At 45.7% G+C, this 51,989-nt stretch overlaps 1 long non-coding RNA gene across 1 annotated transcript; it reads right to left on the bottom strand.

Annotated features, from left to right (window-relative positions):
- Positions 1-8,422: 8,422 nt before the first annotated feature.
- Positions 8,423-29,986, bottom strand: LOC133236698 (uncharacterized). Its single transcript, XR_009732986.1, has 4 exons — positions 29,678-29,986; positions 27,726-29,044; positions 9,518-9,674; positions 8,423-8,580 (listed from the first exon to the last, which is right to left on the bottom strand). It is a non-coding gene; the product is annotated as an uncharacterized LOC133236698 (long non-coding RNA).
- Between the last annotated feature and the right edge of the window lie 22,003 nt (positions 29,987-51,989).

Here is a 51,989-nt window from a genome sequence, read left to right as displayed (position 1 = left end):
GGATTTCATTTTCTTGGGCTTCAAAATCAATATGAACGGTGACTGCAGCCATGAAAGTAAAAGACACTTGCTCCTTGGAAGACTAGCTATGACCAACCTAGATAGCGAATTAAAAAGCAGAGACATCACTTTGCCATCAAAGATCCATCTAGTCAAAGCTACAGTTTTTCCAGTAGTCATGTATGGATGTGAAAGCTGGACCAAAAAGAAGGCTGAGAGCCGAAGAATTGACGCTTTCGAACTGTGTTGCTGGAGAAGACTCTTGAGAGTCCCTTGGACAGCAAAGAGATCAAACCAGTCCATCCTAAAGAAAATCAACCCTGAATAGTCAATGGAAGGACTGTTGCTGAAGCTGAAGCTCCAATACCTTGGTTACCTGCTGCAAAGAGTTGACTCATTAGAAAAGACCCTGATGCTGGGAAAAATTGAGGGCAAGAGGAGAAGGGGAAGATAGAGAATGAGATGGTTGGATGGCATCATTGACTCAATGGACATGAGTTTGAGCAAACTCAGGGAGATAGTGAAGGCCAGAGAAGCCTGGCATGCTGCAGTCCATGGGGTCACAAAGAGTCAGACATGACTTAGTGACTGAACAACTGCAATAAAATAATATTCAGGATATTATTTTATAATTATATACATCTACGTATGTGTACATATGTAATCAAGTGTACGTTATAATTTAATTGAAAATATATATATCAGAGGAGTTTTGGAACTGAACTGAAGTCAGGTGGATATACAGGAAGTTTCTAGTTCCCCAAATAGTCTTTTGGTTTCCTCAGGAAAAACTTTCTAAACTGACCCATTTACATCTTGTGGTGACATGAACCACAGAAGCATGTCCCTGCCTTTGCTCCCCATACTGCTGATGAGGCTTAAAGAGGCTTCGGGCCGGCTCGTGGGAGCAGAGTGGTTCTGAGCTCCGGCGCTGGCGTGGGGAGCGAGACCCACACGCTCCGAGAAGACGGGCAGCACTGGCGAGCTCGGCCACCGCCCTGCCTGTTTCTCTCCCCGAAGCCCAAGGCAGGACCCCAGTTGCTGGTCTATCTGAAAGCACTCGGTGCACAAATAAGCAAATAGAGGAAAAGGAATGTGCAGCCATTGTTTGAGGATTTTCTGGAATTCGGAGCATTGTGATTTTCGCTGTTTAGAAAAGACTTTGGTTGGCTGTTTATCCTGCAGTGCAGGCTCATGAATAACTTCCTGGGGGACTGGCCCACATTCTTGGTCCCCTCGGCGTCTCTTGCCCAGCAAGGCTCACTCAGGACGTCTTCCCTACATCCTGTCTGAGAGTGACCTTCTTTTCTCCGTTGACGAAGCTCCGAGTCCTCATTGAAATGACCTCCTGCACAGGAAGGCCCGGCGGTGGCGCCTGGCAAGAGAAAACAGTCCTGGTTTCTAGGAAGTTAGATACTCACACACTCCCTGCAAGTCCCGTTCAGAAAAGGCGAAATGTTTATGTTCTTCCACGGGCCTGAGACGGAAAAACCAGCAGACGTGCCAGGAACGTGCAGAGCAGCGGCGAGGGCAGGCCCAGGGAACACAGCTGGAAGCCCGCGAATGCAACAGGGGTGCAGCGGCCTCAGTGACCACACCGTGCGGACGTGGGCGCTGAGACGCAGCCAGAAGGCGTGTGCGTCTGCATCTGCACGTGTGCCGTGTGCTAAGTCACTTCAGTTGTGTCCGACTGTGCAATCCTATGGACCGTGGCCCTCCAGGCTCCTCTGTCCATGGGATTTCCCAGCAAGAATACTGGAGTGGGTTGCCATTTCCTCCTCCAGGGGAACTTTCCCACCCAGGGATTCAACTTGAGTTTCTTATGTCTCCTGCTTTGGCAGCCCCCTGGGAAAGCCCCATTCGTATCTGCCCTCAGGCTTCAGACTCAGTCTATAGAAAGCCTACGAAACCTTCAGCATTTAAGAGAAAAATAAGCATGGAATTTATCTTAATGTCTAGAAGGAATTTTGTTCTTGCCAAATATTTTCTAAAGCTGTGGGGCTTTTTTCACTTTTTAAGTGGCACCAGTCAGAGCAGGGGAACCCCAAAGAAAGGGGGATGTCCTTTAAATTCTTTCTAGGCCTTCAGTGAGACCTGCTTGCACTTGATAAAGAAATTTAAGGAGCTTCCTCAGTCTGGTATGATGATACCATTTCAGAAATAAGACCCTCGTAAGGTCCCAGGTGGTGTTCTTAGTAAAGAGCTTGACTGTCAAGGCAGGAGACCTCAAGAGTCTTGGGTTCAATCCCTAGGTTAGGAAGATCCCCTGGAGGAGGCCATGGCAACCCACTCCATATTCTTGCCTGGAGAATCCTATGGACAGAGGAGTTTGGTGGGCTATAGTCTGTAAGGTCACAGAGTCAGACACAATTGAAGCCTTAGCATGCACACACACTCACACAATGGGCTTCCCTGGTGACTCAGCACTAGAGAATCCACCTGCAGTACAGGAGACACAGACTCAATCCCTGGGTCGGGAAAATCCCCTGGAGAAGGGAATGGCAACCCCCGGCAGTATTCTTGCCTGGAGAATCCTGTGGACAGAGGAGCCTAGTGGGCTACAGTCCATGGGGTTGCAGAAGAGTTGGGCAGGACTTAGCAACTAAACAACTAAGACAACAACGACGCAGGCAACGCCAGGAGTCATGTCCTCACTAAAGTCCTGGTTATAGGAAGAAGCCCACTGGGGGCTTGAAGGAATCCAATTTGCACTCCAAGGACTTGCAGGTAGAAGGCCTTCAGGAGCTCCTCAGCCGCAGAACGGAGAGTCCTAGAACAAAGCCCGTTCTGGTCTTTTGTTTGGTTAGCGGGTGTACCCTATCTCCTGCGTACACTACGATGCCTGTATTGTTTCGGTGCCAGCAATAAGGAGGAAAACGCCACCGAGCGTTCTGGCCGGCTTTGGCATGTGCAGGTCAGGGTGGGAAATTCCCTCCGATTCTGGCTGGCCACCTAGTATTTACTTTTTTTCATAAGTGTGTCAATTTCAAAATACCAGAGGCTCTCCTTAAAGAATCATCACAAAGAACTGGACATTCTGGTGTTTGGAACAAACATTCCAGCTTACTGGCATCACTGGCCTTACTGTAATATCAGCGATAACAGCAGTGACCACACTGCAGTGTAAGATCCCTGGGGACTTCCCAGGGAAAGCCTTTCCATTTATGGTAAAAGCCAGTAAAGAAATGGGGGGCTGATGTTTAAACCTAGTTCTACTGGTGTTAGCACTTCCTAGGTGTTCCAGCGATGGGATCAGTGGGCATCAATCAACTGCCTCCAGCCTCAGAGGCCCTGGGCCCTTGACCACTCCTGATTGATCCTGTTCTGGAATCCACTCTTGGCCCAAGGATCTTGGGCGTTCCTTGGTCCTAACTTTGGGAAGCTTCTGACTTGCTAGTTTGCTCTGTGGTCTCATCCCTAAATCAGATCGCCTGGCTTGCTACCTTGTCTGGCAGCGGTCTGGGCCCTGGCTACCCACAGCTGGTCCATGGACCAGCAAGCAGCAGCAGCATCCTTTGGGGGCTGGTTTGAAACGCTGAATCTCAACCCCACCCTGGAATGACCGAATGAGAGCTGCCCTTTAATAAGTCCCCGGGGTGATTCATTAGCACATTCCAGGTTGAGAAGCTCTGTGCTAGAATTCCTGAAATAGAGCCACCCTGTCCTGTCGTCCAGGAGATAGACCTGCCGTTCACTGCAGGAGTCCAGGAGAGTTCTGTTCTAAGAAGAGTGGATCCAATTCAGGAAACTCAGGGAGCACTATCAGAACTTGACCCATTTTCTGCTCTGTGATGCTACCACCTTTTCAATCAAAAGGGAAATGTTATTTTCTGTTGAAAGAAATGTATTTGGGGGAAAAAGCCCAAATGAAACAAAAAAAAAGGGAACGCACCTTTCACATCACCCCACTTACCACGAACAAATAATTGGGAGTTTCCCTACGGCTTTTCTAATCCCACCCATGAAAGTACACACTGGTAACCAATTCTACTTATATCCTACCCAAGATATTCCTGTGCGTCTATGTTTGCGGTTTGCCCCGTCAGCTCAGCAAGGAGGGAAACCCCCATGATGGGCAAGTGCCTTTCTTTGGCTGGAATTGTGGAGACAGCACCCCACTCCAGTCCTCTTGCCTGGAAAATCCCCTGGGTGGAGGAGCCTGGTAGGCTGCAGTCCACGGGGTCATTGAGTCGGACACGACTGAGCGACTTCACTTTCACTTTTCACTTTCATGCATTGGAGAAGGCAATGGCAACCCACTCCAGTGTTCTTACCTGGAGAATCCCAGGGATGGGGGAGCCTGGTGGGCTGCCATCTTTGGGGTCGCACAGAGTCGGACACGACTGAATCGACTTAGCAGCAGCAGCAGCTGTGGAGACTCAATGGGCTTCCCTGGTGGGAAGAATCCGCTTGCAATGCAGAAGATGCGCAGAGGGTGGGAATTCGATCCCTGGGTCAAATATGCTTGTAAAGAAATAAAATGAATAGCATTTGATCCTTGTGCATATAGGTTTGAAAAAAAAAGTGAAAGTGAAATTGCTCAGTCGTGTCCGGCTCTTTGTGACCCCATAGACTGTACCTCCCAGGCTCCTCCATCCATGGGATTTTCCAGGTAAGATTACTGGAGTGGGTTGCCATTTCCTTCTCCAGGGGATCTTCCCCACCCAGGGATCGAACCCCGGTCTCCTGCACTGCAGGCAGACTCTTTACCGTCTGAGCCCCAAGGGGGCGTATAGGTTTACATAGATATCAAATGAAAATCATTGTTAATGATTACTTTTCCATATGCTTTCTGAGTTAGCACAATGAAAACATGTTAGAGGGAGCCCACGGAAAGGCCTTCCATTTAAAGTAGCAGCTCTGTGTGAAAAGCATGTGGCTCAAAGAGAAGACAGCAGGGGGCCTTCCGCGAAATAGGACAACCCAAACCAAATGGGAGTCCAGGGTGTCGGCCACACTCTGATTTCCTTTCGGATTTCTTCAGGTCTCCCTGCCAACCCCATAGAATACGTAAGACACTCTCCAATGACCTGTGTTCTTCTGGAGTTTACAAATGTGGCTCGCAGTCCATGGGCGGGGCCAGGAGACCCAGGGAACACTCCCCATGAGGTCGTGAAAGAGCTCCAGGACTCCTTCGAGAAGGGGATTGTTTCCTAACAAATAGTTTCCAACTGCTTTACAACATCCGTAACGTGTTCTAAGCTGGAGCTTTCATTCTTTCTTGGAGGACTAGGCTAAAATCCAGTTGAGGTCATCAATTTCCAATTCTTCTCTAACATTTGTTTGGAAAATCCTTCACTTAGCTTCCTTGATCCACTTAAAATGCCATTGCCCTGAACCTTTCTAAAATTAAAAGAAGTACATATATGCATACACCACCTGAGTTGAACAATCCTGATGGTTTATAGCATTTTTACACACTGACCCTCCACCTGCTTGCCTTCATCCCTTTATATTCCCTGATTTAAGTTTTATTTGTGTTCTTGAAAGGTTCAGGGCCCATTGGTGACCAGAGCTTTCCTGCACAGGGCTTTTCTTGTGGCTCAGAGAGTGAAGAATCTGCCTGCAATTCAGGAGACCGGGTTTGATCCCTGGGTCAGGAAGATCCCTTGCAGAAGGCAATAATTACCCACTCCAGTATTCTTGCCCAGAACATCCCATGGACAGAGGAGCCTGGCGTGGCAGGCTTACAGTTCATGGGATCGCAGAGAGTCAGACACAGCTGAGTGACTAACACTTGCACTTTCACTTCCTGCTCTGAAGAAATTTCATCTGAGGAAGGGACACAGTCATATGCCAAGGAGACTGCATCTTTTCTTCTTATGTGTGGAGGTTAGGAGAGAAAGGGTTGCTCCCCTCCTAGGACTCATGATCCGTGTCTCTTTGTGTATATTGGTTTCTTGTTGCCTGTATTACAAATTAACAGAAATGTAGTGATGTAGAGCAGCAGTTTGTCATCTAATGGTTCTGGAGATCAGAAGTCCAAACCCGTCTCATTTAGACTGAAGCCCAAGTGTTAGCAGGGCCGGTTCCTCCTGGACATCCCGGGGAGGGTCCTTCCCTTGCCCCTTTCAGCTTCTCGAAGTTGCCAGCACTCTGTGGCTCACAGCTGAATCTCTCTGACCTTCGCTTCCATCATCACATCTCCTCTAATTCTGACCCTCCTGTCTCTCCCTCGTAAGAGCCCTGGTGATTACAGCCTTAACTTAATCACATCTGCAGAACCCCGTTGCCTTGGGTAAGGTCGCACATAGCTCTGGGGATTAAGACGTGGACATCTTTAGGGGACTTTATTCTGTCTGCCACAGCCTGAAAGACACAACTACTGAGATCGTGACCTTTCAGTGTGCTCGACCAGCCGAGGTGGGATTTTACGTATTGCCTATGGTTTGAGCTGCTTGGAATCAACTCCCTTAACAATTCCTCCAGGTGTCTCAGAGATGGAGAGGCAGAACCACACTTCTGACAGACCTTTGTTGTGGTTGTTCAGGCGCTAAGTCATGTCCAACTCTTTGCGACCCCATGAGGGACTGTAGCCCACCAGACTCCTCTGTCCATGGACTTCTCCAGGCAAGAATACTAGAGTGGGTTGCCATTTCCTCCTCCAGGGGATCACCCCGGGATTGAACCCGCGTCTCCTGCCTTGCAGGGGCTTTCTTTATCACTGAGCCTCCAGGGAAGCTTAACTGTACAAGTGTTATGGTCTATTAGCACAGCTTCCATTTTATGTTGGAGTTCAGGAACCTCTACTTCTTAGTAGAGATGCTGTTCCCGCAAGTGGTTTTTAATAACTAGAGTTACATTCCCTGAAGAAAGTATATTTATAGATTTCCCAGAAACTCTCTGCTGTTGGTAAACTTGGTCTAACCTAGAGCTTCAACACATCAGCAGCATGAATCCAGGCACCATTAGGGAGGTCAGTGTTCGTCTTGCTTTCTGGTATATCTCTGATTACTTCCATCCCCCACTTAATTGGCCAACAGCCTGTTGTGTCTGCTTAACTTTGTTCAAAACAGAAACTATTTGAGTGTTCTGATGGCTGTAATTCAAGACCTTGTTATATAGAATACGTTCATATTTGGCTTACTTTTATTGAATGTCTGTCGTGGGCCGTGAGTTGAGCTGAGTTCCTGGCACAAAGCTCAGTAAGAATTTGATGGAAATGGAGCTGCCGCCAGCATGTTCTACTCCAGTAGGTAAGAGATTAAGTGGCTTGAAGTGATGAGGAGGATGCCATGGTCTCACTACTTCCATTACTCTCTGACCCGCTGGGCAACAGCCAGGTGCCTGGACCCCAACCTGGCTTCAGTATTTTCACCCCTTATTCTCCACTCTCATGGAAGCTCTGTTTCAAAATATGTGTCTGCCTATTGTCTGTCTAATAGCAACTGCCACGAGTTTTTATGTATCCTAAGGGGAAAAAATGGGCTTCCCTGGTGGCTCAGACGGTAAATAATCCACCTGTAATGCGGGAGATCTGGGTTCGATTCCTGGGTTGGGAAGATCCCCTGGAGGAGGGCATGGCAACCCACTCCAGTATTCTTGCCTGGAGAATCCCCATGGACAGAGGATCCTGCTGGTCTACAGTCCATGGGGTCGCAAAGAGTTGGACATGACTAAGTGCAAAAAAAAAGGAGAAGAATGGAAAACAAAGCCATAATAGAGGAATTTAAACTGGTTTAAGCCAATCTTGGTGTTTCTTAGGTTACACTACAGGTGTGTGCTGGGGCTGGCCTGAGCCTGTGTCTTCCCCAGTCCATGGCTTGGTTGTTCAGTAATGTTAGGCATGCAGCTTGAAACTGCCTATGGCAGAGCTATTTATACCATGAAAATCTCCAAAAACTACAAATCAGAGCTCTCTCTTTTTTTTTTTCCCCTGAAGACTTAGTTTGCCAGCATACCAGTGTCACCAGCACATGCATTTTATGTATTTACCAGAGTCAATTAAAACAGGTAATCAGTCAATTAATTATATGAAGGCATGTTAATACGTGTTAGCAGTAGTAGTTGAACAATGTTTAAAAGAGCAATATTTTAAAATCATAGATCTATGTGCAGAAAGACGTTCTCTGTCAGTCCGAATATTTTTCCATTTGCCAGGGGAGGAGGCAGATTTGACTCAGTAAGAAGAGTTCTGATCCTTCTTTCTGGATGATGTAAGCCAGATGCACTTGGAAATGCCTTTCTGTGTGTTTCCCCAAAGTTTCAGCTATTAGGATTCTTAGGTTACGGGTGTCCACAGGGACATGTTAGTCAAAGCTTTGCTAGGGTGGGGGAGAGGCAGAGAGAGGGAATAAACTCAGGATTCAGAGATCTGAGTGGACCTGTCAGGGATGGTTTGCCGCTGCCTAAACTTGCAACAATTAACAAGATAAACAATTCCTGTTTTTCTCAAGTCCTTTATTAATTCCAACCCCCTACTACATGTCCAGCCTGGAGATCCTAGGGCCTGATCCGGGGTCAGCCACAGGCTGTTACAGGACTCTCAGTTGCAGAAACTTCCATGACACAGGCAGATACATGGGCTCAGGGAGAATTCAGGCCAGGTGTCTTTCCTGTGTCAATGTTCAGGAAGTCGTCCTTCCAAAGTTAACCAAACCAAACAGATTGATTTGTTATAAAAAAATTTCCATAAGGAGAAAGTTTACCATGAAACAGCCCGTAGGAACATAGGCTTTCTGTAATTAGCATCCGGAGAAGAACATACGGATGTTTCTTCTGTCAACATTCCCTGCTCTGCACTCCCTGTTCTGTTGGCTGGACTCAGCCCCACATCGCGCCCGTTGGAGCATGAAACTGGGGAGGTCAAGCATCTCACATGGACTCAATCACAGATGTCACCCTCCTGCTTCCAGCCCACAAGCCACTGAACCATGTAGGGCGAAGGTTAGCACTGTAGTTCTTGGCGCTTGCTCTGGGTTCCTGGGAGCCGTCTTCTCTCCCCATGATCCTCTGGCCTCCACATGTCGCCTCCCACCCACTAACCCCACCTCATCATATAACCATCCTTGTAAAACTAAACGAACAGGAAAGATCGTATAATTAGCAGTTTACATACGAGCTCTGCTGTGTTGTAAAAGCTGAGTTCTTGTATTCCAGCACCTAAGATGAACCCGGTCATGTGTATTTTATATAGTGCTATTGTTTAGTTGCTAAGTCGTGTCCAACTCTCTTGCGACCCGGTGGACTGTAGCCCGCCAGGCTCCTCTGTCCATGGGATTTCCCAGGCAATAATCCTGGATCGAGTTGCCATTCCCTTCTCCAGCTAATCTTCCTGACCTAGGGATCAAAGCTGGGTCTCCTGCACTGGCAGGCAGATCCTTTACCCCTGAGTCACCGAGGAAGCCTGTTTTGTATAGTAGCATCTGGAAATGGAGTTTATGATTCCAGAAGACCCCACAGCAATGACTATAGGTTAACACAGCAGCTCTTTCCAGAAATTCTACTAGCCTAGAATGCCTCTGCTCTTGCAAACTTCTTAGTTATTGCAACCAGGCATAAAATAACTAGGACTAACCTTCTTAACTGCCTAGCCAGGGCTCCTTGAAAGAGTTTCTGAGGCTTGACACAGGTGTCATATGATGTCATACGATGGCATGGAGAAGTTAGAGGCTGGTGGCTCAGTGAGGATTCCTCTGCCACGAGGTGTGGGCTGGGTTATGATGGTGCTGAGCCTGGAGAGGGAGAGATAGGAGATGCAGGGAAGGGTCAGATGGAAAAGATTTTGTTCCTGATGGGATTTAGGGATTCCAGGATTAGGAAGAATCATCTCTAACTCCAAGGGCTTGAGTCTGAGCTTTGGGAGAAGGCGGAGACCATTGACAGACATGGGGAAGAATGAAATGGAATCAGTCCTGGAGCGGTGAATACCTAAGGGAAAAAGCCTTGGACTGCATTGGTGTTATTACTAAACATGGATTCTGTGGCTCATAGGATAATACTATCAAAAGAGATATTAACACTAATTAAGCACTTACTGGCCTAAGGCAGCTGCGCTGAGGGTAGAAGAGAGCAAACTGAGACGGGTCAGCCCTCTTCTCTCCCCAGAGGGCTGTTCCCCTGGACGGATTACTCCTGCCGCTATGCATTTATAGCCTCTGGAGACAGAGCAAGATTGCTGGCAGCCACTCAGACAAGAGTCGCTGGCCAAGTGAGACCACCTGGAACGTTTCAATTCCAGAAGAGTTTATCCTGAGTCATTTACTTATTTCAGAAACCCTGACTGAGTATCCTGTAGGGCAGGCACTGGGTTTGGCCCTGACTGTGCATGTTTGTGCTTAGTTGTGTCCGACTCTGCAACCCCATGGAGTGGGGCCCACCAGGCTCCTCTGTCTGGGGGATTCTCCAGGCAAGAATACTGGAGTGGGTTGCCATTTGCTTCTCCAGGGCATCTTCCCACCCCCTGAGTCCCCAGCATTGGCAGGCAGGTCCTTTACCACCAGCGCCACCTGGGAAGCCCCTCCTTTACCCTTATTGTCCCACCATGCCGGAGGCTGCTCACCTTGGAGACCTGCTGCAGATATGGTGTGGGTACGGCCCCAGGGGCAGATTTACACCCTGTCCCCTGGATTTTCAGGGGGCCAGTGAGAGTTTACCCGAGGCCGCCAGAACTTCCATGCAGAGTAAACCAGAGAGGCATTGTCCCACCACCGTGAGCATCCTCAGGTGTGTCTTAAGACGTTGGTCTTGACAGAAGGTGTATAAATTTCCTAGGGCTCCAGAGCAAAGTTCCACAGACGGGATGGCTTAAACAATAGAAGTTTATTTCTTCTCCGTGCTGGAGGCTGAAAGTCCAAGATCAAGGTGTGGGCATCACTGGCTTCTCCTTGGGCCTCTCCCCGTGTTCTGCAGATGGCTGTCCTCCCTACGTCCGCACACCATCTTGCAGCTGTCTGTGTATTCATCTCCTTTTCTTGTGAGGATAACAGTCATATTGAAGCCTGGCTCATCCTATGACCTCATTTTACCTCACACCCCTGGGGGAGGAAATGGCCACCCACTCCAGGATTCTTGCTTGGAGAATCCCATGGACAGAGGAGCCGGGTGGGCTACAGGCCATGGGGTCACAAAGAGTAGGACACGACTGAGTGACTAAACAAGTCCTTTGTACTGAACTCACTATAGAAAGTGAAAGCCCCTCAGTCGTGTCTGACTCTCTGTATATGGACTATACATATACAGTCTGTGGCATTCTCCAGGCCAGAATACTGGAGTGGGTAGCCTTTCCCTTCTCCAAGGCATCTTCCCAACCGAGGGATCAAACCCCGTTCCCCTGCATTGCAGGCAGATTCTTTACCAGCTGAGCCACAAGGGAAGCCTGAAAAGTTTTCTCATTTTTTTCCAAGCTATGGCTCTTTGTAAAATTCTTAATTATCTCTACAATTCTTTTCTATGACTACTCAGAATTCCCATCCCACCTGGGTGGCATGGAGTTCAAATTCATGGCCCTGTGACTCAGATATTATTGGCACGAAGTCATCTTATCTAAATTATACATGATTACTCCAGTCCTAAAGAAAACGTATCTGGTCGTGAATGTACATATGGTCGTAGAAGGAGAGCACGCCCGGCTTTGTAGGAGAGTGGGAACTATTTTGAGTAGAAGTCTCATGAGCTTACTGGGTCTTTTTTATTTGTTTTCAAATTCTAATTTTCATGCCTGAATTGCTGACAAAACCCGATCTCTTCCAGAAGAGTTGGCAACAGTATTTAAAAGTCCATAAAAATCAGACAATAGGTCGTTAACGTTTAAGCCAAGTGTTGAAAAGTTAAAAGAGCCATAGTAGGCTAAGAAGTTACTTTAGGCCTTTGCTAAGCCAGTACGGGTTGCTTCATAAGACCTGGTTTGATGTTAATGTTATTTTTACAAAAGTATTTTGTGACTTGATTGTTTAAAAGGGGAAAGAAGTCATTTTCTTGTAAAAATGAGAAAGTCTTAATGGAGCACTTAGACTGCTAAGTGCAGCCTGAGATTTTTCCTTCTTCTTGTTGTTTGGTTGCTTCAGTTGTATCCGACTCTTTTGCAACTTCACGGACTGTAGCGGGCCAGGCTCCTCTGTCCATGGGATTCTCTAGGCAGGAGTACTAGAGTGGGTTGCCATTTCTTCCTCCAGGGGATCTTCCCCACCTAAGGATGGAACCCAGGTCTCCTGCATTGACAAGTGGATTTTTTTTTAATCACTGCAGCACCTGGGAAGGCCCGGGCTGAGTTTTAAAAGAGAAAGTGCCTCATGGCCTGGAAAACCAGGGAGGCCATGTGGGTGGGGACTGGAGTGAAATCTCAGCTAGGCTAGCATCACCAGTACGATTGGTTTCCTAAATACTGCCTAGACTGTTATTTGATGGATTCATTCATTATACTGGCAAAGGAAATGGCAACCCACTCCAGTATTGTGTGGGAAGTCCCATGGACAGAGAGGACCCTGGCGGGCTACAGTCCACGGGGTCGCTAGAGTCAGACACGACTGAATGACTGAACAACAAAAGCAACAATTCATTGTTCACTTGTGAAATCTTAGGGAAGGAGTGGTTATTACTATTGTTAATATGTAATAGTAATAGGCACAAGAACTGTAATAAGGATGAAGACAACAGTTATCAATGTCCAACTGCTTGAGAGACTCCTTTTTCTGAATCTTAAATAATACCGTTTGTTAGAGGAAAACAAGTTAGTGCAGTGTTGCCCATTAATGCAAGATGTTTGAACCTCTGACCTTTTTAATCTCCAGAAAGAAAGAAAGAAAAGCAATAAGGGCAAATATTTTTGATATGTTGCTTAAAAATTAATATCTTCTGACCTTGGCTCATTAGAATAGCAACAACAAAAACCAATAGGATAGCTACTTTGTTTCCACCCAGTACTGTAATTTGCTTGGCTGTGAAAATTTCAAGAGGCCGAACTGAAAGGCTGAAGAAAGCTCGTACTCCAAAAATAGCTTGGAATCTTTCTGGAGGCCTAAGGGAACAGGCAGAGGAGGCTTCTCTCTATCTGAGGCAACCTGCCTCTCTGCCTTTGCAGTTCAAAGATGGCTAAGTTGAGGGAGGTGGGATGGATCCTAATTCTTTCCTCCAGAGAAAGACCATTTCTTGGCCCCCGAGCAAAGGTGGGTTTACCACAAAGTCCATGAAGCTTGAGCTCTGGGCATCCTGCCCCACCCTCTCCGCCATGTGCAAAGGCACTCCTTTCTTCAAAGGACCCAGACAATATGTTCATAAATAATAAGCCTTTGACAATTTATGGAAGGAATCTTTTCATATGCATTTTCTTAAAGAGGTTCCCCAGATTGTCTGAGCTTCAAGGTCCACAAAACCTGGGTTTCTGCCCTTGCCTCTAGGATGACATTGTTGAGAAGTGTTTTGTGAGATTCAGCAAAATTTTGCTTTTTCTACCCCAAGTGGCTTTGGCCCCTGACACAGAGATCAGGCTCCTTCATGGGATGGAAGCTTGCGGGCCAGGCAAGATAGTCAGTCCTCCATGGGTGAACAGGGGTGCTTTCCACCTAGAGGGGCATGATGCACAGACCACTGCTCTGTGAAGAGCGCTGATGGAGGCCGGCCAGGTGGGAGAAATCTCCAGCACTGAATTATCGGAAGCCAAGCCAAGTGTGTACTTTTATTGTGAGAAAAGTCCCCGTGGGGAAACTTCTTTGAAATCCCGGGCTAGGGGCGGATTTTCTGTCCATGTGTCCCTGATTCGATTGGTTTTGTAAGAGCTGGTACATGTTGCTGACAGTATCTGCTTCTGTTTCATGAGTTCTTGAGTTCTTGCATCCATCCTTTATCTTCTTTGTGCCTAGGATCAGGGCTCAGCAGAGTGGCTGGGAAACAGAAGGTCTTGAAACTATTTGTTAAACACTTCTCTCTTTCTCATTCTCCCTCTCTCTCTCTTACTCCTCCTCCCTCTCTCTTCTCCTCAGGTGCTTTATAAAAAAGGATGCTGATGTACCCCAGGATCTCTCAGGTGAGGCTGTTATTGTGTATAATCTTTGTACACAGACCCTTGTAGAGTGTAGGCAACACCAGCCTTTTGAGTGGCTCTTCTAAGTGACAACTACCACCGTGTGATTCTTAGGGAAATCAGGCAGAAGGAGTCCTGCCTTCACCTACCCCGTCCACACTGATCGCCTCCTCATCAGAGCTGTCTTCCTTTAAGTATGAGAGTTTTCCAATACATGTGTGTGTGTGTGTGTGTGCCCGTGCGCTTAGTCATGTCCGACTCTGTGCGACCCCATGGACTGTAGCCCACCAGGCTCCTCTGTCCATGGGACTCTCCAGGCAAGAACACTAGAGCAGGCTGCCATGCCCTCCTCCAAGGGATCTTCCCGACCCAGGGATTGAACCCACATCTCCTGCATTGGCAGGTGATTCTTTACCACTAGCGCCACCTGGGAAGCCCAGTATGAGTCTACTTTTCAAACGGGAATCTTCTACCTTAGTTATCAGTGAGTGCTTTAGTGGGATATTTAGAGGAAAGGGACACTGGACACCAAGAAGATTAGGAACCGAATGGAAGGCAGGCAGCAGCAGACAAATGCTTGCTCTGTGAATGGCCAGGACGAGTCCTGGGTGGCTTCTCAGCTTTGGGGGGCAGGGTGGCAGGCTCATATCCCAAAAGCTTCCAGCCCTGGCCAAAAAAATTCTTTCAGTCCTGCATGCCTGAGGCCTGGGGGTGGGAAAAGCCTGCAGAGGTCAGCTCACGGGCCCACGGGCACCATGTTGGCCTTTCTGGCAGGCACACTGCAGGTCATTGTTTTATTTTAAGGTGTTTGAATGGAGGAGGAAGAAAGTGTTTTTTTTTTTTTTTTCCTTTCATGTTCTGGGGCACTGAAGGATAACAGCGGGGCTTGATTGCCTGGACAAAGATCAGCTTCTTCTCCATCCCCAACACTCGTGAGTCCACCCCAGGGAGGGGCTCGCTTCTGAAACATCTTTTCTTTGAGAGAAAAAGTCAGAGAGCGCTGTTGGCCCCTGCTGGCCCTGGCTGGTAGCCCCGAGTCTGGAGAGCTGAATGCATGACTGTCAGGGAGGAGCAGAGTGGGGCGCCTCTGCAGACCCGTGTCTGCTTTGCCAGGAGATCGGGCCAGGGCATGCTGACCTGGCTGTCCCTGCCTGATGCTGTCCCAAAGCCCTGGACATGAGCAGGGCACAGGAGTGACAGACAGGCCACCACGTGCTCCAGCCTCTGGGAGAGCCTGTCCGGACCTGTGGGCTTTGACCTGTGTGTTCAATGTGTGGTTGTGTGGTTTTGAACCAGCCTGCCTTTGGCTATTAAGGCCGTTCTCACATCCCTCAGGCTTTGTGCCCAACGTGGTTATGGACGTTGAGACTGAGAATATTTTTAGTTAAGGCCTGACTCTGTGGTTTCATTAGAAATGAGGAGGAAAAGAGGAGAATTGTCTTTTGACTTTCGATAGGAGTGGCTGATCTCTACAGGGAGGCACCCTGGATGGTCCAGACAGCTGGCGAGCACGGTGTATTGCCATTACTCATTTGACCACGTATGTGTGTGTTAGCTGCTCAGTCGTGTCTGACTCTTTGCGACCCCGTGGACTGTAGCCTGCCAGGCTCCTCTGTCCATGGGATTCTCTGGGCAAGAATACTGGAGTGGGTTGCTATTTCCTTCCTGATCCAGGGCAAACCCAAGGCTTCTGCATCTCAGGCAGATTCTTTACCGTTTGAGCCAATAATGTTGTCATAATGCTGCCTCACTTTTTTCCACCTTCATTGTATTTTTTTTTCCAGCTATATCTATGAATTTCCAGCTGTCTGCTGGGCACTCTGCAAGGCAGCAGGGGAAGCCCTGCAGTTGCCCTCAGAGACCTCACTGTCTGGGGTGTTTTCTCCATCACATCTGGCATCTTGTGTGTCCTGATCCCCCTTCCTTTTAATATGAATTCTAAAGAAGACCACAGAAAAAGGAACCGCTTTTCGCATGTGGCTGATAAACTGGTTATAAAGAGGGATGCAAAAGAACAGCCCCCAAAATAATCTGAGCAAGGACAGCACGGTTAGAATGAGTGTAATTTTCCATGGGGATTACTTTGAAGGATGCCATTTATTTGGAGATGGCAGTTCTGGTGTGTCGCTGAGCAAACAAGAGCTGAACCTCCTTACCTAAACAGTCACACAGTTAAACCCCACTATCTTTGGGCCCTGGGGGATTCTTTGGTTGGGCTGGAAAGTTCTTTGGGGTGCTAATGTTCCACTCTGATCATTAACTGATGCTAAGAAATCTTCTGTAATCATATTTTAACGTCAGAATTGGGTTTATGCAATTTATCTCACCGGTGTCTTCAATGTATCTTTCTTTCCTTGATAAGTGATAGATTGAGAACTGAAATGATCTATTTCTTCCTAGAGGTCCAGGTGGTTTAGGGAAATGTAGGCACTGTGTATGTGTCTGTGTGTTTGCATTTAGCAAAATGGGCTTGCCCTGCATTCATCACTTTATAACACCTTGTTACTATTATATTATTACTTTGTGATGAATGCAAAGCCCAATGTACTGTGAACTCTCCTTGTCATGCTTTCCTCTGTCATATGCAGTCAGGTGTGTGATCTGGGGAAAGGATGGCCACCTTTGCTGGAAAGGGTATTAAGAGCACCCTTTTCCGAGTCTGGGCTGCCCTGGGCAGCCCCCTGCACCGGAGGCATCGTCTTGGTGCTGATCTCCTCGGCTCCCTGGACAGCGGGCGCCCCACTGTCCCTTGTCAAGGCTGTTTGCTCCCAGCAGACCAATTACTTCATTCCTTCTCTCCCCACCTCTTTAGTTTATTGGAGTCGTGGTTTCTAAATTCTTCTTTCTAAGTTTACAGACCTCAAGTCACCTTTCTATTCTCCAGGAAAATCTTAAGGCTCTCATTGCTTGTGTCTCTTTAATGCTCAGTTATGAACTTAGCAACTTTGTCAAGCATGTGGCAAGCTCTCCTTTCTCCTCCCCGGGACCCTCTGCGCCCACTGCCCTGCCTCTCTCCATCTTTTCCTCTTGGGGGCCTCCGGCTACTGTAGTTTCAGTCCTTGTATCCTGAGGGAGTGTACCCCTGGAGTCCCTCAGCGAGCCTAGGCCGGGCACTCATCCCAGGCTGGAGGCTGTCGGGATTCAGAACCCCTGGGCAGTACACAGGGGATGGTCCTTGTATGTCCCAGTAATTTAAGATTCATATGAGAGGTTAGGTTCAAAATCACACGTGCGAAGCATGATAGGCTCAGGCACGTGGGAGAGAGGAGACCCTTGGAGAAACATGGGGAGCTGTCTGGGGTGCTGGAGAATCCCCTTCTCTACACTGCGGGGTTCCAAGCTCCTTCTGCCATGGGCCCGGGGTCATGGAGACCTTGAGCACCATGGCAGAGAGAGCTGAGAAGCAGCCAGCAGCAAGATGTGGTTAGGAGATCTACAGAAGAGGCCTGATCAGCTAAGTGCCTTAGATGCTGAAACATGAGCTGGAGTTTCCAGAAAAATCTGGACCTTGCTGCTGCCACATTTCACTTGGAAAAGTACAAAGGGCTCAGCTCACCACTTAAGCCAACAAAGGATAGTCTGAGTTTCAACCCAGCACCAGCTCTGATCATCTGATGTCCCTAAGACTTCCCCATGGCAACCTTGTGAGCTGCTTCACCTGTCTAGGTCTCAGCTTTCCCATCTGTGAAATGGGGCTTGGAGTAAATGTTCTTTGAGTCCTTCTTCCACTCTACAGTTCTCTTCCCCCCCTTCTCCTCCTCCAACCCCTCCTCCTCATCCCAGCCTCATTCTTCACACAGCTGTCTTAGATGCCCTCAGCTGACCGTCTGAAATTCTTCTCTGGGATCTCGGTCAACAGGAGAGTTGCCAAAAGCTTGGAGGTCTGCCACCCCCACAAAGAGTGAGAATGTGTGTTGTTTGGAAAGAAACAGAAGAAGAGGGTCGTTAAAGCTAATTATGGAAATGACGAGTTAGCGAGATATCCTAAGAGGAGAAAAATCCGGGTCCAATTGCCTGGTGGTGATGAAATCATTCTGGGTTGGAAGCCTAGCTCCCCTAGAGAGGTTGTGGGAGGAGGGAGAGTTACGGCCAGAGGGTGGGCAAGAGCTGGTCATCTTAAACCACAGTTGTATCCCCGAGTGTCTGAAGAACTGGAGACCGGGGTAGAATAATATTTATGAAGCTAGCTGGGCAAAACCCATGATGGCAGCCTCATCCCTCCTAAACTGGTCTATTTGTAGAAATCCTTTCTCCCCAAATGTAAGGAAAGAGCTGGTTTTTATGTATCATCACTGAATGAAAAACACCGTGACCACGACCTGCTGGCGTGCACTGGCTGTCAGTTCGCTGAGCTCTGGTGGCCACAGAGGACTTTGCTTGAATTCAGAGGAGATACAGACAGTCACAGGAATACAGATGGAGTGGCCCCGCTGGGCCCCAGCACACATTTCCTTACAGCAGGTCCTGTAACTTCTCTGGGAAAACCTGGTGCCTCAAGAAAGCCCAGTTTGAAAACCACTTGTGTAGTTGAACCTTCTTATTCACTTATTCTTATTCACTCAAAGGCATTTATTGAGCACCAAGAAGCTTTTGATGCTTTTGAACTGTGGTGCTGGAGAAGACTCTTGAAAGTCCTTTGGACTACAAGGAGATCCAACTAGTCCATCCTAAAGGAAATCTATCAGTCCTGAATATTCACTGGAAGGACTGATGCTGAAGCTAAAGCTCTAAAACTTTGGCCACCTGGTGCAAAGAGCTGACTCACTGGAAAAGAGGGAAAGATTGAGGGCAAGAGCAGAAGGGGCTGACAGAGGATGAGATGGTTGGATGGCATCACTGATTCAATGGACATGAGTTTGAGCGAGCTCCGGGAGATAGTGGAGGACAGGGAGGCCTGGCGTGCTGTAGTTCATGGGGTCATGAAGAGTCACTACACGATGTAGCGACTGAACAATGTGCTAGGTTTGAGGCTTAAAAGAAGAAGTGAATATGGGAGGTCAGCCATCCTTCTTGACTTAACTGTGCTTCCCTATTTGGAGATTGCTGGGGATGGTGGGGACCCGCCTGGGTGGAGTGGGGAACGTGGTTTTCACCACCCACCTTCCTTGGTGAATCTGTCTTCCGGAGTACGAGAAATCTGAGCCCTCCTTCATGCTCATTCTCGCAGAAGCCCCACTCCCTCGTCCCCACTGCCGACCCACTCCTAATGGTGGGACAGCCTGCCTGGGTGTCTTCTCATCTGTGCATAACTGCACCGCCTTGTTGGAAACTCTGACCAGTCACTTAGCGTTCGAGGCGAGGGAGCGACTGGTGTGTGCCTACAGAGCTGCAACAAAAAGTGCTCTTGTGCTCAGCAATCCTGCGTCCTCAACACTAAGTTGCTTCTGAGAGCCCAGGAGACGGACTGTTTATTCTTAAAACCAATTTCAAAGGTGAGTCAGACCACTAGCTCCATCTTCATAATGTGCCATATGGAAGGTTGTTTGCAAGAAGGATGCTGGTGTCGCCCACATCCCGACCTAGCGAGAGTTCTGGTTCTGCATGGGGCCAGAGTGAAAGAAAGAGCTAGGTGCTTCTGCCAGTCTGCAGTGGGGCTTGGCGGCTATTCCCAGCACAGCCAGGAGCCCACTGTGGTCCGGGGGCCGAGAGGCCAGGTGCCCCCAGGAGAGAGGAATCTAGGAGACCAGGAGCACAGGGTGGTCCGGCTCATTCCTGGCCTGCATCTCTCTTCTCACTTCCCGGGTCCAGGCTCCCTTCATCAGCTCTTACAAGGAGGACTGCAGTAGCCTCCTCCTGTCCTTCCCTCTCACTATGGCCAAAGTTACTCAGCAGTGCTGAAATTCTCAACAAAGCCCTAAATTAGCAGTGATAGTTGTCAGCGGTGGAAGAGAGAGATGGTGAGAGAGAGAGGGGGACAGACAGAAAGAGAGGGAAAGAGGATCCCTTGATGCTGCCAGACTGCTTGTACTATGAAGCTAAGATCTCTGAGCATGGTGGTCAGCGACACCCACACACAGAAGTGAACACAGCACAAATGTTTCTTTAAGCAGAGTTAGTCATTCCTTTATCTATGTTTCCACATGTGATGTACACCCTCCTTCATACCAAACATTTCTATTTTTTTTTTTAATTTGGATTTATTTTTGGCTGTGCTGTCTTCATTGCTGTGCATGGGTTTTTTCTCTACTTGTGGTGCACAGGCTTCTCATTGCAATAGCTTCTTATGTTGTGGGCCATGGGCTGTAGCCTGCTCGGGCTTCAGTACTTTTGGCTCCTGGGCTGTAGAGCACAGTCTCAGTAGTTGTGGTACACAGCTTAGTTGCTCTGGGGCACGTAGGATCTTTCTGGACCAGGGATCGAACCCATGTCTCCTGCATTGGCAGGCGGATACTTCAGCACTGAACCACCAGGGAAGCCCCAAACATATTTATTCTAATTATCTATTTCTGTGACCATCTTGGCTTCCTTGGTGGCTCAGATGGTTAAGAATCTGCCTGCAGTTCAAGAGACCCAAGTTCGATCCCTGGGTTGGGAAGATCCCCTGGAGAAGGAAATGGTTACCCACTTCAGTATTTTTGCCTGGAGAATTCCATGGACAGAGAAGCCTAGTGGGCTACAGTCCATGGAGTTGCGAAGAGTCGGACATGGCTTAGTGACTGAAGAGCACAACATGTACGTGTGCATGTGTGCACACACGTGTGTGCACGTGTGCAGTGTGCCTTCACAGCCTGGGAATGCCTTTTCTTTGAGATATTGTTGCCTGGTCTCTTGTAGGGCCCTTTCTCTATTTTGGTTGGGGAAGCTTCCTTTTTCCCTCTTTGCTTGGCCTCATTTTTCCCCATATGGAAAGTTTCCCTACCCCTTTATAAACGGGATCACTGGCAGTGAATGTTTTTCCTGATCTCTCTGACCCATGGTTGGTAGAAAGGATTCTAAGTCCTAACAGCAAATATTTTTAAAGAAATAGGAACTCTTGGACATAATAAGGCTTCTTTCAACCCATTCTCCTTGCACACAACTATGTATTTAATGGAAAGAAATGAAAACCTGTATTTTTGCTCACAGAGGACAGTAGACAAAATGAAGATACAGCTGGTCATGTGTATGTTTTTTTCCCTCCCCAGACTCTTTTTCATTAGAAGAGAGGAATGTGGAGGAGTGGAGGTTGAAGACTGAATTGTGAGTCCAAAATCTTCCTATGTGACTGGAACTCTGTAATAGGACAGGGCTAAGATGGGCAGTTTCCTCTGATCGGTGCCTGAAACTGACATCCTGGATCTCAATTTAGTGCTTGTTCATAAAAAACAGCCTGTGGGTTTGAATAAGAGCCCATAGGAGCAATGCAGTTACAGATACAGCATCCAGGGAATTAGGGGAGAGAAGAGGCCAGAAGACCTCCAGGAAACAGGCCAAGCTCCTGCAGCAAACTGCTTTATAGCTCACCCCTTGGCCTTATTAGACTCATGATGTAGTTACAGTGATCTGGGACCTTTTCATGGAGTTGCCCCTTCCTAAAGGCAGAGACGTTTCAGAGCTGTGCAGGGAAGTCAGGGGCTAGAAGAACAGAGTAATGCAAGTTGTAGGTCTGATAATCAGCTCCCAGCCTGGCTCGGGAGGAGTCATCAGACGACTGGCAACTCTGTCTCCCCCACTTGGCCACACCCTCTCCTCCAGAACTAAGGCGCCGGGTGCAGCCCTGACTCAAGGAACAAGTGATTGGGTGGCTGCCCGTCAAAGGTAGAAAGCATGTTAATGCGAAGGTAACAGTACATGTTAAAGGGCTGAAGCAGATAGTTCTTCATCAAACTTACCTATACGTGTAAATATTCTACTCATACTTATACTATGATTTTACAGAGTTTAAGGCATTTATAAAAATTTTAAAATAAATATCTGTTAAATCCTTAAGACTGTTGAATAATTATAGAGTGGCATGAGTATAACAGGGGAGTTGGATTCTCTCTTCCCCAATTGCATAGTAGCATTTTATGATTGTTGTAAGGCAAAATGGCTGTCTGGGGAGGCCTTACAAATAGCTGTGAAAAGAAGAGAAGCGAAAAGCAAGGGAGAAAAGGAAAGATATAAACATCTGAATGCAGAGTTCCAAAGAATAGCAAGAAGAGATAAGAAAGCCTTCTTCAGCGATCAATGCAAAGAAATAGAGGAAAACAACAGAATGGGAAAGACTAGGGATCTCTTCAAGAAAATCAGAGATACCAAAGGAACATTTCATGCAAAGATGAGCTTGATAAAGGACAGAAATGGTATGGACCTAACACAAGCAGAAGATATTAAGAAGATATGGCAAGAATACACAGAAGAACTGTACAAAAAAGATCTTCACGACCCAGATAATCACGATGGTGTGATCACTGACCAGAATCAGACATCCTGAAATGTGAAGTCAAGTGGGCCTTAGAAAGCATCACTACGAACAAAGCTAGTGGAGGTGATGGAATTCCAGTTGAGCTATTCCAAATCCTGAAAGATGATGCTGTGAAAGTGCTGCACTCAATATGCCAGCAAATTTGGAAAACTCAGCAGTGGACACAGGACTGGAAAAGGTCAGTTTTCATTCCAATCCCAAAGAAAGGCAATTCCAAAGAAAGCTCAAACTACCGCACAATTGCACTCATCTCACACGCTAGTAAAATAATGCTCAAAATTCTCCAAGCCAGGCTTTAGCAATATGTGAACCGTGAACTTCCAGATGTTCAAGCTGGTTTTAGAAAAGGCAGAGGAACCAGAGATCAAATTGCCAACATCCGATGGATCATAGAGAAAGCAAGAGAGTTCCAGAAGAACATCTATTTCTGCTTTATTGACTATGCCAAAGCCTTTGACTGTGTGGATCACAAGAAACTGTGGAAAATTCTTCAAGAGATGGGAATACCAGACCACCTGATCTGCCTCTTGAGAAATTTGTATGCAGGTCAGGAAACAACAGTTAGAACTGGACACGGAACAACAGACTGGTTCCAAATAGGAAAAGGAGTTCGTCAAGGCTGTATATTGTCACCCTGTTTATTTAACTTATATGCAGAGTACATCATGAGAAACGCTGGGCTGGAAGAAACACAAGCTGGAATGAAGATTGCCGGGAGAAATATCAATAACCTCAGATATGCAGATGATACCACCCTTATGGCAGAAAGTGAAGAGGAACTCAAAAGCCTCTTGATAAAAGTGAAAGTGGAGAGTGAAAAAGTTGGCTTAAAGCTCAACGTTCAGAAAACGAACATCATGGCATCTGGTCCCACCACTTCATGGGAAATAGATGGGGAAACAGTGGAAACAGTGTCAGACTTTATTTTTCTGGGCTCCAAAATCACTACAGACGGTGACTGCAGCCATGAAATTAAAAGACGCTTACTCCTTGGAAGGAAAGTTATGACCAACCTAGATAGCATATTCAAAAGCAGAGACATTACTTTGCCAACAAAGGTTCGTCTAGTCAGGGCTATGGTTTTTCCTGTGGTCATGTATGGATGTGAGAGTTGGACTGTGAAGAAGGCTGAGCGCCAAAGAATTGATGCTTTTGAACTGTGGTGTTGGAGAAGACTCTTGAGAGTCCCTTGGACTGCAAGGAGATCCAGCCAGTCCATTCTGAAGGAGATCAGCCCTGGGATTTCTTTGGAAGGAATGATGCTAAAGCTGACACTCCAATACTTTGGCCACCTCATGCGAAGAGTTGACTCATTGGAAAAGACTGTGATGCTGGGAGGGATTGGGGGCAGGAGGAGAAGGGGACGACAGAGGATGAGATGGTTGGATGACATCACTGACTCGATGGACGTGAGTCTGGGAGTTGGTGATGGACAGGGAGGCCTGGCGTACTGCGATTCACGGGGTCGCAAAGAGTCAGACACGACTGAGCGACTGATCTGATCTGATCTGAAGGCACAAAAATGCTGTGGGAGTCTGTATCTCAGTGTCTGCGTGTGTGCTCAGTCAGCCGTGTCTGACTCTTTGGGACCCCATGGACTGTAGCCCACCAAGCTCCTCTGTTCGTGGGATTTACCCGGGCAAGAATCTTGGGGTGAGTTGCCATTTTCTCCTCCATTCCCAGTCTGTTCAAGGGGTTAATAATAGCTCCCACTTTGTAAGATTCCATGAGTGAAAGCTCACTGGTACGAATCAGAGAACTCTGTAAGGCTTGTGTTTGCTATGACCAGAGCTTTAGTAGTAACAGTAAAGGTGTCAGTGCTTTCCTGGTGGCTCAGTTGTAAATAATCCACCCACCAATGCAGGAGACAAGGGAGATGCAGGTTGGACCAGGAAATGGCAACCCACTCCAGTATTCTTGCCTGGGAAATCCCATGGACAGAGAAGCCTACAGTCCAGGGGGTTGCAAAGAGTCAGGACTGAGTAACTGAGTGCGCATGTCAAAGGTAGCTGCAACAGAAGGGGAAAGTTCATCTTACCAGTGAAAAAAACAAGGAACGAAAGAGTGGAGCTGGGGTCCTTCTCATATTTGTCCATTTATGAAAACGTGTGTTTGTATTCATTTCATGCGACACTGAGATGGATTCAACTGAGGTGGCGGCTGCTGGTCCTGCCTGGTGAGAGGACTTGGCTTCAGTGGATTTTTACTTTCGGAAGCTAAATGTGAATGAACCCCGCTGTCCTGGAGGCTCATCAAGTCTTTACCCCTCAAGGCTCTTTCCAATTACTCAGTGAAAGAGTACAGCAGGAGAAAATGGACATGCATGCTGTTAGCACAGGGAGACTGATGCCATCTTAAACTCTATTTGTAGGTTTGTAATATTCTCCTAAAAATCCCTGTGCCCAGAGTCAAATTATGGTTTCCTTTGCTATGATCTGTCTTGAGAGAATAGTAGAAGGTTGTGGCTGGATGAAACCTTTTAAATCAAACCAATCCCCCATTTACAAATGAGGAAACCAAGGCCTGGAGAGGTTAAGCCTGAGGTCACCGAGCTAATTAGTCGTCCTTGAGAGAAAATGAAGCTTTACCTTTTCTTTTTAAGAGGGTCCTGGTGGCTCCACTCTGAGTGCATGTTGTAACTGCCTTTGTGTAGTGATACCAAAACTTTTTAGTAGAAAAGGGGATTCTTTGAAATATGAAGCCAGTTCTCTCCCTGCCAAGATACTTAACAACAGCAATGAGCTAGGACATCTGTCTGTGATGGGGAATTTGGGAGGCAAATATTTTTACAGAACCTAAGTGTTCAAACAAACATGAGGAGCAAATATGGTCTCAATTCCAGCTGAGCCATTAAAACCTGGACAGGGGAGCAACAGAGAATGCAAATAGAAGGTGGATAGGAAATACAGAGTCCAGGCTCCTTGTATGAATTATATGAAAAATGAAATTAATGCAGGCTTGAGTTTTCTTTACACGATATGACTGCATTAAAAGAGTCATCATTGGTTTCTAGGAAAGCATTTGAATTTATAAGTTTCTCCTTTGGAATGTAAGTCTCTGGTTAAAACTTGGCAGGGCTGGCTGTATGCTTAGAGGACTGGGCAACCTGAGCCAGGGAGAGCCTTGTTTCTGCCCTGCAGGACTGGGGTGGCTTAGAATTGTCAGGGCTGTGAGTTGGACGTAGAGCCTCTCCAACAGAGTCAAGCCAGGATTTGATTAGGCAAGCGGCATCAGGGCAGGGAGAGGGCATGGATGGGGAAATGCACCAGGGCAGGGAGAGGGCGTGGGTGGGGAAATGCACCAGGGCAGGGAGAGGGCGTGGGTGGGGAAATGCACCAGGGCAGGGAGAGGGCATGGATGGGGAAATGCAGTAGGGCAGGGAGAGGGCGTGGATGGGGAAATGCAGTAGGGGGAAGGCCAAGAGCAAGGGCCAGACTACTGGACTGAAGTGAGACAGTCACCGGGTGAGGTGGGAGCTGTCATGGAGGGAGGCATCCAGGCCGAGATTTGCTCCCGGTAGGGGAAGGCCACGTGGGAACAGGTAAATGGGCAGTCTTGACTTTGAACCTTCAAGTTCTTTTTAAAAAAAAAAAATGTATATTTACTTACCTGTTTGTATTGTGATAAAAGTCACATAATGTCAAACATGTTATTTTAACCACACTTCACTATATGGTTGGTGGCCCTAAGTCCATTCATATTGTTAGTGAACTCTCACCATCATCCATCTCCTGAATTTTTCATCTTCCTAAACTGAAACTCAAAGACACTTGCTCTTTGGAAGAAGAGCTATGACCAACCTAGACAGCATATTTAAAAGCAGAGACACTAGTTTGCCAACAAAGGTCTGTATAGTCAAAGCTATGGTTTTTCCAGTAGTCATGTATGGATGTGAGAGTTGGATTATAAAGAAAGCTGAGGGTGGAAGAATCGATGCTTTTGAACTGTGGTGTTGAAGAAGACTCTTGAGAGTCCCTTGGACTGCAAGGAGATAGAACAAGTCCATCCTAAAGGAAATCAGTCCTGAATATTCATTGGAAGGGCTGATGCTGAAGCTGAAACTTCAATACTTTGGCCACCTGATGCGAAGAACTGACTCATTGGGAAAAACCATGATGCTGGGAAAGATTGAAGGCGGGAGGAGAAGGGGACAACAGAGGATGAGATGGTTGGATGGTATCACCGACTCGATGGGCATGAGTTTGAGCAAGCTCTGGGAGTTGGTGATGGACAGGGAGGCCCGACATGCTGTGGTCCATGGGGTCGCAAAGAATCTCAGACACGACTGACCGACTGAACTGAACTGAATACTGAAACTCGGGCTTTCCAGGTGGTTCAGTGGTAAAGAATCTGCCTGCCAATGCAGGAGACGCAGGTTCCATCCTTGGGTTGGGAAGATCCCCAAGGGAAGGAAATGGCAACCCGACCCAGTATTTGTGCTGGGAAATCCCTGGGACAGAGGAGCCTCATGGGCTACAGTCCATCAGTTTGCAGAGAGTCAGACTCGCCTTAGAGACTAAACAACAACATCCTGAGACTCTGTTCCCAGTAAGCGCTCCATCTCCACCCCCGCCTCTGGCCCCTGGTGTCTACCAGTGCACTTTCTGACTCTAAGAATTCGACTGTTCTAGATTTCTCGTTTGCATGTGTGCCAAGTTGCTTCACTCATGTGCCACTCTCTGCGACCCCATGGACCGTAGGCCGCCAGGCTCCTCTATCCTTGGGATTCTCTAGGCAAGATTACTGGAATGGGTTGCCATGCCCTCCTCTGGGGGATCTTCCCAACCCAGCGATCAAACCTGCATCTCTTATGTCCCCTGCGTTGGCAGGCAGTTTCTTTACCACTAGCACCACTTGGGAACAAACAGTATGTGTTTTCAAGTGCTTTTGAGGTAAAGGGTGGAGCAAGGAGGTGGGTTCCTTGATGCGCCTCCTACACTTACGCATGAGTTCAAGGTGGGCCAGGAGTGCTAGGTGACACCAGGACAAGTGGGAATGGAAGCCGTTGGGATAACTAACGTTATCCGAATTGGAGGGAAGCCTGGCGTACTGCAGTGGGACACGACTTAGCGACTAAACACCAAAAACAGCCATAAATATTGACACAGACCTGATTCTCCCCTTCTTGTTAGGGAAAACCTGTGCTCTTACAGAAAAATGGGTGCAATTCTTCACTATCTCTTTTGAAATACTCCTGCCTAGATATAGGAGGATATTCTCTCCCTAAAGCAAATGACACTCTTAACGCACCCCTCACCTCCCCACCACTGCTGACCAGGAATACGTGATTGCCTACAGGACTGACTTGAGGATCCTCCTGAAAAACTAGCTTCCTCAGGCCAGGGCGACAGTTACTGGAATTTCAACATTAGAGATCCTTACTTTAGCGTCGACTATAACGCTGACAGTGCAGCTTGCCTTTAAAATGTGAAATACTGCTGGGGTAAATGAAGGAGGAAACAGACAGAACAGGCTCCATCTTGAAGGCAGGTCTCCATCGTGGGCTGGAATGTGGACTTTGAGCTCTATGCCCAGTATCTATGGAAACAACATACCAACTGGAAAACCAGGCCCCTGGAGGGAAGAGCCCCAGGGCTCGTCCCCAGACTCTCCTTAGCCTAAAAGAATATCCTAATTATCTGTGTAACCAAATAGAATCATACATTCTGTTATGCTTATTGGGGTATGACCACAGGCCTATTGATAATTGCCCACTGTTAACTACCTAGGCTTAAGGCATATGAATCACGGGTTAACTTTGATTGTATCTTTCTTTTCCTTTGTTCAGACTAGTTTCAGGGAATTTGGGGAGGTGGGTTTGGGCATGTATACTTAGGGTGTATAAAGTTTTCACAAAAACTGATCGGGGTCCTTGGTTAAGAGGAGACTCTGCCTTGGGCCCGCCGCTGTAATAACCTGCACTCCACGATCTGCATTGTCCTTCTGAGTGAGTTCGGTTCCTGGAACACGTGGCTTCAGTGTGAATTAACTCAGCAGTTCAGGGTCCTGTGTCAGCTCTGAGTGAGGACGGGTGGGGAAGGAAAGCTGAGAGGTAAAAGCAAGGGCCATGTGTCAAGAGGGGAGAAGAAACCCAAGGCGAGCACTGCTTATGGCAGAAAGCTTCCCGGGTGGCTCAGTGGTAAGGAATCCTGCCAATGCAGGAGGTATAGGCTCCATCCCCTGGTGGCAAGATTCCCTGCAGAAGGGAATGGCGACCCACTCCAGTATTCTTGCCTGGGAAATCCCATGGACAGAGGAACCTGGTGGGCTACAGCCCACGGGGTCACAAAGAGTCGGGCACAACTGAGCGGCTAAACAACAACATTGCAGAGGGCCGTCCTGGAAAACACTGTTGCTTGTCTGCTTCTGAAAAAACACAGAAAGTGTGAGCAGACTTGGTGCCAGGTATTAATAATATCCTACGTGTCCAGGGGAAGGCAGAGGAGACTAAAGCCTCTCCTCACTGTGGGCTGTACTTTCCTTAACAGAATCCGATGCGTTTACACAGTGATCTGGACTTCCATAACTGATCTGCGTCCGTAACTGATATTTCACTCCTCTTCAGAGTACTGTGATGGAGGAGGAGGAAGCGCTGTGAGAGCAGACTACAGGCAAGATGAAACTTGGGGGCTCGGGCGGGTAACTGTTTTTCTTGATGTCATAATGTCAGAGGTGATCTATTGAAAAGCCTCAGTGGATTCCTGGAAAATTAGAGGAAGAAGCTGGTGATGACGGTGGTGAGTGGGGGTAGGGCCAGGGTTTGTAAACACTCTGAAAAGGAATTGAAAGTTTAATTTTTGCAGAACTTCCCCGGGGTCTAGTGGTTAAGGATCTGCTTGCCAGTGCAGGGGACGTGAGCTGGATCCCTGGTCCGTAGTCAGAGTGGTGTTAGTCGCTCAGTCGTGTCTGACTCTTTGCGACCCCATGGCCTGCGGCCCGCCAGGTTCCTCTGTCCATGGGATTCTCCAGGCAAGAATTCTGGAGTGGATTGCCACTTCCCTGGTCCAGAAAGATCTCAAATGCCGTGGGGGCAACTAAGCCCATATGCCACAACTACTGAGCCCAAGAGCTTCAAGCCCATGTGCCATGACAAGAGAAGCCCCTGTTCGTCACAAATGAAAAAGCCCAGGGCAGCGACAGAGACCTAGCGCAGCCAAAGATAGATAAATAATTTTTTAAAGTTTTCTTAAAAAATATTTTTTGCACGTGCGTATGTGCACCTTTATTGAAGAGATTATTACTACATTCTCAAAGTAGTCCTTGAACCACAAAAGTAAGACCTTTAAGTTTTTCAATATGTCACTGGAGTGGTATGGAAAAAAAAAAAAACTCACCGAACACAACCCTTTCCGGAAGAGATTAGGGGTCCATAAGTGAGGTGGGGAGTCCAGGCTGGGAGTGGTTGTCCCTCTGCTTCCAACATTGCTTAAATGACCCTTCCCTGGGCAGCAGGCAGTGTGGCTAGGAAGACATCCATCTTCATTGCTTACTCAGAAGACCCTCCAAAAGCACACAGGTACGGATCCTAGAGCGTTTGTTCATATGTAACAGAGGTTCAATCTACAAAATGTTAATTTATGGGCTTGTTATGATGCCTGTAAGTTTCTTTGAAATGATGCTGGTGGTCTAGTCACAAAGTCATGACCGACTCTCTGTGACCTCGTGGACTGTAGCCCGCCAAGCTCCTCTGTCCATGGGATTTTCCAGGCACGAATACTGGAGTGGGTTGCCATTTCCTCCTCCAAGGGATCTTCCTGACCCATAGATTGAATTCCAATCTCCTGTATTTGGCAGGCGGATTCTTCACTGCTGAGTCACCAGGGAAGCCCCTCTTTAGAAATACTTGGGTATAATGAGAGTGACGCTCTGCGTGTGTTACTTTAGGTCAATCTCAGGTTAAGAAGGCCTAGTTTGGACGGAGGAGCCTGGTAGGCTGCAGTCATGGGGTTGCGAAGAATCAGACACGACTGAGTGACTTCACTTTCACTTTTCACTTTCATGCATTGGAGAAGGAAATGGCAACCCACTCCAGTGTTCTTGCCTGGAGAATCCCAGGGACGTCAGAGCCTGGTGGGCTGCTGTCTATGGAGTTGCACAGAGTCGGACACAAATAAAGCGACTTAGCAGCAGCAGCAGTTAGGAGGTGGCCAGCCAGGGTTATATCAGAAAGGTCATTCACATCTTTTATAAGGTCTCCTCGTTCAGTTACATTGCTTTGCTAATTCATATAATTATCAGCAATGGATTTTTATTGATGAAACTAGAGTCTTGTTAATTACTTCTCATTGTGAATTTAAAGGGATTCAAGATGCATAAACTAGAGCTCAGAGGTGCTCCTTCTCTGAATGAGCAGGACCTAAGATTCAGCTCAACGATGGACCCATTTCACATCTTAGCTTGATCCCTATTTGGTCCTACATCCCGTCATTGGTTTAAGGGATGAAATGTTGTCAATTACAATGTTTTGACTCTTACTTAGGAATTTTGTCATATCTGCGGTGAGCAAACATGTTACAGGACATGTTTGGCACACCTAAAGAACAGGCAGCTGGGGCTTGGTCAAGTTTAGAAATCCAGTTGATGAATTGTTCTAAGCCTGTTTTGTTAATGAATGTTTATCAGATAGGTGTCTGTGTGTGAAAATTTGGCCTGAGACTTGCTCTCATTATGGCTTGCTAATGAGGTTGCAGAGGAAAGTTAACTATTTTCCATTCGAATGTTTTTGAAAGCTACTAAGATTTACCAAACCAAACCAAAACCAAACCAAACTGCAAAAGTTGTCCATGACCAAGGTGAATTAAGTTACTTTCAATGATTCCGTCAGGTTTCCCTTGTGGCTCAGCTGGTAAGGAATCCGCCTTCAATGTGAAAGACCTGGGTTTGATCCCTGGGTTGGGAAGATCCCCTGGAGAAGGGAAAGGCTACCCACTCTAGTATTGTGGCCTGGAGAATTCCATGGACTGGATTTATTCCAGGAATAGATTCTATTTATTGGAAGGTTGCAAATTGTAGATAAAATGCAGAATTTACTTACATGGATTTAGAACATTTTTATTACTCCAAAATAGTGTGAGGCAAAAAGGCTACTGTTGAAGAGGATTCAGTGAGATGAGGAAAAAGGGGAAAAAGGTAAGCACAGGAAGATAGCATAGCGGAGGTCTTCAGAGTCTAGGCCAAGATCTGCTCTAGAGCACACTGGGGAAGGGATGGAATGAATGGAAACAAGAGCAGAAGCTCCACCTCTCTCCCTGCCCCCGACACAATAGCTAGAAGACAATGAAGACTTTGGTGTTTCTAGAAATTCTTAAAGGTGCCTGGAGAAAGGTTCTAACTGGATAATGAGTAGAGCAGGACCATAATATCTTTGAAAGCTTTCTACTTCTGTTTTTGGAACTCTGTAAACTGGGAGCACTTTACTTGTCTCAGGACATCAGCTTGGGCCACATCTCTGTAGGGATTCCCTAGGTTCTATGTTTAGCAAAACCAATTAAATGTTTTCGTGTGTGCTCAGTCGCTCAGTGTCTGACTCTTTGTGACCCTACGGACTGTAGCCCACCAGGCTTCCCTGCCTGTGGGATTGTCCAGGTAAGAATACTGGAGCGGGTTGCCGTGCCCTCCTCCAGGGGGTCTTCCTGACGCTGGGATCTCTGGTTCTCACTCCTAGCACCACCTAGGCGGCCCCTGCTTAGCCCTGGGCAACTACTAGTCTACTGTCTGTCTCTGTTTTGTCAATTCTGTTGTCTCTGTCAGCTCTGGGCATCTCATAAAGTGAAATAATAATGTATGTGCTGTTTGCACCTGGCTTCTTTTGTTTAGTATGTTTTCAAGATTCACCTATGTTGTAGCATACACCGGTGCTTCGTTTGTTTTACTGCTGGATACTTTTCTGTTGTATAGCTATATCTCATTTTATTTATCCATCCAACAGTTGTTGGACATTGGGTTGTTTTCCACTTTTGGGCTATTATGAATAACGATGCTATGGGAAGATCCTTGGAGGAGGAAATGGCAACCCTCTCCAGTATTCTTGATGGAGAATCCCATGGACAGAGGAGCCTGGCGGGCTACAGGCCATGGGGTCACAAAGAGTCAGACATGACTGAGCACAGCACAGAAGAGCACAGCACACATGAATATACAAGTTTTTGTGTGGCTATTTTTTCATTCCTCTTGGAAGGATACCTGCGAGTGAGTGGAACTGCTGAATCATATGGTAACTGCATGTTTAACTGAATATGGAACTGTAAGATTGTCTTCCAAAGTCTCACCGTTTTACATCCCCATTAGCAATGTCTGAAGCTTCCAAGTTCTCCACATTCTCACCAATGACGATTATCTGTCACCTTTATTAGAAGTGTCTTAGCAAATGCGCTTCCTGGTGGCTCAGCAGTAAAGAAAATCTGCCTACGATGCAGGAGACTTGAGGGAGAGCAAGTTTGATCCCTGGGTTGGGAAAATCCTCTGCAGGAGGAAATGGCAACTCGCTTCAGTTTTATTGGGCTTCCCTAGTAGCTCAGATGGTGAAAAATCTGTCTGCAATGCAAGAGACCCAGGTTCGATCTCGGAGTTGGGAAGATCCCCTAGAGAAGGGAATTCCAGTACTCTTGCATAGAATAGTCCATGGACAGGGGAGCCTGGCGGACTACAGTCCATGGGAACATGAAAAGTCAGACGTGACTGAGCAACAAACACACACTTTTGAGCAGATCTGCAGTGGTTTTGATTTGTGTTTCTCTGGTAACTAGCAATATTAAGCATCTTTTATGTGTGCGGTGGCCATGTGTGTATCTTCTTTGGAGAAATGTCTATTCAAATTCTTTCCCACTTTTAACTATGTGATTTGTCTCGAGTCATAACAGTTCTTCAAATATTCTAGATCCAAATTCCTTATCAGATATATGATGTACAACATTTTTCTCCCATTCTGTGGGTTGTCTTTTCACTCTCTTGATGGTGTCTTTAAGGAACATTAAGTTTTAAAATGTTATAACTTCATAGGCTTTTAAATGCGAGTTACATTTTCTATATCTTTGGGTCATTTCGACATATAGACCTTATTAAATGTGTGTGTGTGTGTTTGTTCAAGTCTGTCGGTTGTATCCAACTCTTTGCAGCCCCATAGACTGTGGCCAGGCTCCTCTGTCCCTGGGATTTCCCCGGCAAGAATACTGGAGTGGGTTGCCATTTCCACCTCCAGGAGGATCCTCTAGACCCAGGGATTGAACCCTTGGCTCTTGCATTGGCAAGTGGTTTCTTTCCCACTGAGCCACCTGCAAAGCCCAAGACCTTATTATACATGTGATAATTAAATATTTGCCAAAGAACATATAGTGTATTGATCTATATAAGGCAGGTTCAACTAGATATAAAAGACAATAATTTTTTTTTTTTTTAATTTGGCTGCATTGAGCAGCTTGTAAAATCTTAGTTCTCTGACCAGGGATCAACCAGAGCCTTGGCAGTGGAAGCAAGGAGTCCAAACCACTGGACCACCAGGGAATCCCCTAAAAGACAATAAAACTGATAAATGCTTTCATATTATAGAAAAAAACAAAAAAGTAGAGTGCAGTGCCTGAACGCATGTCGTGGAGAAGGGCCCTTGCAATCTTGTACAACTAGGAATCATCCCACTTACCTGGTATCAAAGGTCCCCTAATTACCATCATCGTGAGAAGAAATAATATCCTTAGGGAACAGAACTCACGCAGAAAAGTACACTCACAAGAGACTGTAGTTTATAATTTTCTGCATTCTCCTGCTTAGAATGCTCAGAGCCTGGTGAGCAATAACTGTTTATTAATGAAGCCAGGTACGCTTGCTCATACTCAGCCCAGTTACTTTACTGTATAAAATGGGCTTTTTGATAGACCCATGTGTATTTATGCATGGGTGAGACCTTTTATTACACTAGTGGATGAAGCCAGAGTTCCAAGTTGTTATCATTATAGCATGAATAGAATGAAGTGTTTTTCTTCCCCCTTGTTATTTTTCTTGTCTTTCTCCCTCCACTTCCCCCAATCCTTCCACTTCCCGTCTAAACACAGGAATATACTAATCAGGGAAACATGCTCTGCTGTTTAGTGAAGGGGTCAAATCCATTTGGATGGAATTCCAGGCTCAACTCACTAACAATGGCAGGAAACCGGGTCCTTGAGCTGGCTGCGGGAGGAGCTGCTGAGCGATAGATTGTTGAAAGAGCCGGCCCTGGGGTATGCAGCTTTGGCTTGCTTAGTGTTTGGAATGCTGTGATTGTTCCAGACACAATGAGGGATCTGTCTGTCCACACAGGAGAAGTTGTAATTACAGGAACAGAAGCTATGCTACTGCCCCTAATTGCAGATGGTCTGTACACAAGGCGGCTAATTTGTTCTCTGGACTGTGTAGGGACAGGCGGGATTTTTAATTTAATGATTTGGGTGATTAGGGGAGAAGACCTTGTATCTTATGTCCACTTCATCTTCTTGCCGGTGTTGCCAGGATCCCTTCTGACTACCTGTCTTGTTGACTTTGATGACTCAGGCCAGTATGTGACCTTGTCTCTGCTGAGAAGACAGGGTGTTGAAAGTCTCTCTGTCTTTGGTGTCCTAAAACCTTGATTGGGTGTGACCATAACATCCTGTAGAGAGGTCTCCTTGTTTGTATCATTTAGGAACCATCTCCTAATTAGCAAAGAAGGCTGAAATCTAGCCTGACACCATATTCTGGAAAACAACAGATGACAGTTTGGAGCCAAACATAATCATCAAGTGGATTTTATTTTTATTGTGAACTAGAATCTTTGTCTCTTTATCTATTATTATACAATATAATAGGGACGAATTGAAAAGTAGCATAAGGGAAGTTCTGCTCCATGAGCTTCCAGTCTCACGGGAATCCAACGTCCATGAGTAAGGCAGGGGGATTCTAAGATGATAGTTATGAATATTTCGTGGCCTATAGATGAGAGTAATGAAGACTGTTTTGAGAAAAAGCCAAAAACCTTCTCTCACAGATCAATGCTCAGAACTGCGACGCAGAGCAGTACTAAACCAGTCGCTGTTAAGGCAAATAGTCTGACTCTTGGACCAACAGTCACACTTCAGGAGATGGAGGGAAGGACATCTTTCCTCCACACAAGGCAGTAAGGGAAGTTGCAGACCCCCGAATAAAATCCAGGCTTTCTTCGCAAGGACTGACGTGTCAGGGAGCCCACTCTGGCAGCAGAGGGGAGAGTGGGTGGGGGGCAGCTGAAGGCAGGGAGACGGAGAGGTTCTCAGGTATTTGGGGAGAAGTGATGACAGCTACCAAGGAGAAGAGGGAAAAGTGCTGGGAGCTGCAAGGAAGAAATTATAGCAGTGATTCTTAAACATTTGGGGGAAAATGAAGCCTTTTGAGAATCTGATGTAAGCACTTTTGTATTAAGTGTCAAACTTGCTCATTTGCTCCTTTTAGCATCAATGTGACCTCACTGACAGGAAAGCTGGGCTGGCAGCCCCTTTGTGTGGGCCTTAGTCTTTGGTTCGGATAGAAACCAGTGAATTCTCACCAGGTCATCAAGGGGGTTGGAAAGATAGAGTGAGGAGCAGCATTTATCAAAGACTGACTAGTTTTATCATGCTCTGAGGACTGCCCCCGCCCCGCTCCCCCCGCCCAAGCAGATGGGAAACCTGAGATGTTATGTATGATCTTCAATGTCCTATGCTGAAAAATGGCAGCTCTCGAGTTTGAACTTGAGGTGGCCTCGTTCAGAATGCCCATCAGCCGCCTGCTGCAGCTGCCGTATTTGGTTCAAGTGTGAATTACGATGATTCCCAGCTTTTTTCTTTCCTGAAATTCTTTGATGGCCCCAGTTTGTACAGCTGAAGTAGACACTCACTACCTCATTCCTGACAGTTTTGGGAGCTGACAGCAGAACATTCAAAGAATGGCATCGAGTGGCTTTCCTCAAGGTCATTTCCTGTCTATGAACTCTACAAGGATCGCATTCCTTAAGGATGTGTAGGGGTCGAAAACAGCCCCTACTCTGTCAGGCGAGAGACGCCTGGGCCAGCTGTACTAGGCAGATGAGTGCGTGTGTGTGTGCGTGTGTGTGTCTACATCCTCTGTGACATGCTTTGCTGGTGAGCACACCCCTTCCCCGACACTTGGCTAAAAACAAACCAGGTCTGCTAGGCTGCCTGACTCATGCTTCAACTGGAGTCTATACCCGAGTCAATAATTCTCTTTTTAAAGGCAAATGTTGAGCTCAACAGCTACTGGGATTACGCTGCCTGGGGCAACACTCTGTATTAATTTGACTTACTAGAAACAGCACCTCCTTAGGTTCTCTAAGCAGGACTTTTTGCAATGTAGTCACGCTATACTGAAGAGTGTTTATGAGACTTGACGACAAAGTGTGAAAGGTGCGTGGGCCGCAGTTGATGCCTGATGACATGGACGTCAGTGTTCACTTTGTCGCGTACCCTCTGCCTAACTGGGATGGGGTTTTCTTCCTTCCTCCTTTATTTTACATTAAGAGCTTTGTTTATTTATTTGAAAGAGAAAGATATTCAGTCTAAGTGATGTATATTATATATACTCCAGAGGGGCTTTTGCCACCTCTCCCACCACTTCTGCATTTTGCATCACCAAAAAAGAGGACACTGGTTAGAGCCAGGGTGATGGAGAGGGAGAAACAGCAAGCACAGAAGGTCAGGCACCCACCTTTGGCTCTTCTCTGACTTGATAAAGGCCTGTGAAAAGGTCACCTAAACTCTTGAGACCTCTGTTTGTCTGTAAAAAGAGAAAGTGTCAGTCGCTCAGTCGTGTCCAACTCTTTGGGACCTCATGGACCATAGCCCGCAGGGCTCCTCCATCCATGGAATTCTCTAGGCATGGATACTGGAGTGGTTGCTGTTTCCTTTACCAGGCGATCTTCCTGACTGACACGGGGATCGAACCCCGGTCTCCTGAATTGCAGGCAGATTCTTTACCACCTGAGCCACGAGGGAAGCCAGAGACTTGAACTAAAAGATCAGTGAATTCAGGCTCCTGCTGGGCTGTTTCTGGGAGCTGTTCTCTCTCAAGGATGGACTTCAGTTCCTATAGACATTTTTCTCTCCTGGCTGACACTTAGGATCGCGTTTCCTATGGCTGGCACACTAACTCTTTTGCCATGAACGTTCCTCTGGAGTATCAGGCAGACAGGGCATGTTTCTGCTTATCAACCTACACATTTCCAGGAAAATTATGTTTCCCCCCTATAATTCACACACATGGCTTGCGCATGTGGAGATTTTAAAACACAGTCAATTTATAAAGGGGTGAATTTCCCTGAAACATAATTTGCATTAATCATTCCCTGACACATAATTTGCATTAATTATGTCAGCTAGTTAGAACTGGTAACCTGGCATAAGTTAGTCAAGACATTAAATAACACTCTTCTTGTTTTTCTTATATTCAGGCGTGAAAGGTGAAGAAGTACGTTTCCAGTTCATGAAACATCACAGGGATTCACTGGGCCTATTTATGTTTTATTCGAGGGTGAGGAACATACACCTTTGCTCCAAGTGAGGACTGACCGATAGGCTGAGAATGCTTGGGCCAGGCGTTCTTATCAGAAACATTCACAAACCTCCTCAGAACCCTAGGATGCTAGAGTTTGGAAGGGACCTTAAGAATTTCTGGGCAATTCCTTTTCTTTCTCTCGTTTGTCCTTCTTTTAGGTCAAACATGAGATGCATAAAATTTATTATGTTAAAGAAAGTTTTCCCTTAGAGGAAGCCACTTCTGCAGGAACACAAATTGCCCCAAGTGGTGGGGGTATGTCAGATGGGAATTTTTTCAGGAAGAAATGTAAATTCCTTGTATTCTTAGAAATGTACCAAATAAGCCGCATCAAGGTTTTTCATACCTAGTTTGTTTGAGAGACATTTATTAATACATTCTGTGAATGCTCAGAAGTCAGTGTGGCTTTTGCCAGCAGGTGGCGCCAAACGTTTTCACAAGAAAAATAACGTGAAGGAAAACCTTTGCATCCCCCTGCTAGTAAAAAAAAAAAAAAAAAAAAGGCTTTTAAGTGAGTGCTGCGGTTCATTCACCCAAACTCAGGAAACACGTGCCTTTCTTATTTGATAGCTCTTTGGCAGTACACTGTTGTAGTTCAGGGGGAGTTATTTCCTTAAAGTTTGTTAAAAGGGAAGTATGGCAAAATAAAAGACTTGAAACAAAGGTTTATTAGAGTTCTGCTGACCACTTAAAGTCCAGTCTCTCAGCCTGCAAACCCTTCCATCAGCCCCTTCTAGGCCTGTGAGTACACAGGATGCCAAAACAAAGAGCAGTGAGATGCTTCAATTTTCCCTTTTCATCACAATCTTTTTTTTTTCCAGACTCCTAAGTCAGCTTTTATAGTCTGGCTAAAAGTTTGCTCTTGTGGTGGTGATCCTCTGGTGGAAGAACCAGGTATTCACCAAGTCACCTGTGTGAATGTATAGAGGCCTGCTGGGGAAAGTGCTCTGAAGGAAAGGAACATGATTGCATGATACCGTTGAAGCAAGGAGGCTGACCCAGATTCAGGGGCAGTCACAGTTTCTTAGGGAAGGGACCCTGCCTGGAGCTGAGTTCTGAAGGATGAGGTGGGATTAGTTAGATGAAGGGGTGGGAGGAGCTGAGAGGAATATTCAGACCAGAGAGTAGTCACTTCAAAGACTCTGGGATGGGAGGGAGAAGGGAGACGGAGATGCAGAGCTGCAGGTGAGGGAGGGACTCAGCGATGGGAAGGGAGAATGGATGCTGTTACATGATCTTTGCACTCTTTTCCATTTCTATTATATTTTCCCTCCATCAAAAAAACCAAAAAGGTCAAAACACACTCCAAAATTCAGTTACTACCTGATCCCCACTAGTCCCCCTGCTTTCATAGTATTATTGAAGTCAGTGTCCAGATATTTCTGAAAAGTTTGGGCATTTTCCTTTCCCTGGTGTGTTGTGTTGTGCTTAGTCACTCAGTTGTATCCGACTCTTTGCATCCCCATGGACTGTAGCCCGCCAGGCTCCTCTATCCATGGGGATTCTCCAGGCAAGAACACTAGAGTGGGTTGCCATGCCCTCCTCCAGGGGATCTTCCCAACCCAGGTCTCCCACGTTGCAGGCAGATTCTTTACCATCTGAGCCACCAGGGAAACCCCTCCCCAGTACAGTGACATATAAACAGACACAAGTGCCTTTGGGGAAGGCAAGGAGGAAAATTTACAGAACACATTTGCAGCATTAGTAGAACTTGACTCCTTAGGCACTTTCCTTTTCTTGTCAAAAGAGGATACAATTCAGTGAATTGATTGGGATTTAGAGCTACCATACGACCCAGCAACCCCACTCCTGGGCATATATCAAGAGAGAACCATAATTCATAAAGATACATGCACCCCAATGTTCATTGCAGCACTATTTACAATACCAGGACATGGAAGCAACCCAAATGCCATCGATGGGGGAATGGATAAAGAATATGTGACACATATAGACGATGGAATACTACTCAGCCATTAGAAGAGAATGAAATAATGCCGTTATGGACCTAGAACCCAGGACCTCCTGTAGAGCCCAGGGAACTCTGCTCAATAATCTGTAATGACCTTTATGGGAAAAAGTTGAAAAAAGAGTGGATATACGTATGCACATAAAAGATTCACTTGGATGTACACCTGAAACTAACACAACATTGAAAATCAACTATACGCCAATAAAAATTTTAAAAAAGAAATGAGTCCAACTTTTAGATATGGTGGTAGCCTTGATTCAAAAGACTTGAAATTGTTTTCAGTTGTATACATCAAGCTGGCCCGGAGTCTCCACGACCAATCTAGCACACCCTAAAATCTCGCCAGGTCTGTCTATTCTCATGAGCCCTAATGCCTGTTGAAGTAACCACATTCATTTGTCTCTGACTGTTCTAGGGTAACTACTTGCTCTTTGACACCTTGGGACCTTTCACTGTAGTCAGGGGGTCCTGTTTCTACCACTATCCCAAACCCTCACAAAATAGCCACTGCACTGCTTCTCAAAGATGCTGGCATTTCCTTTGCCAGCGTCTGTCTCAGGCCTTGATGATGAGATCATCCATAGGCCTAAATCTACAGCCACATTCCTCTCTCTTGACATCTTTGAATTCTTTTCTGTAATTGAACCTCACCATTTCCGGCATCTCAGCTTTCCCTAGGCTACAGTCCTAATTGATCTCAAGTCTTCTTCAGCCAGCAAAGTGAGCTAATGGAACCACTCTCTGTTGCTCGAGCTAGCATCACTGCATCCAGAGTCACCGCTTGGTGCATCCAAATTTACCTTGATCAAAATGATGCTCCTTCCTCCATGACCAGTAAGCCCTTATGATCCCTTTCCTCACACATATTCAGGCCTTTGCAATATAACTGAGTACAGTCCTGCTAATCTTCTGGTGGGGAAATCTCTTACTGGATTTGACCTTATAAATATCCCTCCTCTCCTGGAATGTGCTGCACTCTGACTTCAGGTATAGGGCTCAGGATATCAAGAAACAGTATGGGGTGGGGACAGGTCTCAGGATATGAAGAATCTGTGTGTGGGGTGGGCACAGAGCATGCTGAGAGTCTGGTCCCCTCTCCCAAGATTATACCAAAGGCCTCTGGGAGAAGACAGCAGTGTTCTCAGACCGGACACGAGGCACGTCATCAGACAAGGAAGAAGAGGCTGGCAAAGGAGGCAAGAAGGGCCAAGAGCGAACTGGGGGCTGGGAAAACGGGAGGCCTCTGAGTCCTCCCACACATCCCCATTCCAGTTGTCTCCCAGTCAGGGTCCTTTGTTGTTCAGTCGCTCAGTCGTATCCAACTCTGCAGCCCCAGGGACCGCAGTACGTCGGGCTTCCTTGTCCTTCACCATCTCCCAGAGCTTTCTCCATTTCATGTCCGTGGAGTCCGTGAAACTGTCCAACCATCTCATCTTCTGTTGCCCCCTTCTCCTCTTCGTGCACATATGCATTTTGGAAACTGGGACTTAGAATTTCTAAGTCAATTACATGCTCCCCCACCCCACCCCGCAGCCCTGGTGTGGAAAGAGCACGCTATATTCAGGGGATCACAGCACTGCCAATGGCCAGCGGTGGGATCACAGGCAGTCTTTTGCTTGTCTCACCTGTAAAAGGAGGGTGTTGTCATAAAGGATTTTAGGGTCTTTTTGATCTCTACTTTTCATATATCGAGGGAGTTAGGAAGAGGGGATGGAGGAAAAAAGAAGAAAGGGAAGAACAAAACAGGCTTGTGGCTTTTTCACGGCCCTTTAGGTCTTCTAACAATATGAGGAAGACTTTGTTTTCATGGCAAAGTGAGGAAATGGAAGTTCAGAGAGGTTAAGTCACCTGCTCAAGTTTACTCAGAAACTAAGCAGCACTGGAACAAGAGTCGTCTGGTTTTGAAAGTCCTGTACTTTCCGCCAAACCGCCCTGTCCCCTGCTCTGAGGGAAACACGAGAGTCAGCAGCTGCTTGCTTGAGGCGTTTTTCCTTCCCCCAGTTTTGGGTGCTCTCTCTTAAATGCCTTGGGTCCCCACGCTCCTCAGACCCTGTGCTATCCCGTCCTGGCACACGAGTCCTCACCCGTGCCCTACGTTAACCCTCTTGCCTTCTGTCTTTTCAGCTTCCCTCTCTCTCACTGAAATGCAGTCAGGAAACTGTGAAATGCCCCCAATGAACTATACCAGGCTCCCAGGACTGAGTGCCGCTGATAGCTTGCTAATCTGGTTAATATGTTAATGGCAGAAGGATAAAGCAGAGGCAGGGCTTTCTGCCTTGAAGCTGTGGAATGAATTAGACGTCCATTTCAGTCCAGTATCTCTAAAGCATACATCCATATGAACTGTGAGTTTGGGGCTGAACACCACTAATTCACAGCTGATGTTGGTTTTAGTGTATCGGCAAGAGCCCGGGACCATGAATTGGGAGAGCAGAGTCCTAGCTCCGACTCCGGGGGGACGTGGCGGAGTGGGGTGCAGAGCCATGAGAGACAAAGGAGAGGTTCTGAGTACCTGCACTCCCACGGGCAGCCATCAGGTCTACCCCAGCCGAGGCGCTTTCCCCGGGTTTATGTGTGTGCTGCCCTGAGCAGAGATCAGAATGCAGATTGAATTAAAGTTTGGGAAATTAGGTTAGAAACAGATGACCAGTGGCAATTTCTGAACAGATGTGACTGCTTTTTCTCATCTCAAAGAGCGTAAGGACTACATTTCCCCCATGGTAACACCAAGGCACAGGGATCTGGTGGGGAAAGAGGTCTACTGGGAATCAGAGCACCTTGCTTTGGGCCTGGTCTTCAGTAAATTAAGTAAATCCTCTACGCTTCCGTCCCTCCCTTCCCCCCTTTTAAATCAACTTGACTGAAGTATAATTTACAATACAATAAGGGTCCCCATTTTCAGTGTACAGTCCACATTGTTGGCTGTTAAGTTGCTAAGTCGTGTCCGACTCACCTGGTGTGCTGTGCTATGCTCGCTCAGTCGTGTCTGACTCTTTTGTGACCCAGTGGACTGTAGCCCACCAGCCTCCCCGATCCATGGGGTTTCCCAGGCACGAATACTGGAGTGGGTTGCCATTTCCTCCTCCAGGGGACCTTCCCAACCCAGGGATCGAACCCACGTCTCCTGCATTGGCAGGCAGAGTCTTTACCACTGCACTGCCTGGGAAGCCCATGAGGCTTGATAAATGGATATGTTTGTTATAATCAAGATATATGACTTCTCCATCAGCCTCAACTTCTTTATTAGATATAAAGCTATAAAGATGATTTAATTCTGGAGTTTTGATAATTTTTGTTTTTCAAGAAATTTGTCTATGTCACCTCTGCCATTAAATTTATTGGCATAAAATCATTCATAATATTTTCCTATTATGCTGCTGCTGCTAAGTCGCTTCAGTCATGCCCGACTCTATTCGACCCCATAGGTGGCAGCCCACCAGGCTCCTTTGTCCCTGGGATTCTCCAGGCAGGAATACTGGAGTGGATTGCCAGTTCCTTCTCCAATGCATGCATGCTAAGTCGCTTCAGTCGTGTCCAACTCTGTGTGACCCCATGGATAGCAGCCCATTAGGCCCCTCTGTCCACAGGATTCTCCAGGCAAGAACACTGGAGTGGGTTGCCAGTTCCTTCCCTACGTATTATGCTAGCAATGTCCATATTATTATGGATACTTAATATTCAGCAAAAATTCAAGGGTAGCCCTGTTCAAATCTCTGAAACATTTTCTCTGTGCAGCTCTGTCTTCTCCTGTACTTTGTCCGATATATTTTTTATATTGCTTTAGCCTCCCTGGGTTCAGATGTCTGTATTCTCAATTCATTGAGACTGCCATGCTCTGCCTAGGTTCCCTTGTTCTGTGTCAAGCTCCAGAAATTGCCTACAGGAAGAAAGCTGGTCAAGTGATCATGCTCATGTTACTTGCTCTTGTTTTTTCAGTGATTACAGTTTCGTATGCCTATTTTCCAGTAACTAAAAACACTTGTGTCATACATTTTGTCTAGGTTTATATGTGTATATAGTGGAAGAACAAGTGTCAGATCAGATCAGATCAGTCGCTCAGTTGTGTCCGACTCCTTGCGACCCCATGAATCGCAGCACGCCAGGCCTCCCTGTCCATCACCAACTCCCGGAGTTCACTAGAACAAGTGTAGTACTAGATAATTCAATCTGAATGCAAGTGAGAGTCCTCTGAAATATTTTTTATCCAGTAAATTATAGGTTCTAACAATATTTGCCTGGCCTATTTCACTAGATGATATATAAAGATAAATTGGGATAATGTTCATCAAAGTGTGCTTTATACACTGTAAAATATTATGCAAGCCTGTTAAAATAACAATAACAGCAACAATAACTCTCATGATTAAATAAATCAGCAAGGACATCTATCAGTAAGGCACAACTCTTGATGATAAAAGAATGACAAAGAAATACCTCCAATCTAGGGAGTTATGACATATATATTGAAAGTCCACATCAAAATGAGGTGACAAATATTATGTGCCAATAGTAACAGTATAGCTACTCTTCATTAAGTACTTAAGACGTGCTAGCTAAGTTCTTTATAAACATTATTTCATGTAACCTTTGAGAATCTTTTGAGGTAGATATTAGAATCTCTTCTCCACAGATTAGGAAACAAAGTTCAGGAAACTTAAGTAACTGAAAGGTTTGCATAGAATGTGCTAGAGCTTGAACTTAGACATACAACTATATCTTGATCCTCCATTAGGAGGTTAGACCATTGGTTTTATGAACTGAGAAGATAAAGAGGGATATGTTGGCCTGAAGGCTAAGGGAATGCTTTATATAGAAAATGGGAGTGTAGATGGATCATTTTGAAGAAAATTTAAATAAGAGTAAATAGGAATACAATTTTAGAAGAAAAGGATTACAAAGAAGCAAAGAAACAAAGATCGTGTGTCCCAGAGACAGGGACTAGAGTAAATTTATTAGTTTGTAGAAGTAGCAGCTAAGTTTGCAGCCACATTGAGTAAGACAGTGATAAATTAAGTTTAAGATATCGATCCATTATTTTAGTTTTAACATATCTTTAAGTGTGATGCAAGTGTCGGCTGTTGCTTTTGTTAGTTAAAAAAGTAATAGTTACCTGTGCCAACTTGTTTGACTATTAGTGCTTTCCACTGGTGTTATTTCACAATCTTGCAATTTTACAAAACATCTATTCATTTTCTTAACATCTGTGAGTGTCTGCTCTGTAGTAGGCCTTGTACTAAGTATGGAGGATATAAAATGGAATCTGATATTGCTCTTGCTTTCAAGGAATTCAGTTAATTTTCAAGCAGGAAGCTCTGTCAAGCAGACAGAACTTGGGGGGTAGAATTCTGGAGAGAAGTCAAGGCTAGAAATGTAAATTTTGGAGTTGCTGACATGTGCAGAGGGGACCCACACATCTAGAAAGACAAACAATGGAGAGATTTAAGAGAGCAAACGAGAGCAGCTGGAACTTTTTAAAAAAACTTCTGAATCTTACACTACACACACACCTATTTTAGCTAATCTTGCAATAAGGAGAAATGAGAAATGTTATGTTACTTTGTGGTCACAGGCTAGTTATTATTCCAATGTGCACATTCCCTCGAATCAGTGGAGTACTCAGTAACTGGGGAGAAATGGATGTCGATGTTTCCCGGGTAATCAATATCTTTTAAATGCTTATGATGAACCTGTGGTTAAATGCTTCTGAGCTTGAACTGAGATTTATTTTCTTAGGGAAATGTAAATCATTTTCTCAGGACTCTTGCTCTTGGAGTAGAAGAAAATAGCTCCTTCCCAGAGGAAGAGCTGAATGGTGCTCAGTGTACTGGGACTCATCTTTTCTTCAGGAAAAGATTTTATGGGGAATTAATAGCAATGAAATCTGACCATCTACATATGACATACCCAGGGATTTCTCTATCCATCCTATATTACAACGGAGTGGACTGCAGAGGGTTCTGAATAAAAGGACTTGGGAGATCCTGGGGGCTTGAAGGCAGCTGCAGAACTTGGCCCCTGGCCAGGGATCCCAGAGGTCAGGATCACTGAGAGTCACCAGAGAGGGAGTTACCCCCCTGGGGATGCTGGATGAAGAGATGGTCAGCCTGGGACAGGAAGAGTGCGGAGGGGCAAAGGTCGGGGGGCGGGACCCTGGAGAAGGCCTATGAGTAGGGTGTGGGAAAGACAAAAGGATGGAGTGAAACAGAAGACGAGAGCAGTTTCAGGAAAGTGTCGACTCATAGAAGATGAGGAAGAGAGATTTCATCAGAATCAAACACAGCTACACGAGATAACACAATAGATTTAAAAAGATCTGAGATTCGGCTTTGCAAAGTCATCAGCAAAATTTTGGAATATAATTTCTGATCTTAACTTTCTGAGATCACCAAGATGTTTTGTTAGCTGCCTTTAAAAAAATAATAATTTTATTTATTTATTATTTGGCTGAGCTGGGTCTTCAATCCTGCGTGGCTTTTCCCCGCTGCGGGGAGCAAGGGCATCTCCCTCGTTGTGTGCACGGGCTCCTCCTTGCCATGGCTGCTCTTGTGGTGGAGCACGACTCTCGAGTCCTCTGGCTTCAGTAGTTGCAGCGTGTGGTTGCGGTTCCTGGGCTCTAGAGCACAGGCTCAACAGTTGTGGTGCAGGGGCTTAGTTGCTCCATGGCGTGTGGGATCTCCCTGGACCAGGGGTTGAACCCGTGTCTCCTGCACTGGCAGGTGGATTCTTTACCACTGAACCACCAAGGAAGCCCCATTAGCTGCCTTTTTTGTTTCTGAAAGCTGTCCCTGAAGATCAAATCAATTTGTATACATACATAAAAGTGAGTAATAAGCATATTTACTACTTAAAGATCATCTTACAGAGAAAAACACGGGAGAAAAGACGTTAAATATTAATGCATATGTAAGTTTATAACAATTGATAAAAGCGAGTTCAGGAGCCTTCTCCGTAAAGAACCCAGTGGCTCCCTTTGTCTACAAGCCAGAGCATTCCTTATTCCGTCTGAAAATCAAAACTCTGCCCTTTGTCGCCCAGTACAATGACCCCTGAACCCACCTGTGTACCTTTGCTTACCTCTCCACTTAGACTTCCTTTGCTACATTTTTTCCCACAAGTATTTAGACTCCTTCTGTTTACCAGGTAAGGGGATGACTGCGGCAACAATGGCGGCCATGGTCCCTGGTCATGCGAAGCTTGACATCTTGTGGGAGAGGAAGACATTAAATATCACATATAAGTTGTGTGCAGAGGAAATTAATATACAACTATAATGGCTAAATAAAAAAAGCTGGACTCAATTTGGTGTAGAGTGGAAACTTATACCAAGATCTGAAGGGTAATTAATTGGGTAAAAGGTGGGGAAAGTGTTGGAGGTAGATCAAGGTGAAGAAGATGAGCAGAAAACAGCCTAGGATGAGGTGGGGAGGAAGGCAGGGGCCAGGGTATGCCATGACCTGGGTCAGAATGAGGCTTGGATCTTTTCCCAACAGGTGACTGGAAGTAACTGAAAGATAGAAGCAGAGTAATCACACAGTCATTTTTATGCTTTAAAAGATCATTCTGGGGCAATATGCATGAAAAAGATTATTTTTGTATAATGACAACAGTAAGTGAAATCTAAAAGAGGCCATCACCATCACCCTGATATCAAAACCAGACAAAGATACCTCGGAAAAAAAAAAAGAAAGAAAATTACAGGCCACATCACTGATGAGCATAGATGCAAAAATCCTCAACAAAATAATAGCAACGTGTATCCAACAATACATTAAAAAGATCATACACCATGATTAGGCAGGATTCATTCCAGGGATGCAAGAATTTTCCAGCGTCTGCAAACCAATGTGATACACCACATCAACAAATTGAGGGATAAAAGCCATATGATCATCTCAATAGATGTAGAAAAAGCTTTTGACAAAATTCAGCACCCGTTTATGATAAAAACTCTCTAGAAAGTGTGCCTAAAGGGTACGTACCTCAACAAAATAAAGACCATATACAGCACACCTATGGCTAGCGTCGTACGCAGTGGTGAAAAGCTGAAAGCATTCCCTTTAAGATCAGGAACAAGGCGAAGATGTTCACTCTTCTCACTTTAATTCGACATAGTTTTGGAAGTCCTAGCTAGAGCAATCCTTTTACAGCAAGTAAAAGGAATTGAAATTGGAAAAGAAGTTAAACTATTGCTGTTTGCAGATGACATGATACGATACACAGACAATCCTAAAGAGAGTACCGGGATGACATGGTACTCTACATAGACAATCCTAAAGAGAGTACCGGGATGACATGATACGATACATAGACAATCCTAAAGAGAGTACCGGGATGACATGGTACTCTACATAGACAATCCTAAAGAGAGTACCGGGATGACATGGTACTATACATACACAATCCTAAAGAGAGTACCGGGATGACATGGTACTCTACATAGACAATCCTAAAGAGAGTACTGGGATGACATGATACGATACATAGACAATCCTAAAGAGAGTACCGGGATGACATGGTACTCTACATAGACAATCCTAAAGAGAGTACTAGGATGACATGGTACTCTACACAGACAATCCTAAAGAGAGTACCGGGATGACATGGTACTCTACATAGACAATCCTAAAGAGAGTACCGGGATGACATGGTACTCTACATAGACAATCCTAAAGAGAGTACCGGGATGACATGGTACTCTACATAGACAATCCTAAAGAGAGTACTGGGATGACATGGTACTCTACATAGACAATCCTAAAGAGAGTACCGGGATGACATGGTACTCTACATAGACAATCCTAAAGAGAGTACCGGAAAATTACTAAAGCTCATCAGTCAATTTGGTGACGTTTTAGGTAACAAAATTAGTACACAGAAATCTGTTGCATTTCTATACACTAACAACGAAAAATCAGAAAGAGACATTCTAGAAGCAATTCCATTTACTATTGCATCAGAAAGAATAAAATATCTGGGGATAAACTTGTACTCTGAAACAAAAGACTTGTACTCTGAAAACTGCAAGATGCCAATGAAAGAAATCAAAGAAGACATAAGCAGATGGAAAGATATACCATGTTTGTGGACTGGAAGAATCAATATTTTCAAAATGACTATACTACCCAAGGCAAGCTACAGATTCAATGCAATCTCTATCAAACTACCAATGGCATTTTTCACAGAACTAGAACAAAAGAAAGGCAATGCCAAAGAATGCTCAAACTACCGCACAATTGCACTCATCTCACACGCTAGCAAAGTAATGTTCCAAATTCTCCAAGCCAGGCTTCAGCAATACGTGAACCGTGAACTTCCAGATGTTCAAGCTGGTTTTAGAAAAGGCATAGGGACCAGAGATCAAATTGCCAACATCCACTGGATCATCGAAAAAGCAAGAGAGTTCCAGAAAAACATCTATTTCTGCTTTACTGACTATGCCAAAGCCTTTGACTGTGTGGATCACAATAAACTGTGGAAAATTCTGAAAGAGATGGGAATACCAGACCACCTGACCTGTCTCTTGAGAAACCCGTATGCAGGTCAGGAAGCAACAGTTAGAACTGGACATGGAACAACAGACTGGTTCCAAATAGGCAAAGAGTATGTCAAGTCTGTATATTATCACCCTGCTTATTTAACTTCTATGCAGAGTACATCATGAGAAACTCTGGGCTAGATGAAGCACAAGCTGGAATCAAGATTTCTGGGGAAAATACCTATAACCTCAGTATGCAGATGACATGACCCTTATGGCAGAAAGTGAAGAAGAACTAAAGAGCCTCTTGATGAAAGTGAAAGAGGAGAGTGAAAAAGTTGGCTTAAAGCTCAACATTCAGAAAATGAAGATCATGGCATGTGGTCCTGTCACTTCACGGGAAATAGATGGGGAAACAGTGGGAACAGTGTCAGACTTTATTTTTGGGGGGCTCCAAAATCACTGCAGATGGTGATTGCAGCCATGAAATTAAAAGATGCTTACTCCTTGGAAGGAAAGTTATGACCAACCTAGATAGCAAATTAAAAAGCAGAGACATTACGTTGTCAACAAGGGTCCATCTGGTCAAGGCTGTGGTTTTTCCAGTGGTCATGTATGGATGTGAGAGTTGGACTGTGAGGAAAGCTAAGTGCTGAAGAATTCATGCTTTTGAACTGTGGTGTTGAAGAAGACTCTTGAGAGTCCCTTGGACTTCAAGAAGATCCAATCAGTCCATTCTAGAGGAGATCAGTCCTGGGTGCTCATTGGAAGGACTGATGTTGAAGTTGAAACTCCAATACTTTGGTCACCTGATGCAAAGAGCTGACTCATTTGAAAAGACCCCAATGCCGAGAAAGATTGAGGGCAGGAGGAGAAGGGGATGACAGAGGATGAAATGGTTGGATGGCATCACCGACTCAATGGACATGGGTTTGGGTGGACTCCGGGAGTTGGTGTTGGACAGGGAGGCCTGGTGTGCTGTGGTTCATGGGGTCGCAAAGAGTTGGACACGACTGAGTGACTGAACTGAGAACAAAAGAATTATGTACCATGACCAACACGGGTTTGTTCTGTGATGAAAACCTGGTTCAAGGTGAAATTTTGTCAGCATAATCTACCATGTTAATAGGTTAAAGGAGAAAAGTCACATGATCATATCCATCAATTGAGGATGAATACTTGACAAAACCCAAAAGCCATTCATCATAAAACAATCAGCAAAATAGGGGTAGAGGGAAAACTACAATCTAGTAAAAGAATGTTCATAAAAAAGTCCTATAGCTGCACCAGCCATAATGATGAAAAGTGGATACTTTCCTTTTAGGGTGGGGAACAAGCCAGGATACCCACTCTCAACTATTCAACACAGGAAGTTCTAGCCAGTGCGGTAAGGAAGAAAAGGAACTAAATGGCATCTACATTGGAAAGGAAGAAATAAAAGTGTTCCTGTTTTCAGATTACATGTTGTTTCACAAAAAAATCACAAGGAATGTATTAGATTGGTCCAAAAATTCATTCAGATTTTTCCATTTAAGATCATCTGAATTTAAAGAAAAATCTGAATGAACTTTTTGGTCTACCCAATATTGCAAAATAACTCCTACAACTGTTTAGTGATGTCAGTATGGATACAAGGTCAACATAAAAAAATCTGTTGTATTTCTATACACTAGCAATTAACATGTGGAACTTGAAATTAAAAATACAATACTGTTTACAATTGTTAAAAAAATTAAAATATTTTGATGTAAATCTAGCAAGACATATGCAGGATTCATATGCTCAAAACCACCAGACAGCGATGAAAGAAATCAAAGGAAATCTAAACAAATGGAGAGATATTACAAGTTAATGAACTGAAAGATTCAATGCAGTTAAGAAGTCAGTTCTCCCAAAGTTGATAAACAGACTTAATATAGTTCTTATCAAAATGACAGCAAGATTATCTTGTGGTTAGAGACAATGTTATTCTAAAATGTTCATGGAAAGGCAAAGGAGCTAGAACATATAAGACAACTCTAAAGAGAAAAAAGGAAGCTTGTACACAACAGGCCCTGTGAGAATTAGGGCTTCATGCATTGGAGAAGGAAATGGCAACCCACTCCAGTGTTCTTGCCTAGAGAATCCCAGGGATGGGGGAGCCTGGTGGGCTGCCGTTTATGGGGTCGAAGAGTCAGACACGACTGAAGCGACTTAGCAGCAGCAGCAGCAGGCCGCTGTCTGCAGGGCTGGCCGGGGCAACAGGTCGGGTGTCTGCTCGGAGCTACTTCTATTGCATCTGCTGAGACCAGTGGCGGTGGCTCTGTTTTTCTTCTATTACATAAATAAAACTGGTTTTCCTGAGGAGCTGTAGGCTCAAGAGGATAGGTTCTGATTTTCCCTTCATCTTGTTTTTTGTGCTTTGAAACCTGCCTGAAATTTTAAATATTTATAACATTCTTTGCATAGAAATTGTATCTCTCTCTTTGGATGTATTCATCTTATTGGCTTATTCATTCATTTTAGGGATGTTTTAAACACCAAACCATAAAATAATTTTAGTCTTGTAACCAAGGTGTAAAAACGGTCCCAAAACTTTTCATATGCTCTTCTTCTAGCTTCCACAAATGTAACCATAGTACAGTGACCAAAACCAGTTAAAACAGTACACACAATGCCTTTAATTAGTTGA

This window comes from Bos javanicus, chromosome 23 (assembly GCF_032452875.1).
Source record: "Bos javanicus breed banteng chromosome 23, ARS-OSU_banteng_1.0, whole genome shotgun sequence".
In the NCBI taxonomy this organism is placed as follows: domain Eukaryota; kingdom Metazoa; phylum Chordata; class Mammalia; order Artiodactyla; family Bovidae; genus Bos; species Bos javanicus.
Note: the sequence above shows the minus strand (reverse complement) of the source record. Positions and strands in the feature narration are given on the sequence as shown.